The sequence below is a fragment of the Telopea speciosissima genome, chromosome 3 (genome assembly GCF_018873765.1).
Source record: "Telopea speciosissima isolate NSW1024214 ecotype Mountain lineage chromosome 3, Tspe_v1, whole genome shotgun sequence".
Lineage (NCBI taxonomy): Eukaryota > Viridiplantae > Streptophyta > Magnoliopsida > Proteales > Proteaceae > Telopea > Telopea speciosissima.
In genome coordinates this window covers 23,287,223-23,352,475 of record NC_057918.1, presented here as the reverse complement: position 1 = coordinate 23,352,475, position 65,253 = coordinate 23,287,223, and the positions used below count along the sequence as shown (strand labels likewise).

At 38.4% G+C, this 65,253-nt stretch overlaps 4 protein-coding genes across 4 annotated transcripts; 1 reads left to right on the top strand and 3 right to left on the bottom strand.

Moving 5' to 3' along the window:
• Positions 1-10,292: 10,292 nt before the first annotated feature.
• On the bottom strand, positions 10,293-11,532 carry LOC122656540 (myb-related protein 308-like). The gene is made up of 3 exons (XM_043851100.1): positions 11,343-11,532; positions 11,105-11,234; positions 10,293-10,993 (listed from the first exon to the last, which is right to left on the bottom strand). Exons 1-3 carry the CDS (start codon positions 11,473-11,475, stop codon positions 10,405-10,407), a joined length of 852 nt encoding a protein of 283 aa, XP_043707035.1. The 5' UTR covers positions 11,476-11,532; the 3' UTR covers positions 10,293-10,404.
• A 4,786-nt stretch (positions 11,533-16,318) lies between these two features.
• On the bottom strand, positions 16,319-36,314 carry LOC122656539 (zinc finger transcription factor YY1-like). Its single transcript, XM_043851099.1, has 6 exons — positions 36,105-36,314; positions 35,397-35,455; positions 28,971-29,176; positions 18,840-18,929; positions 17,579-17,722; positions 16,319-17,101 (listed from the first exon to the last, which is right to left on the bottom strand). The coding sequence occupies exons 1-6, from the start codon at positions 36,188-36,190 to the stop codon at positions 16,568-16,570; spliced, it is 1,119 nt and encodes a 372-aa protein (XP_043707034.1). The 5' UTR covers positions 36,191-36,314; the 3' UTR covers positions 16,319-16,567.
• Positions 36,315-43,608: 7,294 nt separating this feature from the next.
• Positions 43,609-54,875, top strand: LOC122656848 (translocase of chloroplast 34-like). Its single transcript, XM_043851520.1, has 8 exons — positions 43,609-43,751; positions 44,327-44,435; positions 44,543-44,650; positions 44,778-44,902; positions 45,080-45,344; positions 53,137-53,205; positions 54,283-54,444; positions 54,575-54,875. The coding sequence occupies exons 2-8, from the start codon at positions 44,337-44,339 to the stop codon at positions 54,683-54,685; spliced, it is 939 nt and encodes a 312-aa protein (XP_043707455.1). The 5' UTR covers positions 43,609-43,751; positions 44,327-44,336; the 3' UTR covers positions 54,686-54,875.
• Positions 54,876-59,477: 4,602 nt separating this feature from the next.
• LOC122653722 (serine/threonine-protein kinase-like protein At5g23170) lies at positions 59,478-60,947 on the bottom strand. Its single transcript, XM_043847658.1, has one exon. It carries the CDS (start codon positions 60,902-60,904, stop codon positions 59,837-59,839), a length of 1,068 nt encoding a protein of 355 aa, XP_043703593.1. The 5' UTR covers positions 60,905-60,947; the 3' UTR covers positions 59,478-59,836.
• Positions 60,948-65,253: the final 4,306 nt, after the last annotated feature.

The window sequence follows — 65,253 nt, the reverse complement described above, 5'->3', positions numbered from 1 at the left end:
TAGAGGCAATATTACCTATACCAGATAGTGCATTATTGGATGGTGGAAACTCTGCATCTTTTGCTGTCAGATTGGCTTCAGCTGTAGGGAGATCAAGCAGTGGTGACCTTTGTTCTTTTAGGATTTCCTGGCTTAGAAGAAGACCAGTAAAATCATTAAGAGAAAGAGGATCTATTCGGGTGGTGACAGAGGTAGCAAAGGACTCATAATCTGAGCCAAGGCCACGTACGATGCTAAGGATGATATCTGCTTCAGATACAGGGTGGGCAACAGTCGCAAGATGAGCAACAATCTCGTTGGCCCTTTGAAGGTACTCGGCCATGGTGGAATTTCCTCGTTTGATTTGCAGCAGTTGGTACTTGAGCTGCATTATTCTAGCTTGGGATTGGGATGCATAAATCCGTGCAAGGGTATCCCATGCAGCCTGGGACGATGTAGCACCAATAATATGGGCCATGGACTGTTCAGTTAAAGAAGAGATTATCCATGATAAGATAATCTGATCCTGTCGTTTCCACAAGGTGTACGCAGGATTAATGGCCAAAGTGGAAGTGGTGGTTTCGATGGGGGAGGCTGCAAGTGTTTTAGGAGGACATGGAAAGCTGCCATCAATGTAACCGAATAGATCATGGGCATGTAGTAGTGGGATGAATTGGGATTTCCATAGTAGAAAGTTGGATCGATCAAGCTTAATGGGCAAAAATTGAATGATATTGTTGGGCGAGATTATTGTTGGAGTAGTGGAGGAGATGGTGGTGGTGGAGGAGTCTGAAACAGCCGTAGAAGATAAGGACGATGGTCAGTAGCTTTGATTACCAAGATAGAAAAGATAGAAAGGTTTTTGGAGATTGAATTCACCGTATCTTCTTGTGACCACGGGTTGTATATTTATATCATATGTGAGGATTACAAAAGTATTTGAATTTCAAAATACAAAGATAGAGTTTGAGTTCCTATAGACTACTGCTATACAGTCTTTGAAAAGAACAAATAGGAGAAGAAGATAAGAGAGAGAGATAAGAGTGCCACGATTGTAACCACCTCTCACATTCTCCCATTATCAGGTTTTAGATTTGAATTTGAATTCAAATCTGGATCTTTATCCGTAATACCCAGGATACAACTGAAAAAGGAACCAGAAAACAACACATCCACATGTTAAAATCCATGTCCTATCTTCCACCAATGAACTAAGTAATCCAGTAACAAAACTCGACCAGGTTAGGTGATCCAAGTCGCCCAAAACCCAGTTTCAGCTATCAAAGGGAAATCCTCAAAATCGGAAGGCTTAATTGACTTAAAGAGCTTAAAGAGTTAATCGATCGAACAAACAACAACCAACTGATTCGAGCACCAAATTCAACCATAGATTGAACAATGCAAGTAATAAACACATAGCCTAATTGGTGGTAATAGCAGAAAAGAAAACCAAATGAGGGTCTTGAATCCGATTGTTCAGGGAGAAATATAAACGAAATGCTCCACAGTCTTCACCGAAACTAAAATCGATGGTCAATCGAAGCAGAAAAAACTTGTTAGAACTCTAACAATCAAACACGAAATCAGAGCACACTGTTCATGCACAAGACAAGAATCTGATTCTATGTATTGATCTAGTAAATTGTAATTTCAATTTTGGAGGTTTGATTTTAGGGTTCATCTTCCCCAAATGGTTTAGGGTTTGATTCAGTTTCAAACCCTAAACGATTTGGGGAAGATGAGGGTAATTTGATCACTTTACTCTTTAATTTTGATGGATTTTTGTTACAAGGGTGTTTTGGTCATTAGATTCCCTGAAACTAACGTCCTACATCCCAAATTAATAGACTGGACCATAATGCTACAATGTTTTGAAAATAGAGAAGAATTTGCAATTAAACAAATTGTAAGTAAGAGGGCATTCGGACAAATGGGCATTTTCAGGGGGCATTTGTCAAAAACCCCTTTTTTTTTCAAACACAGATTTAATTAACAAGTAGAGGAAACTCCACGCAGTACAGGAAATTAAACAATTATCATGATTCGTGACCATTTTAGTCATTACGGCTGTTATCCACGTCTGCCCTGCTAATTGTATCCTTAGTCTATCATAGTCAACGATTTTATTAAAAAAAATAGTCAACGACTTTTTGGCCTTTGCTTCTAAGGCTCTTTTTGGTATGCGTTTTATTTTGGGTAAATTACACATCACTCTCTGGTTTTCAAACAAAACTCAAATAACCCTCTAGTTTTTGAAAAAACTCAAATCACCCCCTTTATAGTAACGGTGTTAGTCTGCTGTTAATTATTGGTGTGAAAGGGCTATTTTACCCTTGTTAATTATTGGTGTGAAAGGGCTATTTTACCCTTGTACTAAAACATTAGAATTAAATTTACAATACTACCCTTCCTTTATCTTCAACATTGGTCAAGGGTACTTTAGGGATTTAAATTTATTTAACTGGCAGACATCATCACTTAACAGCATAAAACTAACGGTAGGGACTAATTTGTCATATTGGGGTCTAAACTAGGGGGTGATTTGAGTTTCGTTTGAAAACCAAGGGGTGACATGTAATTTACCCTGTCACTTATTATCTTCTTTATATATATATTACAAAATTGTGTGACGTTTAAAGCCTTAACCTTAGCTCGGCCTGACCCTGACTCAGGGCTCAAATTTCCAGCCCTAACCTGCCTTCAAGGCTAGGGTATCTCATCCCCTATTCAAGCTTAGGACGGCCAAGGCAAGGTCAGGCCGACAAGGCCAAACTTGCACCACCTAACCCTAACGTTTGGTACGTCTCCTCCCCCCCCCCCCCCCCACCAAAACAAACTTGTCAAAGATTGTTCCAAAGTATTTACCATTCCTTGTGAACCCTTGCAATCATTGGTGTGCTAGGATGTGTGCGGCATAGCCCAGCCGTTGGATGCCCATCTAGGAACTCCCTGGGCATTGGGCTCCATGGAGAGGAGCTGGATCCCCTAGAATGATGCAACAATCAACCTCCTCATGACGATCACATCATCTTCACTAGTTTCTAGAGCAAACCAACTCAATCCGGATTGAGCTCCTCTCCAAGGAGCGCAATGCCCATGGAGTGCCAGGGGGTATCCAGCAGTTGGGCTGTGTCACACACATCTCGATGGCTGACTAGGCATGCGTCAGGATGTGTGCGGCACAACCCAGCCCTTGGATGCCCCCTGGGCCCTGGAGAGGACCTGGATCCACTCAATCCTATCCCTTATTCCCCCTCTTGTACTGAAGTATCCATCACGATTCACGAGCTCCATATTACCCCCCAAATGGACCCCAGCCCATCTTAGGCCCATCACAAAACGTACCCATTCCCATTCTCCCTAAACCAACTCACCTTCCAAGCCCAGCCGCTGAATTGGCACACGCCAATATTTCAGCCCAACTGACCCAAGCCCTTCCAGCTCAGGACTCCCACACTTTGAAATCTCAATTCTCAAACTCAAAACATTGCTTACAAACCCCAACCCCTCCTAGTAGCTCACAGCCTTTCCCCCCACTTATCCCCCCACCAATTCCTTTACAATTTATAATTCCACATTCTCTGAAACTTCCATTAGGATTCTCATATGAAAATTGAGTATTTAACTTTTAGGTGATTCAAATTATTTGTATACCTCTATCTTCAGTTTATACATGTTTTGAAATAAAAATTGTTAGCAAACATAGGGTATTTGATATCTCAGGACAATGGGCTTTGGGGCAAATTTGGTATTTTAGAATATTTTTCAAATAAAAAAGAGGTGAAAATGAGGGCAATACAGATTATGGGAAAAAGAACATTGTTTGGTAGTGTGGTTCCTGCGCTCGGACACAAGAGCGTGTGAATTTACCACTATCCATTGTGAAATTAAAAAAAAAAAAGCCCATCCATGTCAATGCCCCTACACACGTTCTCATTGGCCTCCGTGTTGGTTTAGGGGCTACACTTGACCATAAATAATTTAGTTGGTCTACATTGCTATATGGCATCCAAACAAATGGAATGACAATATAGTTTATGAACGGAAGACGTTATTAAGGGTTTCAAACTTTTGGGGCCTGGACCAAAACCATCCCAATTAGCGGATCAGTTCCAAATGTTAAAACTAATACATTAATACCCGATTAGAATGGGACGATCCGATTCTAGTTCCTAATCAATTCTTGGCACTATACATGCCACAAACCGGATCTGAATCGCTTTTTTTTTTTCCAGTTATAATGGTTATGGTTTCTAATCGGTTCTCACTCATTATTCGGTTTCTGGAATCGTCGGGACTCTCGGACAAATACCGTGCCATCCTAATTAATAATCAATTCCAAAACCCAAACCCAAACCCAAAACCATCCCAACAAACTACGGCAAGCTTACAGGTAATAAGCCAACTAGCTACCTGTTGAATTTGAGCTCTGTTCATAGAAATGTATAGTTTGGGCCAGCTTCATTATAGGGTCCATTCAAATCTTATACTGAGCCTAAGTTTGGCTCTCTAAGCCCACATATGATGGTTTGGAATTTGTTCCATGCCTTGTTCCATTATAGGGTCCATTCAAATCTTATAGTGGGCCTAAGTTTGGCTCTCTAAGCCCACATATGATGGTTTGGAATTTGTTCCATGTCTTGTTCCATTATAGGGTCCATTCAAATCTTATAGTGGGCCTAAGTTTGGCTCTCTAAGCCCACAGATGATGGTTTGGAATTTGTTCCATGCCTTGTTCCATGGCCTGGTAAAATTAGGCTGTGTTTGGTATGCATTCTTGGAATGCTTTATACGTCGATTTTGCATTTTTGAATTTTAAAAATAGTTGTTTTTATCATCCTAGAATACATACCAAACGCAGCTTTAGTCTAGTAAATGCAAATTTTTTGATTTTCTAACATGAGAATACTGGAGCTTAAACCAACCAAAAAATTAGGGAATATCATTCTATAGTCATATTACTATCAATTTTATTTCTTTAATGAGAACTTTAATAGAGAGTTAGGGAGAAAAAGAAGGAGAAAACAAAATATTAAACGTACCTCCCGTATTTTTCTAAATATTTAATAAGTTAATCCAAACCGTTAACTTGTTTAGAAAAACGTTAAACTTTTTACTATATTTCAACCCTAATCCGCTGTAGGGTTGAAAAATCCAACCCAGGACTAGTTCGGGTTCAGGGCTGGCTCTTGCCCATATACTTTCAATCATAATTCTCCTCCAACTTATCAATCATTGTCTTTTTTTTCTCTATGGTCCTCATTTTAATGGGTCCTCTTCCTCTTTTTCCTCATCTTTCCCTTTCTCTCTAAACTCTAGTAATTATAATTGAAAGTCCCATGTGACATTGTAATATATAAGATAATCAAAAATAAATAAATAAATAAATGCATAGGTAATTAAGATCCATTAAATGAGGACCATAGAGAAAATTCTTCTTGTCCCAAAGCCTTTAAATATCTCTACCTAAGTTTCCTATATAGATAATGACAATTAGCTAGAGAAGCGAATAATAGCGGAAAAGAGAAGAAGAAAAAGAAGAAGAATATTGGGTTATAAGGATGGCTCATGTTATCTACAAACATGGCTAGCAAGGGACAAGAAGAGGAATTTAGCTCGTCTCTGGGGAGCCCAGCACGTCGAGGGTCCTGTCAATCATTGAGCTGTACCGTAAACATCTCTAGACGTGCATTGAAATATGTGCAACTCAGCTCAACCGTTGGATGCCCCTTAGCCATGCCCTGGGTGCTGGGCTCCCTGGAGGCAATCCTGATCCGAGGCATCCATGAGAGACGGGTAAGTCGGAAAGAAGATAACTAGGAAAGTAAATGATCAAGCCCCACCATTTACCCACATAAAGGAAAAAAGAATAATAGTAAATAAATGAAGAAGTAAAGTTAAAATCATCTATGTTTGGTATTGATAATTTTCGGTGTGATAAAGCAAGGGGACAATGGAATTAGGTGCGACTAATGTGGGTTCTTGCCTGGCCTTCTAGAATAAAGTTAACTTTCTCTTTTCTAAGATAATAAATTATTATTCACAACAAAGGAGGTGATAAAGAGAAGAAATGATAAGACCAGGACTCAGAAATTTATGATAAAGAGAAGACAAAGAGGTAGGAGGTAGTTGTCTTTATGATGTCATCAAGTTACCAACTACTACCCATCACTTCTCATGTTCCTTCCAAATAATTATCCAACAAGTTCCTCTATAACTGTGTGTACGGCCCACTCAAGTTGATAGAGTTTTCTCTTTTTGTGTTTTCATTTTGTGGGAGCGTGGCCCCTCCGCATGTGTAGAAGCCAATGAGAGCGCGAGGAAATATCTTGGGGATGAGATTTCTATCTTTCATAAGGAGTGAAGTGATCATTTCACCTTCCATTGTGTCTGGCTGTGTGGAGTACATTCCCCAGATAACTTTTCTCCTTTGATTGTTTTGTTTTGTCTTTTATGTTGGTGTGTGTGTGTGTGTGTTTTATTCTTGCATTAGGCCCTAGGGTTTTAATTGGGCACCGGAATCAGATCTTGGATAGCAACTAACCCAATGAAAATCAGAATTGACCACTCAATAGTTTATTGGGTCGGTTCTAGATCTACCGATAAATTATTGATTCGATTTAGATCTATCAATTAAGTTATTGGTCTCCCAACAGTTCCAAGATCAATAGACCAATTAGGAACCGTTGGGAGACCAATAACAAATCCACATCCTAATCCTATATATTATATGATTCTTAAGACTTAAGGTCATGAGAGCTAAAATCAAGTCTTTTTTTTTTAATTTTTAAATTTTTAATGTAACTCTTGTCTCATATATTATTTTACCAAATATTCTTTTTTTAATTTAAAAGTCCATTTGAAAATTCTAAATTAAGAACATCCTTAAAATAATCATAATTTATAAGGGTGGTGGTATTACAACTTATTAATTGAATATAAAATAAGAGGTACTATAGAGTATAGACTAGTTTCATGATTTGAGAAAAAAAATGATGGTGGGTTGTACATCTCATGAAATTGAAATTAGTGTCTTATTATAATATTATTGAATATATGTAGCATGTGTTAGAGATTTTTTTTTTTAATTTTAGGTTGTTAGAAACCGATTAGGAACCTAAATCGGCCCACCCATTAGTTAATGGTCCTGATACACATGTGCAATGACAATTTTACCCTCATTAGAAAAAAATTATATGTAATACTAAAAAGAAAAAAAAAAAAAAAAAAAGGGTTTCAAATTATTTGACACATTAATTAAGTGGTGTCAATAAGAAAATCTCATATTTAAAAACACATATATGTATGTAGACTTGGAAGACGAGGCAATCTTTGGATTATTCAAAAGTTAAGACCTAACAATCAAGATCTCCCACATCAAATACTACATATACCAAAAAAATGCAAAGACAAAGATTTATTAGACCAAGAACAATTATTTTAATAGTTAATTAGGCAATTCTTAACTATAAAAGTTGTAGTTCATTTTAAAAATTTCCTACAACTTTTACCCTATAGCTGGTGGTCTACAAATGAAACTTTTGGATTAGTTCTACCATAAAGTATATTTATATAAGGTGGACATTCCAAGGTCCAATGCTCACGTGTCAAGTTTCAGTCTAATTAGAGTTGGTCAAATGACAAAACAATGCACTAAAAAACAAAGGAATACCAAGATGGTGCATGGATTATTGAAATAGTATGTGGCCATATATGGGAAGGAATGCCTATATATATGGGAGTGTAAATGATTGAATTTAAGTCTAAAATTTGACACATATCTAATCCACAACTTCCTTAGATATCCCACTCTTAGAATTGCTATATAATTCTTGCAAATGACTTGATAAGGTTTGCCTTCCAAAAATTCAATGTTTAATCCACACCCAGAAAAGCTTTTGCCATTACTCTATGTATGGATATATTAAAAACAACATTTATTAAAGGAAGCTCGGTTCCTACACACTCGTGGTAGGAACCTATCCCACATGTCCATTTTAAAACGCCAAAAACTATGATACACGCCATACGACAGATCAGATGGGTTTCAAATTTTATAAACATGTAAACCCTTGTTCTCCTAATCACATGTCAAGTTTTAACTCTATCAAACGTTGTCATATGAAAAAGGGTCCTTTTATATGTCAGAATGGAGAGTGAAATGAATGTTTCACTATTCTTTTCTTAACCGTGTTTTTACATTGATCAGTCGGTTATGTCATACGAAAAAGGGTCCTCATTGGAAAAAACTGTATGTAATATTAACAAAAAGTTAGAATAGACCTAGGTTATATCCATAACATGCTTCCTCTTCTTCTTCTTTGATCATGTGTACCATAATGGAGGGGAGGTTGTTTTGTATGAATAATGCATGAATTACAAATGTGGAGTTTTTTATTATTTTTGTCTCCTCCTTTTATTCCTTAATTTCCATTAAAATAATTCATAGCCAAAAAAAAATTTTTGGTAGAAATTCATAGCAAAATTCAAAAAAGAAAAATTTAAACAATAACTAGTTTCTTTTTCTTTTCTTATTTTCCTTTCTTTCTTCATTTTTTACTTTTTACTATCTTAATCAAAGGCTCATGACCAACTACAACTAAGAGGAAAGGCTAAGACAACCCAACAGATCTATAACCACCAGAGAAATGATGTCTTAATATGACACAAATGTGATTAGGAGAATCGAATTCATAACCTCCAGAGGTCAAGCCTCCAACCAACCGAGCTAGCGGCTATTCACTTTCATAGTCGATTGCACATGACCGAGCTAACCGCTACTTGTCATTGTAAGCTATTTTTGAATACCTCAAATACCCACGCTCAATAAAAGAAATGATTGATTAAAAGAAAATTCAAAAAGTAATTTCAAAAGTCAAGAAGAATGGTTCCATTTTTTTTTTTTTGAATAATGCCATGCTATGAGTGAAGGGAGACCCATTATTGAACTTCAAGATGACCCACCAGTACTGTCGTCCCTCTACAACCCAACCCCATGTGGCCAGACTTTTTCTCCAAGCCGTAGCTTCCTCCTATATCTTTCTACAAAACTACTCTTTATCTACAAATGATCTCTCTGTCTCCCCCTCCAAATATACTCTTCAATCTAACACTATTTTGGGATAAAAAGTGGAGATTTCAAAATGACATTTTTAACCACAAAATTCTACCCCCAACATGACAACTAATGGGGAAAATTGGAGACAATAAAACTTAGGTTCCAACAGAGTTTGTGACTGGTTAGGTGAAATTCAGCCGGACCCTTATTTAAATACTTGATTCGGTTACCTACTACCCACAACACCTCACGTGCTCTTTCACCTTTCCACTATTTCTTCTTCTTTTTCTTCTTCTCATCAGGGGAAAGCAAAAAAGGGATTTGACACCATGAGGTGAGTCTTCAACCCTCAGATGGGAATATCAGGTCGGGCCCACTAATGCAAATTGTTCCAATACAACGGTCAGCCTGGTTTCACATGAGACCACACTTTATGGAAAAATTTTCAATAATGAAAGGAAGGGGATACCTCTTTTTTTTTCTTTTAAATCCTTAAAATTATCCATAGTTATTCAAGCACTCAATGATAACTACAGCCTTCATGGGTGTGGATGTAATTATTCAAAACACATGGGTTGTTTGTACTTAGACCAAAGTAGAGGGGAAGTCCATGTAATTTACTAAAACAAAAAAAAATACTGTGCTTCAAGCCTTCAATGTTACACAAGACAACCTCCTCCTCCACCACCACCACTTTCTGTATCACAGTCCTCATCATGAGCTAAATAAGCTAATTAGTCTATGTACCTTTTCTTAACAAATTGAGGTCTATGAGTCTATTACAGTCATTGGACCCTACCAGCACCTCATCCCATTTCCATTTCCATTTAAGACTGTTGAATCAGTGAGCCCATGGTTTTAGTGCATATCAAAATGGGTATTGGCAACATGCAAAATCGATACGATACGGATACGATTTGGATCGGTTGTATCAGATATAATTACTCCTGAATTTTCTTAAAAAATGAATTTTTTGATCATTTTATCCCTTGTCCATACTGTGCTACCGATATGGTATCGACATGATATCGATATCATGACTAACAAAACCAGTATGTATCGCCTGTATCGGATAATACGATATCGATACGTAGAACCATGAGTGGGCCATCCACCTATCAAGTCCGGCTGATTTTTTCACTCAGTATAAACAAATGGAATGAAAGTAACAGATTCTATTCCTCTTCACCCCCCTTCCAAAAAAAAAAAAGGGGGGATGAAAGTAACAGAAGAAAACAGAGAATGGATTTTGATCTTCTTTTCAAAAATCATAATAAAGTTTTCTATTTTGACTGGAAAAGAGAAAATAAAAAAAAGATGGATTACATGGAGGGAAAGAAAGGAGAGCAGAGAACTATAATTTTTAATCACATCTGTGAATCTAATGCACTGTAATATCTGTGTACACCATTGGTTATCATGTTGGTTTGGCAATTGCAAGCTTGGCTGCTTTGAAACCCTATACGACAACACAAACAGATGGCTTGAGTGATGACCGGCAGTGACAATGATGATGTAATCACTTGGTAAGACAATTGCTGTTGCTTCGATTCTGCTGTACTCGCCGACGATGGCTCTGGTTGGAAAGGAAGACTTATTGAGAGGTCTAGGTTGAGTTCTGAATATTGTTGTTGTTGTTGTTGGGAGTTCTGCTCTTGTTGGTGTTCTTCTGTGGTTCCGCTGCCGCTTTGTGTCTCTTCGGCCTTGATGTTATGGTTACTATTCATAACGATAATCTCCGGTGGAAGCGCAGGCGACGGCGAAGAAGAGTTGATGACTTCGTCTGAGGTAGGAGTGGTGGGGATGGTGGTCGTCGTAGTGACGGTGGCGCCGAGAGGTCGATGGGTATGAGGGTCAAGGCCACGGCTCAGGAGCTTGCGTTTGATGTGGGTATTCCAATAATTCTTGATCTCATTGTCCGTTCTTCCGGGTAATCTACCAGCAATGAGAGACCATCTAAATATTTGGAAAAAGTCCCAAATGAGTTCATACTGGAAGCGCTTTCAGATTCTCAATTAAATGTGGAATCGAAAAGAATTGATGAGAAGGAAAGAGAAGGGGGTTTACTTGTTTCCAAGTAAGCTGTGGAGTTTGATGATGAGCTCGTCTTCTTCTTCAGTAAAATTGCCTCTTTTGAGATCAGGCCTCAGGTAATTTATCCATCTTAGTCTGCAACTCTTTCCACAACGCAGCAAACCTGAAACACACAAACATAAATGGAGAGAAGGAGAGTTAGAGAAGAAGTAACGACATGGGTTTTCTCTTACTTGGCTGATTTGGGTTAGGTTAATCCTAAATGAGTTACCTGCGGCTCTGGGGAGAGATCTCCAGCAGCCCTCGCCATGGGCTCTGATGTAGTTGATGAGGCGCTGATCTTCTTCTTTGGTCCATGCACCTTTGTTGGTGTGGGCTTTCTCACAGCAAGGAGAACGACCCATCTGTCTATCTCTCTTCTATGTGTTCTTCTGCTGCTGCTTCTTTACTGTGTTTTGTGTCCTTTTAATTACAGATGAGAGAGAGAAGGAGAGGATTTATGGAAAGGAGTACTGGAACAAAGGAACGAGAGGATTTATATGAGGAAGAAACTCTGAGTACCAATTGAGTCGAACTCTTTCGTGGGCATTTGACCGACTTGGTGAGGAAGACGAGTGGTTACAAGATAGGATCAGAGAAGAGATGCTCAATGCTGAATGGGATTTGGGATTTGGTAGGTAGGTCTACTTTTTCGTTAGAGTTCAAGAAATTAAACGAAATCTCATCATTTAGACGAGAGGGAGAGGGAGAGGGAGAGAGATTTCTCTTTCCTTATTTTTGTTATTTAATTTCTGTGTTTATTATCTTTAATCTTTTACGCTCTCCACTCACACTTCTCCCCACCCTCTCCAACTCCAACGACCCTTCCTACCTGTACCAACGTCTTCTTACAGCCCCTAACCTTTCCACTTTCAAAAGGTTGTTTTAGAAAGAATTTGATCCAGTGAAACTGGTTTTATGCATTATTTTTAAAACTATTAGTTATGAATTGAGATTGTGATGGTTATGAATCTGGATTTGACCTAATAATTTAAAAAACACAAATATAATATATAGGAGAAAGTTCTCTGTCCGGGAGTTGGCCTATGCCAACACTCCCATGAGTCTATCTCTATCTTCCCCATTTGAAATGACACATCTACTCCCTTATTTTGAGGAAGAGAGAGATAGACACATGGCAGTGCTGGCGTAGGCCACACTCCCTGATAGAAAACTACTTCCCATAATATATATGGGAGAAAGAACTTTACATGATTGCATGTGTTGCGTGGCCCCTGCACCTAGACATAGGCTACGCAAAATGACCACCACACCCCCATGGAAAAGTGGAAATCCATGAGGGCGCGACTGTCACTTGTCGTGTGTTTAGGCGTAGAGACTTATACCGCATGCGACTAGATAGCATTCTCTTTCCCTATATATATGGGGTGATGTTCTCTGCCCAGTGCATCTGGGTGCAAACAACACCCAGAGACATGGGGCGGGATAGGAGTAGGATTTCGAATATTTAGGGGGGTGAGCCGGTCATTTTGCCCACCCCCCATGTGTCTGGGCACATCTTGCATCCTTAGTGCAGAGAACATTAGTCCGGCAAGAGATCTCTACTGGGTGGTGTTTCCTATGCCCTCTCGTAGAGCACCGTAAAATGACACCTCTACCTCCTGGATAGATACCTAGGCATGCTCACCTATCGGCCAGACACTTGTGTAGAGACCATGCGACTAAATAGAGATCTCTTGCCTATATATATATATATATATATAGACTCACATGGGTAGTTTGGTTTCAAAAGTTGGGATATCCCATGAGGACCCATATCATATGGGTTGGTGTTAAGTTGTCCCTCTCATGAAGGTGAGTTAACCTCTCTTATTACCTTCTCTTAATACAATTGATGATAATGTTTCTAGAAACCCAAAAAGAGAGAGAGGGTTGCTTTAGCTTGGTGACCCAACCTCGCTTGTTTACCTCAACTAGCTAAAGAACATAGACCAAGTGAAGTGGGCCTCATTTTGGTTTGGTCCTCTCATGCTCATTCCCCCCTTTAGCTCTTTATCATGAATTTGAGTCTATATGTTCTATCTTAAATTCTTTTGACCCAATTATCATTCTAATTCTTCTAATAATGTTCTAAACGGGAGGATTTTGACCACGGGCCCAAACCATGTTTGGGTTCCGCACACAACATTTTTTTTTTAATAAAAAAAGTGAAAACCCCAATTAATGGTTGTCGAGGCTCATGCATAATTTTTATTTTATTTATTAATCTCCTATTTTTAGATTACTATAAGACTACTTTAATTTTTTTTTCCCCTATTAATAATGATTACTAATCCTATCATAATCTTGCTTTATTTTTTTAAATTCAGGCTTGTGGCATCCATAGAGACGACACACGCCTTAAGCGTAATTGATTAGGAGTCAACACTAAACGAGATTACGTGATTATTAAGCCTATCATAATCTTACTTTATTCTAGTTTTTCTTTTGACGACAGATTTTCAATTCTGGCTTGTGGCATCCACACACGGCCAAGGTGGTACGACACATGCCTTAAGCATAATGGATTAAGACTCGTCATTAAATATGATGCTTATGCTTTCTAATTATCTAATTTATTTTATCTACTTTATTACCAGAAAAATATATATATATTTTATCTACTCTAGAAGAATATCTTTTAGGCAATGGTTTACACTTTTCGTTAAGCATGGGCCATGGAGAGGGGTGCTCCCACTAATTTTTGTGGTAAAAAAAATTTGATGTATGAAAAATTATCCATCATCAATCCCCTCAACTTATCCAAACCTTCTAATAAATTCTTCTATTTTTTATTCTCTCATCAATATGTAAAAGTTCACCTCTCCTTCCTTGTTTCTTTTTAAATGTCTAGATTACTTCTTTTTAATGGTACATTTTCACGGTTTTTTTCACTTTACTTTTAAATTTACCTTCAGAATATAAAATGAAATGACCTAACTACGTATTATATAATTGTTAATGCTATGTTATTTCTTTAATTATTGTCCATATTTCATTTAACTATTCACATGGCCACTCTTAATCCAACAAGGTATATGATGTATGTGATGCGGATTGCCCAAAGGCAGCGTGGCCTTTGTGTCAGCGTGGGTCCAATTAGAATGTGTGCGGAAGCATCCATAAGGACAGGATTTCTGGATTTCGATCATGGGGGTGGGGTGATCATTTCACACCCCATTCTGTTTGGGTGCAGGGGCCACGTTGCCTTTCAAGATTCTTTTTCTCCACTAAAAAAATGAGAAAAGGCTCGGTACATCACCAGTATACTGCAAACTATCGTTGTGTCTCTCTCTCTCTTACTCACTTTGAATTAACCCTCTTGCCTCTCATGTATGATGCCCCATCGTGCAACCTCATTGATGCCACCTGCTAGTTTACCCCACACGGGTAGTGTGCCTATCCCTCTCCCTAAAAAAAAAAATAATGGTAGATTTTTATTAGGGCTTAAATAGATTGGAAAGGGAAAAAAAAACACTTAATTTGCTTTTTAAGAAATCTTAACTTTGCATATCTTTTAGGATGGTTATACAACTTTTAAGACTTCCCTCATTTAAAACATCCATTCGGTTCTAAAGTTGACCATACACTTCATCTTGTCCCATAATTAAGAAGGGTTAAGAGGAAATTCATGCGTTTCTTCCTTATACCTTCTCTCTAGATTTTTTTCCCTTCATCCTTTTCTCTTTCTTTTTTCTAGACCTCTTCTAGATTTTTCTGTCGTTCCTCTTATATGTTAAGAAAATAGAATGCTCCCTGATCATATGGATCGTACAGTCTGCACAGAGCATGCCGAATTACCATGTTGATGCCCTTGCGTTTGCTCTCATTGACCCCCTGCTGATGTAGGAACCACACAATCAAACAGAGATCTCTTGCCCTACATGTTATTATCCATGGTTTCAATTTAGTTACCAAAAGTTTGGGACACCATTGGTTCGGTCAGGATCAAGTGGGTTTCTAGAGTTTGTGGCTTTTATGATAACGTATGTCCTACAGTTCAATTTCAAACAAGATTAATCTACTGTGACAACTTAGTAGCTATCTCTGGTCATATAATGCATGCAGTCTTAACTCTGCTTTCACAGAGAGGCTATCTCCAAACTCGAACCTACGACCACTTGATTACAATGGAGTAACCTTACCGTTGTGCCAAAACCCACACTATCTCTCTCATTAAAATTTAATTATTGAATGACTTTAATAGAAACCTGGTGTTCAAACAAGAAAAATACAATGAATTTGAAAATAAAAATGAATAATTCCTCAAAAGCTAGGAAATAAATTTTAAAAAAAAGTCTGAGAAGAATGACAAGACAAATCATACATTTTTCTAAGATAATATTCCTTAGTATCCAAATTAAATAAGCAAAGAACTAACTTTTTTTTTATGTGTGACCTCTTCTTCTAAATTTAATCAACCATCATGTTGCAAAAGATTTCTAATCTTTTCAAATTCATATAAAATAAAAATAAATATATCATGAGAATGCATACAATTATTTTAAAGAAAGTAACCCCACCTAAATTTATGTTTCTAGTTAAAATAAAAACCTAAAAGTTACTAGACTAACCTATGCCTTTTAAAATAACAAATCATGTAGGATGGTATTTGGTTGTTTATTGTCATAAAGACAATCACATAGTCACATTTAGTAAGTTTAGGAGATGTCTCCTACTGAGGTAATAAAGTTTAAAGTTGATGGGAGTATAGACTTGCAATTGAATATTTTTCCATACTTATCCAGCCTTGCATAATTTTAGTTCCATAAAAAAAATATAGGTAGGTTAATTTGCTAATTGCATCTCTTTTTATATTTGAAGAACATATGACCTTGAAACTTTACATCATTATATGAACATGGTCATTTTTTTGACATCTACTCATATATTGACCATATGATGTTATATATTATTTGTGAATTCTGTTTTTATCATTGATGAAACAACTACCAAATTTTAGGGATTGAAGTCTTCTTCCTAGTTTTCAACAAGTCCTCCATTGAATCCATCCCTCAGATGGGGGGTCAGGGTGGGTACTCCAATATGTATAATTCCTACAACCTTATTTAGGTTTGCTTAATTAGCTACAACATGGGCATGTTCAACTGGCATATGTAGGCACTCAATATCCTAGAGTTTTTCAATATGGGATTGTTCCCAATATAACTAACCTCTCACACACACACACACACACAAAAGATAATCTTCAAGTCATGAAAATACAATTGGCATTGAGGTACTGAACATGGATGAATCGAACTTCAAAAAATAGAATATCAAATTTGTTGAACTTTCTAAATCACTGGATCTTTTCCAAAAAGAGATGAGAAAAGCTAACAAAAAGGATCAAAGAAATTACATTGATCACTAGGACTATACTGTATGGGTAAAAAACCAGCCAATCTTGGCATAAAAGATTGTGCACATACGGGTTGCCATGAAACAAAATTTGCCTTAATCCTCGTACTCTGTCTCTTCATCATCCTCTTTATTCTCTGTGAATCTCCATCCATCTTCAACATTATCACAATCCTCTTCTGTTTCCTCACTATCTTCTTCCTCATACATGTCTTTGGTTAGCCACTGTTTCTTCACCATGTTCAAATTTGGGGCAGCCACATTTGAAGATTTTCGCTGTTGGATTTTCGAAGGTGGCATCTTCGACACGGGTTTGTTTGGCTTTCTTCGCTTAGGATTCTTCCCATTGCAACCTTTTCCACCATAAGCATCATGGTCACTGGCTTCATCCATCTCATGATCATTATCAGGGTCATTCTTGTCATTCTCTTCTGCATTATGACCAGGATGTTCCCTTTTCAAATGAAGGTTCAGCTTATACTCATGAATGTAGCATTTATCACATCCTTCGTAAGGACAGGCATAAGGCCGGTCAGAGGAAGCAGAGCCATAATTCACCGCAGAAGGCTTTGCAGCACTGGGTAGCTTATTTGAAGGTGCGTTGTTTTTTATCATATCCATCACCGTGTTCTGTGAAATATTAAGGAAATAAATTTTTGAAATTCAGAAACAATCTTCTGCAGAAAAAAGATCAATGATACATTAATATCAGATGCGGTGTGCCACCTCATTTCTACTCTGCATGGTACAACTGCTAGCAATTAAAACCCAGACTCTTTCGTCCTTACAAAAGTTATTTATTTTTGAAAATTTGTGTCAGACTGAAGTTAAGACCCTAAAATCTCCAGATATTAAGTGTACAACAGACCCTTTTAGCTTCAGCAGAGAACTAAACACCGCATGTACCCACCCACCACCTTCCACCCCATACCAGATAGGTGAGTTACGCCTTAAAGGTGAATTACCTGAAGGACCCCGGATTATTATTCAAAAAATGTTACCTTGTAGGTAATTATTTACCAAGAAATCAACCCGATAATGGAAAATGAAATAATGTAACCATGCTTAATCAACAGAAAACTAAATATTGAGAATCGATAGAACCACCTTTTCATGGTGAGCCTTGATATGAGCTTTTAACTTGTATTCATGAGCATATCTCTTTCCACAATCCACATATGGACAGGTATGATAGTTCTCTTGGGAATGTGTTCGCATATGTGCCCGTAAGTTGAAATCCAGGGAGAAAGCCTGCAAATTTGCAGATTGCAAGTCAGTATATTTAAAGAAAAATTCACAAAAAAAAAGGTACAAATTAATCATGAGTTAACTGAAAATTTTACAATAGGTGATATTTGGGATAATAACTTAAACAAAAACCAAAAACCAAAAAAAAAATGAAGATGTATTGACCAATGTGGCTCCCGAAACTTTAGCAAAGATTGTAGCAAAATATTTTAAACTTACATGGTAGTGGAAAGAATACAAAGGTCAAAAGACATAATCAGAGAACAATATCCAACCAGTGCAGGAAGGACAGAAACGTAAGAAGAATTGACTAGTCTTCCTTAATTGACCAAATAATTCATTCTCTAACTTTTTCCTCAAAATACCCATCTTTGGAGGGGGGGAATACTAAAGAACCCTGAAGGAGAAAGTTTGATACTACTGTGAATCATGCCGACTCAGGACTCGTGTTTCATGCCACACTGGTGCAGATCTGGCATATGAATTGCAACTAAACTTAGCTGACAATGTCTCTCATGAATTGACAGCATTTCTGCCCATACCAGTTTTTACTAACACAGAGAGTGTTACATTTATTGTTACTCTCAGAGAGATTGAGATACAACTTAAGAAACAGCCAATGTTGTAACCCAGCTTGGTCTATCCATTCAACCTGTCATCTGGGCCCTTTCCAGGTAGGACAAAAATAAGTGACCCACTTTACCTTTCAAAAAACAGAAATGTTCCACTGACCTTTTTCTGGTGGATGAAGGAAAAGGTTTGACCCAGACCCTGACAATGACCTTGAATTTCTTGACCAATGATGATCCCTTTCACTGGTTGAACGGCTGCTTCTAAACAAGGTGGCAAACCTTTCTCTCTTTTTTCATTTTAGCTCCAAGAGACAGCTTCTGACACCCTTGGAATTTTGAACATTCCCAAAAAGAAAAAGCTAAAGAACTTCCACGCTCAAGATATTATTTGTTGAAAGAGGTGGGAATGAAAAATGGAAATAGAAGAAACAAGTAAATATGCAGTTATGAGGTAATTGGCACAAATACTGACAAAGAACAAGTTAAAATGGTCCCTGCCATAACATAATAAATTCCAGCATGTAGTTTAGAGTGGGTAGAAAAATTACTTTGCCACAGCCTTCATGAGGACACACAAAATGCCTCTCTCCTGTATGAATAAGAAAGTGTCTTTTCAGCTTGGAACTATCCAAAAATTTCTGCAAGAGAAACACATGGTCAATTAATTGTTCTGAAAAAGAACATATTGCAATAATTGCAGGAATGAAATAAGATTTGGCAACAAAAGGGTGAAGTTTGATGATTCACCACCAATACAACCCCCCCCCCCCCAAAAAAAACAAAAAAGAAAATCAAAGAAAAAAGGTTCACAATTGGATATGAAACAGTATGGGTATGAAGCAGCTTCAAAACCTTCAGGTAATGGGCCCAAGCTGATTATGAAATAATAAGAATTTCTTTAAACAAGGATTAGTTTTTGCTATTACTCACAAAATTACTAATAGTGTTAAGAGTAAATTACAAGAAAATCTGTATACACCTTTTTCCTGTAGGATCAAAACCAGATTAATAAAAAAAAAAATACAAATGCCAGGAAACTTTATGAAATGATAGTCCACTCTACTTTAAAAAAAAATCAACCCAAGTATCTTAAAGTCAGCGAAGGATAATGGAGATCTAAAAAGCCCCACCCAATGAAACTGCTACCCTAGTTGAAGAACCAGTGTTCAGATCAAATCAACTGTCAAAGAACCTAGTCAAACAATCTTCAAATGTAGGTCAACATTTCTGTTTGCTTTTAATATCAAATTACATGTCAATTGGTTGAACCTAGATGAGTTCTCTCAAAATGTTGTCCATGCTGATTTCTCAACAGAATCAACATTACTCTAAACAATCACTGAGAGAATTTCAAGATCTAAAATATTTAACTGGACAGGTGCCTTTAATTTTTTTATAAAAACTTTTCTTTTAGTAGTTCAAGAACCTGCAAAATGATTTCTTGAAGATTACAATCAAACTAAAATCTGGAAACAGCCTCTCTGTTGAAAGCTGGGGTAAGGCTGTGTGCATTATGACCCTCCCCAGACCTCACAGTGGCGAGAGCCTTGTACACTGGGTACGCCCTCTTTTTTACAATCAAACTAAAAAAAAAAAAAAACCGAGAAAAAGAATCCACAATCAGCAAGAAAGATGGGTTTGGCCATGCAAACCTAAGAACACAAGAATTTAAATTCATTAAGGAACAGCTTAAGGGTGTCAAACCCTTGCGAGAACCAACTAATCCAACTAGAATTGACCAATTAGGACTGAGACTAACAACCATTTAATAAGTGGGTCAGTTTCAGCTTAAGGATTAAAACCAATTTTAATTAACTGGACGCTCTTGGCCAACTCAACTAGACCAAGGGACCAACCAATTAGGACCCATGTCAAGCCCAAGCAAAGGCCGACTACTTGTGACCTATTAAGGACCAATCAGTCTATCTTACACCAAAATATGAACCACAGATGGCTTAACTGGTCAGGTTAATCAGTCCTTCAACCGAATACAGCCAATTCAGACAACAATATATGGTTTCAGTTTGACCACCCTAAGACCAATAAGTTAATTGGCCAGTCTCAGTCATGGAATAATAAGACAGACCAAATTAAGACTGGCCGAACCTGACCGGTTTACACCCTTAAGTAGCTTGTTGTCTCAATTACAAGGCTATAGACAGACTCCACTAATAAGTAAGCCAACTTAGCTCCAACTTGACTCAAATTTAAAATATGACTCAGAAACTTAACACCCACGGAAACCAAAACTCCTTCATCATTCAAAGATATAAAAATTACTAAGAATAGTAAAAATTTACTCACCTTAGCCAGTACAATTTTAAAAAGAATATCACAGTTTACTAATAATAGTAAATCATGTAATCACTAAAAAATAGTGAAGAAGCAAATTTACGAAAAATAATAATACTAATTCTTGTAACAAGGTTCTGTGATATGCAATGTTACATGTATTAAGACATGTTTAACACCCCCACCCCCCCAAAAAAAAAAAAAAACATAGAAAGAAATGAGGATAAAATGAGTAAACTAGTAAAGAAAAAGCATCTTGAATTTTCTCTTCAACCTCTTCAATTTTTCTCTCCTTTTCTGCAACCACAACTGCAACTGTGAAGATGGTAAGCAAATGTGCAATAGCTGCAATCAAGGCAGCTGACTATCATCTGTGACTAGCATTGGTGATTTCTTTCGAATGGCAGGAATCTCCCTAAAACAATGTTTCTCGTTCCCACCGTGGATCTCTGATCTCTTTCTCACCGTTTCAGATGAACAATTTGATGCGGTCCGGATTACCAAATTACTACTTTCTGGTCGTTATGGGTCCCACCAAAGTGAATAAATTTAAAAATAAAAAAAAAGGAAGCAGTGGAAATTTTGTGATTAAATGGAACTTTGAATCCCTTTTAGATAAAATAATGGAAGCAGGGACAGATCAGGAATTTGAATTATATAGAGGGGAGTAGGGGACTAATCTGGACCCGAATTAGAGTGAAGATGGGACAAAATAAAATCAGAAACAGGTATAACGTATATAACATTAGTGGTCCTTAATAGCAATTAATAAGAGGTATTTCACCTTCTTCCTTACAACTTCACGACAGATAACTAGAAGCCAATGGTAGAGGGACTCTTTGGAAACAATTCAGCCCCCCAATCAGGGCTCTAAATAACAGAAGAAATTATGAACAGGTTTGTAACTCCCCAAATCTATCAAATCCAACACAGTAACAGGCCCGATGGTAAAGAATGGGGAAGGAGGAAACCGACGGGAAAAGAGGAAGACCCGCACTCCTGGCTCCAAGCTACAATAAGCAATTCCAATTAAATTAAATTCATATAATTCCATCCCTTAATCACAGATTACATGCCTCTATATAAAGAGGAAAAGACTCCTAAACAAATAGAAACTATGAAAAATAACTCTTCTCAACTAAGATACTTAATCAAATCTCCTGCTGTCTACTTCCCAAAAAAAAACAAAATACAAATAACCCAAGTAAGAAAAACCCCAATAGTGCAACTGCATCACAACTCCAGTGATCTTTTTTTTTTTTTTGGGTGAATAAAAAATTCATTACCAAAAGCCCCAGAGAAGGGGAAAAGATGGGTGGTGGGAATACACAGGGAGGAAAAGGGGAGAGGGGGAGCTGTACAAGCCACAGGTCCAAAAGACTGGCCAGAAGACTGCAAAATAGAAATATCTTAACCCTAGGAGACAACAATATGCCTGTTCCTTAGGAAATTATAAAGAGAGCCATGGGGGAGCATATGAAGCCTAGAGAAAACATTGAAGAAGATGGCTTTCCAAATCATGTCTAAAGAACAAGAGTTGGAGATCCATCTTCGAAGATTCCGCTCCATCCAAATATGAGAGATAGCAGGCCCGAACACTAGCTTAACGGCAATGTCACAAATAGAGCTACCTGAGAAAGTCATATCCAACCATAACCACTCCCTTGCGAAGGATAAGGGACATCTACTGCAGGGCCAAATGGAATCCAAGGCTAAATTCCAAATAGAGGAGGCTAGGGGACAAGAGAAGAAAAGGTGATCGACGTCCTCTACACCATTCCAACAAAGGACACAGGAGGGGGAGACAGGAATGTGGCGGGAGTAAAGAAATGACTGGGTGGGAAGGCAAAGGTTAAGGGTTCTCTAGACATTGAAGGAGCGACGGGGAATGTGGCCTTTGAACCAAACTAATTTGTGCCAAGGGACAGATGGACCTTGCTGTCTAACAAAATTCCAAGCTGAACTAGAAGTAAAAAGCCTGTTAGGGGAGGGGAGCCAGATAACCCTGTCCAAGAGAGAGGGGCGGGGGAATGGGGGGAGAGAGGCCCAGATCTGAGTGAGACCAGGAAGGGAGGGGGGGCAAGGAGCCAAGGGAGGTGATGGTGGAGAGGGGGGCTGATTCAGGGATACCATAGGAGTAGACTGCACGAGCACCTATGAGGTTATAGAGGACTCCTAAGAGCTGCCAAGGATCAAGCCAGAGGAAGGTAGAAGTCCCATCAGCGATCACCGTGGAGGTGGCACTAAGAGCTAAGGGGTGAAGGAGGAGGATTCTGCGCTAGACCCATGAAGGGTCAGCAAGGAGGGTAACAGTCCAAATGGAATAATTTTTGAGAAGGTAGGAATAAACCCAATTGACCCAGATTGAATCCTGCTTAGTGGACTCTTAAACAACCATCCTTTGTGCGGAGATTGTGCATGAATTTGACGGTAAATCGCACTACCCTGCTGCCCTCATGAAAATTGACATCCATAAAGCATTTGACTCCCTTCGTTGGACTTCATTTGCAATGTTTTGACTCAGATGGCCTTCCACAATCTCCACTAAGCAGGACTCAATCTGGGCTGAAACCTGTATTATTCGCGTTTTAAATCTAAGGGTTCCACTATGTTGGGACTTCATTTGCGATGTTTCAGTCAAGATCTATACATTTTTTTCCTGCAAGTTTTGAGGGCAAATGGCCAAATTAAATCCTGATTCCTGAAACTTCTAGGTCTATTTAGACCTTTAAACATAGTGAAACCCTTAGATTTTGAAAAACCAGACCCAAAATGTGATTTATCATAAACAATAATAGAATGAGACATGAATCATCATTTTTAGCTGTAAATACAGTGACAACACTTTCATCAATTTTAAAAAGTTTTCAAACCAAAACGGAAAATTTTTCTTTATTTTTTCTGTCATTTTTCAAAATAAATTAAATAGTTAATTTTCGGACAGGGGAAAAAAGCAACTCTATGAGGCCGTAGATCGGCCAATCCAACATATATAAAATATTGACCTCCAAACACTAAGCATTAACCCAATTTTGTTGTGAGAAAGTCAATTATTCTTTCCAAGAGATTTTAAAAAATATCCTAAAACAGAAAATGAATTCTGGCTCTATGAAGTGATCAGACTATGTAGTATAAAATATAAAAAATTGATTGCCAACTAACAAGTATTTATCCTCATTTTTTTGCAAAAATTAGTTATGGGGAAAAGTGATATACCTCCGACTTTGAATCTTGCAGAAATCTTCAAACAACACAGCAAATCGTCGCTTCCACTACGTTCCTCTATTGCCCAAGTACTTGTTCCAACATTGTACAGCAGTGAATAGTGATTAGGCCAAGAAAGCCGAAAACACCAAAACTGGGTTTTCCAAGCTTCTCAGTCAAAACTGGGCAAAATGAACGTTCGTTCGAAGTGTGGTATTTAAACTTGAGCCAAAAGTAATGTTTTGGCCGAATCGGTGAAATGAAACTTTGAACTGAAATATCGCCGAAATTGGTCAAATTTGATCACTGCTCAGTGTGGTATTTAAACTTGATCCAAAAGTAATGTTTCAGCCGAATCGGTGAAACAAAACTTTGGACCGAAATTTTGCCAAAACCTTGAAATTTCGGTCGAAACTTGATCACTTCTCAGTATTGCATTGGGTTTAGTTTCGACCATTTAAGAAACCGAAATATTTCAGTAGGTTTCGCAAAATTTCACCAAAACCTTGTACCATGAATCCAATGGAGCGAACTGGCCTGCTACACCTGCCTGTTAAGGTCTAACCTGTTTGGACTTTAGAGTATGAGTTAACAAATAATTTAACTAACATTAGAAGATCTGTACATGCAGCTTTGTTCTTATGTTATGCTTTGTGAGTTATTACCAATGCGCAATCTAGTGTGCTTGCTTCTAATAATATTCTTGTTTTTGCCTATAAAAAATGTTGGGTTACTAATTTATGGAGATTAAAAAATATAGTGACTGTTTCAGAGCATCTTCACGGATCCAGTAATCTTTCCATTGTGACGGTTCATGGTTCACAGCGGCTATTCTTGTTGGGGTTCACCCATCCCAAGTTTCAAGGTTTAATTGTTTAAGGTTAGGGATTCATTTAAGGTTTCAGGTTCATGGGTTAATTTTGTCAGAGATGATGTGGATTCGATATTAGACAAATCAACGGTCTTTATAGATTCTTAAATGAGTATTGGATGGCAAGATTAATTTGTGACATTTGGTGACCTCACAAATGGTTTTACACTAACCATAATAATAATAAAATCCTTAGTAAATTAAAGAATATATAATTAATAGACCAATAATATACTCTTAAAGTGGACCCCTTACACAACTCATCTTGAGCTGATCCGAACTTCCTGGGAGAGAAGTAAACAAAGGCATTGGCTTGAATGTGATGATGTGGCATCAGGTCATTGAGGTTCTCATCCTTCAAGAACTCTCATTGTAATTCAGAATTAGTAAAAATAGAAGCAAAGGTGCATAGAGAGGATGGACTTAAATACAATTTTCAGATTTGTCAATACATCTGAATAATAGAAGACTTAGGTCCATCAAGTAACTGTTGGAGTGAATTGGATGATCGGGCCGAGGGAATTGTGTGATGCTTTGGCATGAAAACATATTTCTAAGAGTTAATTGGTGAGACATACTGGTATGATCTATGTAGAAAACCTAGGACCTGTAACCAATAACTCTAGAGAGAAGAAAAGAGAGAAGAGAAGATGGAAGTTGTAAATACTTGAATTAATTAATTGATAGGTAAGCCCCTCTATTTATAATAGAGGGGAAATTACAAATAGACTAAACTAGGCGATGTGGGACTAAAACCCACATAGCCGACTGTACCTAATAACATAATAAATAAACTAACCCCAAAAGGACCAGAATACCCCCACGGTATTCTGGATTACATATTCCAACACTCCCCCTCAAGCTGGATTATACAAATAAGTAAAGAAAGAAGATCCAGCTTGAACTAAAGAAAAAAGAACTCCAAATAATGCTAACACTCCCCCTCAAGTTGGCACATACAAGGTACTAATGCCCAACTTGAACAAAATGGGAAAAAAACTAAGGTGCAGCAGAATCCAGCTTGACATATGAATGCAGCTCCCAAATAAACCTTCAAGAACTTGAAAAATAGATCTTCAAAACCTGGACAGACATGATTAGCAAATCGGGACTGGAATGTCTTCCAAAAAAGGCAGCTTTCAACGATCTTCAATGGCTATCCAGTGATGAATCTCAGATTGTCATAGTGACATAAAATCTTGAAGTTAAATAACTAGAGCAGCAACCAGCAAAAACAAACTGAATCAGGCAATATCAACCCAACTGAAAGTCCTCAAATAGGCAACAACCAAATATCTTTAATACTCTTCAATACTTCAATCTCCCCCTTACAACAAATTCAACCCAATAACAAAGGATACCCAATAGCAATGGTGGAGAAAACTGATTTTCTATGTTTTGCACCAATATTCCTGCAAGTTCTGCGTTCTGCAATGTCTGCAGGTGTATTGTACATAATCCCCCCCTCACGTGTAGTACACGTGGACATAATAGAGATGATGTAAGAAATAGGGCAAAAACATAATATTCTAGAATTTTCCAAAGGTGCTATGGGTAAGTGAAAAAGGAAGGAATGGCAAAATTATAAGTTACCAGAAGTTTCCAAAGGTGTTATGGATAAATACCAAAGGTATGGGATATGAAGGGAATTAGAATTATTGAAAGAGAAAGGTGTCGGAAAAAAAGATGGCATGGCTGTAATTTGGTGGAAGTCCACTTTTAAATACAATCCAAGCCAAAGGGCAAACTGGTAATAAACCAGAATTTTCAAGGGTCAATTGGGTAGTCAAATAGGGGAATGTATGAAAAAGAAATGGCAGTTCCATAAATAACCAGAATTTTCAATTGGGTAGTCAAATAAGGGAATGGCAGAATTGCAAATAACATAAAGTTGAATAAGGGATGGCATAACTGTAATTTAGATGAAATCTAACTACAAATATCACCTAAGGCAAAAGGGTAATCTTGGAATGAGAAGTAAAATAAGGACATGGGGAACTTAGTGCTAATAGGAGGGGTATAAATGGAAAACTGAAATAATGAAACAAAGGACAAAGGAATATGAAAAGGAATCAAAGCACTTGTCGTTTTATACCAATTTACAGAGGAAGTCTTCTTCCTCACGAAACCATCTGGAGCAAAAACCAGGGAGTTTGAGACCTTCACTCAACGAGAAGAAAACCACAGCTATTGCAGCGGTGCAACCAAGAACCAGAGAGAGGAGGTGGTAACCAAGGGCCCATTGATGAAGGATGCTATCTTCTTCCTTACAACTCAACAGAACCAGCAAATCCCGCGGAAAAGGATACCTGAGATTCGAAGAACAAAGCAGCAACTTCATGGCCATTCAAAAGAACCAAGTTGTGATTTCCAAAAGAAGAAGAGACTTGATCGATCTTCAAAAAGGAAGAACCAGTAGAAACTCCAATCTACAATCTCCCAGTTGCTAGACAGAACTGATTCAAAAATCTGGGCAGAATCGATGCAGCCATCGACCAATCCTTCGATCCAGTTAATACCAGAACCAAGTCTGAACCAGACTTCGAAAATTTTCAAAGGAGAAGTATCTGGAGCCAAGGTTCAGGGACTAAAATCGCCAGTAGATGGGCTTCCTTCAACCCAGATTTCAGAGCCAATCGACCAAGCTTAATAAATCAGCAAGGCTTTCGTTGATGCTGATCTCAGAACTTAGCAAAGGAAGATGAATCGAGGGTTGTAGAAGAAGCAAAATAGCAGCAGATCGAGAAGAAGCAAAGGATCCCATGCAACCAGAAATCAATAACCATACAATCAGCGGTAACCTTCGACAGAGCCGAGAAACAACTATAAGGTTCCCAATCAAAACGCCATCAACAATCAACTACCATATTCAGTGATTTCAGAACCCCAAAATCGATAGCAGAAACCAGACAATCCATGCGGCAGACTAAACACCACGACCAGCAAACCTTCGAATCAAATATGTATGATCCATCATACGAAACCCTAGTTCTTCTTCTTTTATGAACTAGGGTTTCCTTCTTCAAACCAAAAAACTAAAAACGACTCTCAAAACGGCTATTATGGAGAGAATTAGTACTGGTTCCAATAGCTTTGATACCATGTAGAAAACCTAGGACCTGTAACCAGTAACTCTAGAGAGAAGAAAAGAGAGAAGAGAAAATGGAAGTTGTAAATACTTGAATTAATTAATTGATAGGTAAGCCCCTCTATTTATAATAGAGGGGAAATTAAAAATAGACTAAACTAGACGATGTGGGACTAAAACCCACATAGCCGACTGTACCTAATAACATAATAAATAAACTAACCCCAAAAGGACCAGAATACCCCCACGGTATTCTGGATTACATATTCCAACAATCTATGTCTTATTGTTAATATGCAGGAAGCAATTTATCTATCCAAAAAAAAGGGAAGCAGTTCTGAAATCTCTCTCTCTCTCTTGCTTGCTTTTTGGCAGCATCGTCACACATAACATGTACATTTCACTTGTTTAAGTGGACAGCACCCAGTAATGATTTGTTTGTGGTGATCTAATGAATTAATATTTCTTTTGAACTGTTTGTAATTTTTAAGAAATATTAACTAGTAGCCTCCTAATCTCACCATGTAGTGTTTCCTATGCATCCATAACATGTTGCATTAATGAATGACCAAAATATGGTCTGGTACCAACCTTTTGTACCTTGCTTCAAAGGTTTAAGAAACTTCACCAATCCTATTACTTAGGTAAACAAAGATTGTATTAATATTCCAAAGAGGCAACCTGCACACTCAGGACGCTGTACCCTAGCCAAACGGTTCCCCAATGGGCTCCCAACAAAGAGAACCCAACAAAATGACCGTCTGTCAAAAACCACACCCTCCCTTATAGTTAATGATAAACCAGAACTTAAAACTGCCTACCCATTTAAAAAGTTCACCCAGATATTCCATATAGCAGAAGTAAAAAATTGTCCTGGGTACCAACAAGGTCTGAACCTCCAATCCCAACTAATAATTCATCCCACCATCACAAGTAAATTTGTTTTCACTCTTCAAGTAATCCATCTTTTCCATTATACTTCTGTTTCAGTCAAGTCAATACTAAAATTCATATATAAACAATACCCCTAACTGAAACCATAGTTAGCTCCATATCTCTACTGCTTTGTGAAATGCAGCAGAGAATCTATTTATTATAATTTAATAAGTAATATTGTCTCCAGAGAATCTATTTATTATAATTTAATATGTAATATTGTCTCCTTCGTTTGATAACCAAGTTATGAATACTTTCTGAAAAGAAAATAATGAAAAATGTTATTACCCTTCCACATCCTTCATAATGACAAACATATTGTCTTTCCCCATGGACGTGAGAATGTTTCTTCAATGATCCAGCATCAATAAAAGTTTTTCCACAGCTTTCATAGCTGCAAAGGAAAAGAACTTCTGTAGTAGGTTCTGGTTCTGATTCTGGTTCTTCAGTCTCAGGCTCTTTAGGCTTCTCTTTCAAGGCCTTCAACGTGTCCTCTAAACAGAAAAAATAATAAAAATATAAGGTGAGGCATCTAACCACAATCACACAACCACCACTCAAAATTTACTAGATTTCTTGCTTGTTATACTCTTAAAGCATATCTGTAGAATAACTAGACCGAACTTGTGTGTTTGAGTAACTAGAAAGAAAAAGGGATAGCAGATCAATGCATCAATTTCATAAAAACATCATAAAGAAGGAAATGCTCATGGAAACAAGCAACAGTGAACTAGATCATAAATAACACATATAAACTGAAATCATAGTTGTCAAGGCGTCACCTAGGTGTCCAGGCACCTTGGTCTCCTTGTTGGTGTTGCCTTGCATCTGGACCACCTCCAACATCTTGGGTCCGCCTAGACGCTGTGACAACTATGACTGTAATAGTCAACCTCGTTCTTTTCTACTGGGACAATAATATGCGCACAAGTAAATATAGAATAACGGGAGAAAGTTCAGTTTCTAATGCTGAATCAAGACATTTTGTAGGAGAATGTTCAGAAGCTATCAGGTACCTCATAATTGTTTTTGCACTGCCAGTCCCAAAGCCAGATAAAGGAAGGTGGATATATTAGACTAGCAGCCAGTGTTCAGACAACCATCAGCCAAAACTTTCAGCATGGCAACCCAAAAAGTATTTCGGACAAGGCTTAGGATGCAATCCAGGGTTCAAAAACCCTGGTTTGGATCGCCAACGGGCCCATCCAAACAAGTAAAATCCAAGTACAAGGAAGTGATGGCAATTCTGTAAATAAACTGAAATTTTCAGAGGGTGGCAATTTTGTAATTAAACAGAATCTTAAGGGTTATATGGTAGATGACTAGGGGCTGAGATAAGAAGGGAATTAGGATTTAAAAATTAAAGGTCGACTTAGAATTAACAAAATAAGGATATAAGTAGGAATAAAAGCAAGAAGGGAAGGCTATACTTGAAAGAATGAAGCTATGGTGACAGAAAACAGTGTCACCACTTTTCTTCAACCTCACGATAGAAGAAGAACATCAAGCCAGTGGTAACCCATCTCCATCCCAATTGAGATGAATCATTCAAAAGAAGTCCAATCAACCTGAGATTTTAGAAGGAGTTTTCAAACTTGCAGATCTCTGAAGAGTGCCCCACCACCAGTTGAAATAGTGATCTGAACAGTGGTTAAAATTTCCTGAAACTACTCCAGGTGGTAGGAGGGATCTCAGCATTGATAGCAATAGAACCTCTCACAGAAAAAATTTAGAGTGAGAGTCGAGGGTCTGAGCCACCTACAGAAGGACCACCTGAGACCAGAATATCTAGCCAAACCCTCATTAAGGAGATCGATCAATTCCTTGCAGCTCGGTAGGAGGATAGCAGCAGAAAAGAAGGAATAATCGGAAAATAATAAGAAAGGAAGTAAAAATAGATGATGAAAGAATAACAGGGCTACTAGTAAAGGTACGAGTATGATGGAACATACCTGCACGGAGAAGGTGCATACTCGCAGGGCAAGGGAAAGAAGAGAAGAATTGTACCAGAGGGAGGAAAGAGGGGAGGAAAAGGGAAAACAGCCACAGCTGCTCAAGCCACACAGGCAACAACCAAATAAACTCAATTCATTCTCTATTCGTCTAATCTCTTTGTAGGGTTACATGCATATATAAAGCTAAAACTCCAACTTACATTCCAAAACAAATATAGAACTTAACTAGGAAATTAACTGAAAGAAAATCCCCAAGGTAGCTAACTCCTACCAAAATAAAACAGAATAGAATAAAACAAAATAAAAGATTACGATATCAACTCAAATTAATGTCAAAATATTCTACTAGACGAAAATCAGATTTGGACCAGGTTCTCAGTTTGGGCTTTTAAATGGGTTCAAGCCGGCCCAATAAAGCGTTACTGCATCAGCTTAGTAAGTCAAATCCATTTTCTAGGTGAACCTTCTATTGGAGGCAACCTTTGATTGGAATCATGCAACCGAAAAGAACATTTCATCCATATGTCCTTAATAAAGCATTATCCTTTACGTACATAAGCCTGAATATCTTGAGATGGAACTCTACTGTTGTCGCTCCAATCTTTACTTCCCAAGACATAAAACCCACCCACTAAATATGATCATGATTCTATGATCCAGGTAAATAAAGCAGAATTTCATTAACTGAGCACAATTCAAGACAGAGTAACCAACGCCAGTGGTGAGAGTTTAGGAGGCCCACCTTGAACCAAGACTCAGGTTAATTAACTTTGTAGTAACTTGGCACATCAGGGGACAGAGCAAGAATGGTGGTAAGAGTTATTGAGGGCCACCTTGAACTGAACCATGGCCAGCACGGAAAGATAAATGGTTGGAAGACTGAACCTATATCCACGACGAAGAAGTAAACTCATCCTCGATTCTCAATTTTTCTCTTTTCTAAGGTTCCCAAGCAGGCGGGTTGTAATGGAAAAGGAGCCATGCACCAAAGACACCTCCATATTCACTAGGGCAATGTGTTGCATCTGTTGATGAGGTCAACCAGCATTCTAGGAAAGACCAAAAATCCCCCAAACAAAGAAAGAAATTCTGATAACACCCATTCAAAGAACAAGTGATGAAAAAGAAGATGGCATGCGGCTCCTTCAGCCTCCTTACAAAAGCACATACCAAAAGTCACTTACCCTTCTGGCGAGAGGATATGAGGTATCAAGTACCGCAGTGTAGATAATCTTCACTGGGGACCTGAGAACTTCAAAATTTTCTTAGCCCAGGAAGGTGAGCGAAGGAGAACCCCTATACTTTTCTATAATTATCCCCCCAACAAGAATTAATTGATGCAAGACACATCAGAACTGTGTAACTTTGCGAGTTAGCAGCCTAGGATATAACACTAGCAAGTTTTAGGATTGCTAGTAGGGTTCAAAAAGGGTATATATGTTGGAGAATAGTGCAAGGAGGGGAGAAACAAGACAAGTTTAGAAGAAATAAATACGATGGAGCCAATTGTACTAAGAGGAAAGAATATTGAACCACAACATTTTTTTGGGGGGAGGGGAGTTGAAGCAGCAAGTATATGGCACCGAGAAAAATTTATTAAACAAAAAAAACTCAACAGGAGAATAAAGATTCGAGAAACAGCAGAGGAATATAGTCAGCAGCAGACACAGCAAAAAACAAGCAGAAAAAAAAGCTTGATCACAACCAAGAAATCAAGATATTCCCACAGGAAAGAAATACTTTTCATTTCATAACCAGAAATTTATATTACAATGGGTCTCAAACTATCTATCTATCTATCTATATATATATACATACAAACTATTATTAGTGTTACCATGAGTGGACAAAAAACTCTTAAAGTATTATTCCTAGTTAAATCAAGACTTTTAATAAGACTAATTATAATCCAACTACAATGAGTGCTTAACCCCTTTCCCCCAAAAAAAACAATCAACTTATAAAAAAAACTCTAAAATAAATTCCTAATCAGTCAAAGATCCAACTTATAAATCCAGCCACAGGTGAAAAAAAGGGCATACCCATGGCACAAGGCTCACACCATTGCGGAGTCTGGGGAGGCCCATAATGTGCACAGCCTTACCCCTGCTTCCTGACTCGAACCCACGAGCACTAGGTCGCAATGGAGCAACCTTACTGTTGCGCCGAGTCTGGGCAGGGTCATAATGTGCATAGCCTTACCCCTGCTTCCTGACTCGAACCCGCGTTGTTTAATGGAGCAACCTTACCGTTGCGCCGAGGTCCACCCTCTCCAGATGATCACCCCACAAAACAATTTGAGCAAAACTTTCACATTACAGTTTAGAATGCAAGATCTTGGTCTCATGTGGGTTAGTTCAACTGAACCGGTTCTATGTGGTTCTGTTTAAGTTGCAAGTTATTGTTATTAAGTGTTTTAGTTAGGCTGGATTTGGATTCTATAAGTCCAACCCTGTTTTGCGTCTGTTTCCTTTATTATTTCACTTTCCTAGTCAATTTAGGATACCTTATTAGTTAAAGATTGGGTTAGGCCTTTCCTTTTTAGTATTTGAGTCTAATTTTGAGTCTTCTATATAAGTTTTTAAGGGAGGCCAGCATTGTACACGAATTTGATAAATAAAGTTGCTGCTTTTTCTGCTCTCTTCTTCATTGGAGATCCCTTGTATTTGATCAAGGAACCCCTTGTGTGCGATGAAGATAGGTCGGTGTTTGATCCAATCGAACCACCTTGCGGTGTGAAGTCCAGATGTTATTTTCTGCTGTTCTTTTATTCCATCTTCTTCGTCATTAACAATAAGTATTATTCTAGAAGATCATATGCTACATTTTTTTTAAGATTAAGCAATCCAGCCATTAGATTACCTTCAACTTTTGACTGGATATTCTTCTTTTTTTTTTTTTTGGAGAAAATGGAGAATTTATATTAATTAGATAAAGAGTATATGGATCAACATCCTAAAAAATTTCTTCCCGTTGGCATCAACCCGTATTAGAGCGGAAAGAGCCACCGGGAGAGTGGGAGACTATCTATACACAGATGGATCTCTTGGCAATAGTGAAGAAATCCAGCCAAAAAATCAGCACAGCTATTAACCACTCTAACATGATGTGTGAAAACACAACTTTGAAAGCATTCTCGCAGCTCATGGATATCGTCAACAAATCTATTAGCGTACCATGGAATTTGGAAATTCCACACCCCTAACTTTTTTTTTTTTGGGTGCATGCCACACCCCTAACTTGATCATTGAGAATTGGGGAGTTTGGAGTTATACACTGGGTTGCCCCGATCCGGACTCCTATCGCGTTCTCTCGTCGTTGAATCAATGGCCTTTTCCACCAGATTGGCTATGGAGCACAAATCAGCTTCCTGCAGAGCTGCAAAGCGATTCCCATTACTGATCTGGGCTCCCTTGACTGGATATTCTAAACCCTAAGGGAAGAACTCGATTAAATTTTCTCTCAGATGATCAGATCAGACCTGCTGATCTAGAGATAATTTCATTATTCCAATTCTGCCTTTATTCCCAGATTCTGGATTTCTGCACTTCTGATTACTGATTTGATTTGATCATTCTGTTGGGTTATTGTTGCTGCATAATTCTGTCATATATCAGATTTGATTGGCGATTAATATTCTGTATTCAGATTATTAGTCTGATTTGTAATTTGACTGAAATACCCTTTTCTAGTGCAACAAGGACTGGTTCATTATTTCAGATCTGTCCATTGGATGGATCTTAGATTTTCAGCAAAGGTTCTTCACTCATACAGAACTCGACCTGAGTACTATTCTGATTTGACCATCTGATTTCTCTCTATCAACATTCATCCTAATCAGGATATTATTCTCTTGAGGAAAGATTCTGTTTTGGTATTGTTTTGATTACTCAATTACAGTACCACATTAAGGACTCATCCAGCTTGACCGACAAAGAGGTCTTGCAAGGAAGGCATTTGCAGCTCATGCGCCATGAACATAGACGGCACCAACACAGTGGCCTGCCTCAGGTCCATCAACATCGACACCACCAAGCCCTCCACCATGATTCCCCTTCCTCACATGTTCGTTATCTGGGACTTAGTCATTGAGCTCACCAACTTCTATCAGCAATACAAGCATGACTAGCTTAGCCCATATGTATTCTGAACCAGTAAAAATACGATGCTCAAGGAGTGCTTAATTGATCCCAACGAAACCTCTTAGAAACTATTGGTAAAAGGTATTGCTTCTTCGATTTACTTCTCTTTTGTGGGCTTCCTTAACTTGATTCCAATTGAGCCTGTGCTATCTCTAGAGACACTATTGATTTCTGTTGATGCTGATTTTTCTAATGAGAAACACAGAAGTTGATTTGATGGCAAATTTTAATGGAAGGAACCACAAGCCAATATGGTAACGGAGAGGGCAGAGTATGAAACCTCCTTTCACTATCACATAATGAAATTCAGGAACATTATCACTATCTAGCAATGCAGAAATAATAACAAAATACGCAGAGGGTGGAAGACATAGGAGTCGGCTTTATGCAGACCTTTACTGAAGTCATACCAAAATAAGTGAAGGGTGGACAGCCTACATAAACAATAGCTATATGTAGAACTTTTCCAGAGAAAAAGAGAGGGAGAGGACTTTACTTGAAGTGAAGGAATGAAATTTTACACAAAAATTAGTTCAATTCGAATGAACCCATAGAAAGCTAACTGCATATGAAAACTAAAGAAGTCTTATAAATGAATCAAAAGCAGGAAGACTTACCAGTAACCCATTTCAAAAGGAAGCACTTGCCACCAGTAGAAACGACATCCTGAGGCACCCTGAACATAAAACAAGGCTGTTAGCAAGATTATACCATTAGAACTTGAACTAATATGCATAACAAAAATAATGTAGGGCTCACAAAGAAACCCAAAACTTAAACTAAGATGCATAACAAAAATAATGTAGGGCTCACAAAGAAAACCAAAAATTGAACTAAGATGCATAACAAAAATAATGTAAGGCTCACAAAGAAAACCAAACTGAGGATGAATTCCCTTAATTTTCAGCCTAACGAAATCCGATGACAATAAACTCCAGGAACTATCAAAATTGTTCCTAGATACTCCCCCACGGACCCAAACATCAAGAACCGTAAGCCCATTCCAACCATGATCACTTCAGTACACAGACAACGAAACCAAGATAGAAATAAGAATATTCACTACTTCATCAAGAACGCAGTTATTACAACTTCAAACACAGCCCAACTTCATTAAAAACAATTCCATAATTAAAACTCGACGACCACAAAAGAACGATACCCAAAAAAAAAAAAAATACAGAAAGAAGACGAAGAAAAAAGCCAATATCTCAATCACGATTAATCATGCAGCCTAAAGGTGAAGGGTGAGAACATTAAAAAAAAATGGCAGAGAATATAAAAAAAGAAAAGCATAATACCCGGAAACGAAATGGAAATCTTACCATTCCTTGTACCATCTCACTGCAGGAGTCTTAGACTTGGAAATGGGACGTTTTTCGAATGGATTAAAGTTTGTCTGCAACTCCATATCTCTTCTTCGAGAGTTGAAGGACAACGAGTAATCGCGTAAACGGTGATGATTATGAGTTAGGGTTACGATTTTGAGAGTATGAAATTCGAAGATTGAAACATTAGAGAAAGAAAAAGAGGGGAAAGAAAGGAGACAGGGGAGCGTACGGAGGAGAGAGGTGTTACCCCCGTTACGTTACAGAGCTTAGTTGTCTATTACTCTGCTACTGCCACATGTCGGGCAGTGGGTCGCCCCCGTTCTGTGTTTTTGGTCGTTTCGAGTTACGACACACGAAGTGGGGTCTTCAATCTTCACCGGTATAACTGTCACTTTCTGATAGGGAATAGACTTGCTGCGGTGGCTCCGGGTGGACCGGTTCAAGAGGCTGATGAGGATTCGGGACAAACCCATGTAGGGGAAGAGTCTTCCACACGAGTAGCGGAGTAGGGGTGTCAATTGGTCCGGTTCTAAGATGTCAAGACCAGATCTGGACCAATAAGCTCATCAATTCTAAATCTAAGATCCAGGACCATTAAATAATGGGTGATCCGACTCCGATTCCTAAGCAGGTCCAAACATTATTATAATGTAGAACCCAAAACAAGAACAATAGGAGTTACTCTAGAAAAAAGGTAGACTGTCCAATGTGTCAATGTACATATTATCATCTTATGCGAACAGATATGTAGGGATGTAAATGGATATTCGTAAATCCGTATTTGATCCGCGTTCGTATCCGTTTAGGAGAATCCGAATCCGTCCGAATTAATCGGATACGAATATGATAATCCCCCTATCCGATCGATTATTATCCGATTCGTTTAGTAGTCTGATGGTAATAAAATATCTAAAATATAACTCTATGTTTGTCTATCCTTTTAAGTTACTTCATTGGATTTTGTTATCTTATTTTTATAAATTTATAAGTTAAGATAATGTGATTATTTTTCTAGATTTGCTATTGGTTTATATATATTGTTTTATACAATGTAATAAATGGAATTACATATCTATTAAAAAATCAAAAGTAAAAAACGTAACAGAATAAAAGACTAAGAAGAGTAGAAGATATGGTAGTTACTGAACTCTCAAATCTCAACCCTAACCCTCATCATAAAAATGGTATGTCAACGGATAGTCGAAAAATCGTATTCATATCCATTTAGGATAACCTGTATTCAAAAAATCACTATCCGGAAATTATCCGAATCCGTTCGAAAATCGATAGGATATTATTCAAATCCGTTCAAATATAATCGGATACGAATATGATAATGTCACTATTCGACCGAATTCGATCAGTTTACATCCCTACAGATATGTTAGACTTTAACTAATTTTGAAATCTATAACTTTCACATAACTCCTCATATTTAGACTTTGTTTATATAGAGAAAAAAGATAGAGAGTTTAGAAATAACAAACTATTATAATAATTAGTCATCTATCTTCACCAATTTGGTAGTTCATGAATAAAGATTTTTATTGAAATAATAATCTATACATTGCAATTGTTAGGTATGGGTGGAGATAATACCAAAAACACTGCTTCTGAAGTTCTTTTTCTTTTGTATGACATCATTCGTCAGATTTTATTATATGATAATCCAATCCTGGTCATTTATTTCGGTTCTAACAGTTCCTAAGACCAGACCAGATTCTGACCAATAACATATCACTAAGGTCAGATCTGGACCAATAAGCTATTGGGTGGATCGGTTCTAGTTTCTAGCGGGACGGCTCCGCTTCCGGTCCAAAATTCACACCCCTACATACAAGAATTTGAGCCAGGGATTTTTATCTGCTCCATTACTGACACCCAATGGATGGTGTGAGATCAACTCTAATAATTAACGTCATTAGAGAAGAACTATTTTCTTTTTATAGGCTTCAATTTTTATCTGAGCCAGCCTCTCCATAATTCATTTTATTTTATTTTATTTATGGAAATACAGATAAAATAAATTAATTAATATTAGAAGCTACAAAGTCCGAAATATCCACATCCTCCATGAATCTTTCCTTATTACTCCTCGCTTTCCTAGCTAAGAAATATCCACATCCTTCGTGAATCTCCTTTGTGAATCGTCGCCTATTACTCTTCACTTTCCTAGCTAAGGCTTGATTTGGTATGATTTTTATTTTAATTTCAAGGGGTGATTTCTATTTCAGAAATTGTTTGGTTTGATTTTTATACTTTATTTCAGTGAAATAGAAATCAAATGAAAAAATAAATTCTGCAATAGCTGAGGCCAGAAGAGCTGTTTAAAAATTTTTATTTCATTTGATTTCACTTTTACTCTTTAATGAGCATGTGGTTAATTTGATGGGCAAAGTAGTAATTTCATGATAAAAATAAAAACACCACCCTTCTTCTCCTAATGGTCTCACGACTCTCATCATCACTCTGCCACCACCACCACTGCCACCATTACCGTCACTACCCGGCCGCCACCACCACCTCCTTGCCATATAAAGAATCTATTCTCATAAATTGAACTATCAAATAGAATTTTTTATTCTTAAAAATATTTCATATTGATAGTTTGATATAATCAACACAATTTCAAAATTTTTTACCAAAAATTTATTTGTTGACCATTTTATGAAATCAATCCGAAATAGAAATAGAAATCATACAAAATATGGCCTATGAAACGAGTAACCCCCACCACATCATTGCTATTACATTTAAAAGGAAAATTGTAAAGATTAGTACAACCCAATTGAACATCAAGCAGTATCTTAAAACTCTCCCATGGCCACACTACATCCATAGTTTTCAGAATCAATGAAATCAACTTATTAGAATCTGTTCATGCCTCTATTGATTGGTATCCCATTTTCCCACTTGCTTGAATCCTTTGATGAAGACCTCTGGCCTATGTCTCAACCTCTACTGTCACAACCACACTATAATTAACCAAATCTTGCAAAGATAAAGTGGTTTTGAAACATAACAATGGTGGCCCCCAACCAACCTCATTGGTTGAGACATTGAAAATACTAGCAATGCAAATCACTGGAGAATTTGAGGTAGATATATTCAAGGTTTTCACAGCCTTAACGAACAACTGAGGATTAGAATATCTTCACAAGAGGTAAAGTATATGAGGATAAATATAGATCACAAATCCAATGAGAGACATTCCTCAGGACACCATTAGGGTTAGGTTCAACACTTTGAAAGACTAGTTGTTACGACTAACCCAAATAAAATAGAATATAGTAGCTACCACACTACAAAAAACCATTAAGATTCAAAGGATTGAATAATCATTCAGAAGAGAGGGGGTAACATTCCATGGCCATCAAAGAGCCCACTTGATAACCTTATGAGAAATAGTTTCTGGTGTTTTTTCGTTCTAAGAAACGGAAAAACACCTAAAAATCGCTTGATAACGAAGTGTTTTTTGTGAGCCTTTTTGGAAACATAAATCAAAATTTATGCTCTTTGGAAGACTTTTGATAGAACATGTTGGACATGTTCTGTCGTTTCTTGACTGAAAATTGAAAAAGTGTGCCCGATAAAAACTCCTATATTCATTCACTATGCTCTTTTGTAAAATTGGAAGAGTGTGCCAAACATATCTTTTTGTTAATTTTTTTTTTTTTTTAAGAAAAAGGGTAAAAGGGTTTTGCTTGTTTCTAAGAATAGGTTTATCAAATGGGTCAAAAACGGTTTCTCAGCACAGAAAATGAAAAATGTTTTGCTGTTTCTCAGCACATAACTAGAACAGAAACACCAGTAAGGTTATCAAGTGGGCACAAAGTTTATCTGTTAAAGGCTTGTGACGGGGTAAAGTGGGATTTTTACAATTGATCCCCCAATTCTGTCAATTCCAGCCTACATCAAAAGCCAGAGGTATCCTACAAAGTTTGCAACAAGGAATGACAAAAATGATATAGGAAAGTCTAAGTATAGGTAGATAGTGATGATCTTTGCAAATGGTTGGTGCAAGGTAATCAGGTTCCATTGGATGGATCTTTATCTACTCCATTTTCTTGCTTGGTCCATTTCTTCAAGTTCCTCTAAAAAGAGGTGAAAATGACCATCCTACCCCTACCCGAACATACTACCCGAGTGGATCCACGCCTCCTATTTGAGGGGCTTGAGGAACTGGACCGGACAAGAAATGAAGGAGATAATTTTCCTCATTGGACTTGTTCAATACTATTCTAACAATTTATTTTCCATTGTTATCATTAAAAAAAAAGTCGTATAAGAGAGGGGATGGTGCTTTTAGTTATTTCGTCCTCCTATTGTCCTATTTCACATTTTTTGCTCAAACCGTGCATGATGTATGGTCATGCACCAAACCTCTTGGCTTAAAAAAAAAGAAAGGGCGTTCTTTGCCGGGGGTACCGCCCCCACCCAGACACAGAGGGGACGAAATAATCGCCCCACCTCTATGATGTCAATGCACATGCTCTCATTGGGTTGTGCACAGGTAGGGGTCACGCTCCCACACATAGAACACTGGCCCAAGGGGAAAAAAAATGTAAACCCCTAAGGGTGTCAATTTGGAACCGAAACTGAAATCAATCGAAATTGTATCAAACTACATTGGTACAAATCCGATACGGTTTCGGTATGTAAAAATAGAGTTTCTTTCAGTACGGTATAGTATCAGTTTCTATGACAAAACCATTGGTATCTACCAATACCATATCAAATTCCCTATACTCTTTTTTTTTTTTTTTTTACCCCGAATATTTTCTGGGACCCGGGACAGCCCCTACGATTTTATTTCAATAATCTAAAAGAATAGGAGTACAAGAGGGGGGGACATACCCGCCTTACCCCAAACCCAAGCTGCCCTGAGGCTCACTCACACTCTCTTAAACGCTCCTAATAGAGCTCACACCCACCCCTACAAGATTGGCAATCTTAAAGCCTAATTACTGGAAGACCTATAGCGTCCTCATGAGCAATTTGCCGCAGCTCTTGAGGCAACCGTGATTCCCCATAGAACGTGGCATCCTTCTTCTGTTCACAAGCTAAATTCGCCAGATAGTCTACCGCCCTGTTTCCTTCTCTGAAGGTGAACTTTATCATCGGTTTTAGAGAGCTTATCAAATCTAACACCTCCTAAAACCAATACCATCCCTTCCAATTCCTGTATGTTCCCTTCTCTATGCATTTCACAATTGTCAGCAAGTCCGAACTAACATGAAATTCCTTGAATCCTAGGCTCTCATAGAGCCTTAGTCCATCCCTCAAAGCTCTCAGTTCAGCTAAGGTGTTAGTGCATCCACCGTAGTAGTTGGCAAAGCCTGCCACCACTTCACCTTCCCTATTTCTAATTACGCCTCCAACCCCTCCTATCCCCGGGTTGCCCTTACACACCCCATCTACATTCAGCTTCACATACGAGAGTGGGTTACAACAGTACACCGGTATAGGTGACTTTAGAGAGCCTGGGCGGTGTGAAACACCAAAGTACTGCAGAGTTAGAGCTTCCCTGTAAGAGGGCTTGCTGCCCAGCGAGGGACATATGGGTATTTCAGCCACTCACCTCCTAATGACCTCCACAATGTATTTGGCCAACCGACCCTTCTCTCCATGCCTTCGATTATTCCTCTCTTTGCATAATTCCCAGATAATAAGAGATGGGAGAAGTCCAATAATCATACCATACACTTTCCCTCACTCGCCTGACTGTGCCAGAACATTATGCGGCTGCGAACCTCCTGCATCGGCACCAACTCCACATCGCAAAGCTGTGAGTAGAAGCTTCAAACCTTCTTCGCTGTTCCACCTTCTACTAAGACATGAGCTGCTGACTCACACCTGGGTTGGCCACAACAGTAACATTTCGATGCAAGCGGTACCCCCATCTTCATGATAAAATCATCTGTAGGGATCCCTCCACTCAAAACCTGCCAAGAGAAGAAACCCACCTTGGTGGGGAGAGCCCGGTTCCAACACCACTTTGCAAACGGCTTTTCAGCTGCACCCCTTCTTAATTCATTCCATAGTGACTTTGTGGTGAGCTTCCCGTCTTTCGTCGGTGTCCACACCAACCGATCCTCCCGTTCTGTCAGAAAAAATCGTCCCTCCAACAAGCTATTTCGCACAATGTCAGAGTCTATCAAGTTCAATATCTCCATGTTCCATGCTCCTTCTCGGGTAAGTACATCTTTTACACGAGTATCAAGATCCAAGCTTAGTGTCCAACCAAAACAGCACCTCCCCTTTTCCAATGAGCCATTGCGAATTAGATAACAACCACTCCTTGGACCGCAATGCCCTCCTCCAGATGGCCGAACCGCTTGCCCTTTCCCTAGCCAGAACTGCGTGCTCATTTTTTAAATATTTCGCCTGAAAAAATTGGCACCATAAGGATTTTCCTGTCATAGCTCTCCACAAACCCTTCAGACGCAACACCCTTGTCATGTCTTCTAAATTTCGAATACCCAACCCCCCCCTCTGCAACCGGTGCACACACCTTGCTCCATGCAACCCAATGATGCCGTTTTCCCCAATCTAAATGACCCCACATAAAATTTGAGCAGATTCCATTGAATTTTCTTTGAATAGTGGTAGGAATGTCCATCGAGAAAATAACATGAATCAGCATGGCTGCCAGCACATGTTTGAGTAAAACTACACGCCCCCCAGAAGACAAGGTTCTCCTCTGCCAGCCCGCAATCCTCTTTTGCATCTTAGACGAATTTGTACCGAACGATAAAGTATAACCAAAGTACTAAGCCTGCAAAATCAAAATCATATGTTTTTATTCATAATTCTGTTTCGAAGCATAAAAGATATACTTTTTAAATTTACATTGAAATTCTTGCTAATCATTGTCTTTTCCTACATCTCAATTTACAATTATATCAATTAATGACTTATTTTTGTTATTGATATCCTTTCAATAAAGAACATATGGTAGAGCGTTATCTCTGGGGGAGCACAGGGGTCATGCGTGCGTGACAGCCAATGGGAGCACACACTGGCATCTTTGGGGACGGAGTTTTCGCCTTCCATGGGGGCAGGCGGTCATTTCGGCTTCCATTGTGTCTGGGCATGGCCTGCGCCCCCCACAGAGAACATTTTCCCAATTCCATTTTTGATACAGAATAATAACCAGTTTTAATACCATATAAACCGGTTTGATACCGAATACAAAACGTATTGAATCGTACTGAACGGTATCGGTATTGGACATTCAATTTGTATTCGATATGGTACAATTTCAGTATATACTTTATATCTTCTGTATCGTACCGAATCCGTATCGGATTCCCGATACCGTACCGACTAACACCCTTACTCCTAAGCCCCAGATCCACCCTGGTTTGAGGAAAAAAAAAAAGGAAGAAGGCTGCGGCCCGTGGCCAGTATCAGGTGAAGCAGCACAGGTGATTTTGGTCTCTAAAACGAGCTTCTTTGTTGGATCCTGAAGGTCTAAAAGCGGGTGAGGGAGCTCTGTCGACAAGGCCGTGACGTGCTCTATAGCGAATGGGAGAAGAAAGAGTTTCTTAGAGAAGCCTTTCGTTCCTTTGGAAGGCTTAAAGGTCGTCATTTTTGGTGGGATTTCTCTCTAGTAAGGAACTGAAGTGAGATTGGTGGGTGAGTACTCGACGACTCTTCTTTAGCCCCTTTTAATTTTCTTTTCATCTAGTATGCCCATTGACACGCTTCATTTTAAGTTGGTTTATTGTCCGGTAATCTGCTATTGCTCCTAGGGTTTAGGGTTTCTGGATCATCCATTGTTTAAAATTTTGAGCTATTTTATGTTGCATGTGGAGATTATTGGAGTCGTTAGTTTACTAAATCCAATTTATATGTGAATATGAAGTTTATCCTGCCGTTAAGTTTTTGTAAACTCTTATTTTTTTTAAATTATTTTGGGTTCCGTCTGGGTTGTGGTTCTCTCACTGTAGTTCATGTTGGCTTAATTGGGGTCAGTTATGTGGAAATTCTGTACATGTTTCTCAGGTATTGTGCCATCATTGATTGAGTTCTTCAATTGTCCGGACAAATTGAAATTTGCAGTTCTTTGAATCTTCTGTAGCTAGTTTGCTGTTCTTGTAGTTTGTATTCGTCTTTTAGCTTGATTAAGGTCACATTGTATAGTCATTCTGTATCTATTTCTCACTTATTGGCATATTTTATATGTTATTTTGTGGATTTTGGGTGGTTAGAAGGGGCTTTATGGCATCCAACATAATCCGCGAATGGACTGGTATTCAGCAGTTCCCACTTGCCACACAGACAAAATTGCTCGAACTGTTGGGGAACTTAAAGCAAGAGGTTTGATTCTTTTATTTTGCTTGAGGAAAACAATTTATGCTTTTATTTCAAATATCCAATTGATACCTTCTGTTATTTATATTCTATAAATTGCAATGTGTTTATAGAATGTGAGCACCTTGACAATCCTTGTAATGGGGAAAGGTGGTGTTGGGAAGTCTTCAACACTTAATTCCATCATAGGAGAACGGGTTGTTGCAGTAAGTGCATTCCAGGTCTGTCATGTGTAGTCTTTGGTGAAACTTTTGTACGAGTTATCTTTTTGAAGATCCGTACCAGTTATGATGGTATTCATGTGTTTAGTTTTTTAATTATTTATGGGCTTTTCAATTTCCTTTGCAGTCAGAGGGACCAAGACCAGTAATGGTTTCGCGCTCTAGGGCAGGGTTTACATTGAACATCGTCGACACTCCTGGCCTTGTAGAAGGGGGATATGTCAATGATCATGCTCTTGAGATCATAAAGCGGTTGGTGTTCGCATAGAATTTTAAACTTCAGTCCTGTTACTATTTCAAGGCTCTTTTTTTACATCTAATAAATGCATCTCTAAATGGGAGATTGTGTTATGGTGCAAAGGTTATGTTTTGATTCAGTCTCTTTATTCTATTGATTTTGACTTTGATTCGTGTGTGGTTGATCAACAGGTTCCTTTTGAACAAAACAATTGATGTTATGCTCTATGTGGATCGGCTGGATGCTTATAGAGTGGACACTTTGGATAGGCAGGTCATTAAAGCAATCACTGATAGTTTTGGTAAAGGAATATGGAGTAGGGGTTTGATTGTCCTCACGCATGCTCAGCTCTCACCACCGGACGGAATTAATTATGATGAATTCTTCTCTAGAAGATCAGAAGCTCTTCTAAAAGTTGTTCGTTTGGGTGCTCGCTTGAAAAAACAGGAGATCCAGGTACCATATTTCTTAATCTTCAGGTTGCCAGTTCATGTTTCTTGCTTGTCACAAAATACTCTTTCTCTGGGAGAGCCGTGATCTTCAACATGTCAAACTCTTTGATCTTTGGTTTAGTCTACTATAGTAAAGATCACATTGCCATCGAGTAACGTTTTGAAGAAGTGAAGAAACAGGATGTGCAACAGTTCTCTATTTTGCTCTTCCTGTAAAGCATTGATGCGTAACATGCCTGGACTGTATCTATGTATCAATAAAATGTGCAATTTTCATTGCACATAACCAATTGTGTTTCTGATATAGCAGCTGTTACTTGGCTGATAAATATCAGTCAATTTGGATGTCACAGACAGAAAAATGAAATATTCAAGTATCCTTCATTCCTAGGGCTTTATTTAGGTTCTTATGCTCAATATTTAGTGGGGTCAAAGATGAAGTTATTTCTTTCTTAAAGAAGTAGGTCGTTTTGTTAAGCTGTAGGCAGCTAGTAGTGGTCTCAGCTTCCAAGTATGGAATTGGGACCTGGATCTTTTGCAGTTGGTTTTCCCTGTAGCAACTGTGTATCTAATGTCTTTAAGGCTGAAAAAATTGTCCCTAGTGCAGATGTAATGTCATTTAATGTTACAACCAGATTTGCATCATTTATAACCTTTCTAGATGTCTCTTCCCACCCTTCATGGTAGCTACACAATAGCTGTAAGGAAACCTGGCTTCATTGGATTCGAGTTAATTCCCTTAGTTCATAGGTTATCAGAGTATAAGTGATTCAGATCAGCTACGAGGAAGTTACTTTAAAAGGTACCAATGGAGGAAGAAAAACCTGACTCAGTAACTGAGCCTTGCTGTTAGTGAGTTAACTCAGCTTTTGACTCAGTTTTGTAGTTCTTCATTGAACCAGTTCTTTTGGTTCAGACCAATCCCATGCTTGGGTGTTTTTTGTGGTTAACTAAAAACCAGAAATCATGGGCTACTTTAGGAGTTTTAATTTTCTTTCTTATGTAGTTGTTTGATAGTTACTTGTTTAAGTAGAATATTACAAGGTACTAATATAATTTGGACACTCCAATACCACCCAAACGGTTTAAAGAGTCTTTTTTTTTCTTGTATTTGGTTTCCTTCTTTGCATATGTTTTCTACATAAAGTTTGAAACTGAAATACTCAACTCTACAAAAGAATGTAATGGGGGTAAACCCACTCTTGATTTTGTTATTGAATAATTTGGCCTTTTGCTACCTTAATATTTGTGGGATTCATAGTAGGGTAGGAAGATGGAAAAGATAAAAAAAATCAATAAAAAAGGGTGGGTAGAAAAACTAAATAGATACTGCTGACTCCGGTATCTGAAAGTTATACCTACTGTTGGATTTGAACTAATGACTCCCGCTGTATGAAAGCAATACTCTAACCACTGAGTTAAGTAGGTTATTTATCATCTTTGATTCCAGTTTAGGCTAGTGGGATGCTTAGTCACGTCTCCTCCTCCTAATCTTCTTCACTGTTTACTCCATCAATCAGGAAGGTAACTCTTTGTTTCTGTTTAGTTTCTTCACCTTATAGTAACTAAAATCTTCTGTTTCTCATTCATTGCATCTGATATTTCAATTCAGATTCCATATTTTACAATTGGATTACGTCCTGAATCTATTTATGCTTTTAAAATCTGAATCTGATATCAGATCATTTGAATCCTATTGCTATTAGGGTCGCTGGTTTCTCAGTTTTGTTCCCTTGTTATTCAGATTTCATTATTGGTTTCTGTTTGCAGAATCACCTCAGATTACTGTTCTGATATTATTCTGAAATCTCTTAACTGTTATGACTTGAACCCTATAAATCTGTTTTCTGTCCTAAAATCACCCCAAGCACTGATATCGATTCTTAGTTTTGGGAAAACCTATCTCAAGTAGGATTCTTCTGTGACTTAGGAATTAGGATCAAACCATCGGAACTCCTATCTCAATTCTAATGTCACTTATTCTTCTCCTTCAACCTTCTACTCTGATCTTCTCTGTTGCCCTCTTTGTTCTCTTGCAACTTCTATATTTCAACTAGTTCCTTATGCGGTACCGCAGGCCATGGCTAAACTCTTGAAGGGAGGAAGACAGAGGAAGGCTGAAAAGCAAAGTGCAAGAGAGGAGTTTGAGGAGGCAGTGCTAGAGAGACACCCACCAGCAGCAAGGGCTGACTCTAATGATTCTTATATTGATTACATGCTTGCGGATTTGGAGACAGAAGCAGAGAGGAGATAGAGGCAGCATGCTCATGCAGCGAGCCGAGGCTCACATTAGGATTTAGGTGGAAAGGGTTAGGAGAGAATAGATGGGGAATGGAGCTGGTTCCTTTGGCTCTAGAGCAGCTGCACCAGAGGCAAGGGAGAGGAGGAAGAAGCAGGTGCCGGTTCCGGTTCCACAGGCACCATCCAGTAGCAATGGCTCTCGATCGAGTTCCTAAAGGTTCAGAGATCTATACCCTAGGTTAGGGTACCTCCATTATGTTGGTGATTCCATTTATAGGGCTGCTGTGGAGGACTTCGTGCGTTTCTTCCGCTATACTATGACATGGCCAACTTTTGTGATATAGTCGGAGGATAACTTGATTTGGCAACAGCAACAACATTCTAGTGGTTTTGATCCGGAACTCGTTTTGGTACTAGGAGTCTAGGACTCTAGGATGAGCATAGGGGTGACTTGTTGCTTGTATTGTTGACTCCACTATATTTGACTCTTTATAACAAACCATGTATTTTGATCCATGGTTTATGATATGGTTTATAATTTGATGTATATTCATCCATAATGCATATTTAAGTTGTTTTACTTGAATTATGTGTTCTAGTACTAAACATTGCGTGGAATAGGCCGAGAATGTATACAACGCACACTACTAACCTAGAGTCCGAAGTCAAACTACCATTTTTGGGTGTAACTTTTTAAAATCTAAGGGTTTCACTATGTTTAGAGGACCTAAAATAGGGTGTCCTATAAATTTCAGGACCTAATTTGGCCCTCAAAACCAACCATCAAAATTTGCAGAAAAAAGTACAAGTTTCATCCGAAACCTAGAACCTTGACCCGAGATTGCATCAGGGCGTAATACTGGTAGTATAAATTGTGAGGCTATAATTATCTGAACTACCAAGGCTCTTTGTATAATTTAGATTGCACAACCATGCATGTAGTAAAAATATAGGCTTACTGAGTGAAATTCACTGGGCTCTGCAATGTTACCTCTTAAGTTGTCAGGTGAGTTGCATGATGGCCAATTTCTTTATGCATGTCTAGGAAGCTGATATATGTGGAGTAGCAGAAATTCAGAACTTTATATTAGGGGTGTAAGTTGGGTGGGCTTGGATATCCCAACTCTAGCCCAGCCCATGTGGGCTAAACATAGCTCAGGCTATGCCCTGACGCTCAAATCCAGCTGGGCCTACTTGTGACATATCCTTACAGACAGCAGGCACAACAGTTTTAGGCTCCACCAAAGAGGGGGTTGGGGGAATACTGTGCGACTCTTAGTCTTATACAGCACAACTTTTTTGTTTGGGGGTTGGGGGTGCAGGGGATTGCCCCAAGCCCATTACCTCACTAACTTAAATGAGCCCTTTTATATCATCAACCACTTTCTACAAATTCATCAGCAAAACTTGAAATTCTGGAGACATTCATGTTCAAAACAACCTTCATCAATTTACTAAATAACTCCATGAACCTTATTAAACTAACAATACCCGCAGCACCTATTGAAGAGAAAGCCAAATTTAAACAGAAAATGGCAACCAAACCTTATCTAATGGCACCTCCTCCTAGGGCATACCAGAACCTGTACAACACCAAAACCAGAGGGTGGGAGTCATGAACAAACAATGTGAACCCCTAAATCCTAATTGAGAATCCCCTCTTCATCTCTCCATTTGATTCTGAATGGTGTGATGTGTATTGAGTAAAAATAATGTGTATGTGTAATGGGTGTATCATGTGAAGTTGAGTCTTTTCTATGCATATATGATCAACGGTAGAGAGAGAGATAAAGTTCATGCCACTGGGATGGAGCCATTCAGGTAGTTGTACCTAAAATTTGAATCCTTCAGCCCTGAGAAGTGAACTGTGGGTGGAATTCTGCCATTGAAGGAGTTGAAGGAGAGGTTGAGTACAGAGAGTCAGGGATGTTACCGGAGGAGTTGTTATGTTCTGGTAATAGGATCCCAGTTTAGTATCCTACTGAACTGTTTTTTTGTAACATGGTGTTGAAGTTAATCTATGTCCACTTCTATTTGTATACTCAATCTAAATTCAAAGTGTTTTCAACACTTGAATGTAGCCGTATCCATCAATTTACAAAAAGGAGGAATAAAATCCAGAATTTTGAACCCATTTTTACTGATTACATCTTTTTTTTTTTATTGTATTGTCTTCTTTCTTCTATTTCCTCCAGGTGAATACTCCATAGTATATCTTTTTCACCGGTCGAAGCAAAACAAAAAATACATTTCAAATATTTCTATATTTGCTTTGTCAGTTTATCTCTGTCCTTGACACATTCTCAGAGAGGGTCTTGGATAACTTGTGTGGTTTCCTAAGCTTCTATATTTATAAGTACATGCATAATACATGAAAGATATGTTTGCTGGACTGTGGACCACCAGTCCAGCTGTTAATTCTTTACGGTGATGAGATTTTCCAACAGACTGATTTTGCCATCCATATTTTGGAGCAGATAATGGATTACTCTTCAAGCAATTCCAGTGGTCTGGTTATTACAACATACTGAACATTGATTTGCAACATAGGTTTTGAAAAGTTGAAGAAATATATTCTAGATTTGTTAAAAAAAATTTTCTGCCGTCATTAAATCTTCAAGCCACATCGAAAGTAAGTAGAATAATCAAATAGATTTTGATCCTGAGAATCCACTACAAATCATCAGTTTCAGAATGTGTAAAATTTTTACTCGAACTTTATTAGCTATTTCTTACAATTTAACTAAGTTAAACAAACCCAGAAATTTAATTTATAGTCTTCACAACAGTCACTTTGTAATGAAATAAACACTATCACGATATAGTTGGTTGGCAACACACAAACACATGATAACTTATTAATGGATTGACTGTCAAAGGGGCTGGATGAGAGAAAGGAAGAGTAGAGATTTCAATCAGGTGAGGTGTATCAAGGGTGTGGATGGAAGAATGTTGGTAGGGGATGAGGACATTGTCAAGAGATGGGATGAGTATATTTGTGACCAACTAATTGCAGGTAGGTCGAGTAGAAATGACTTGGATGATTACATTATTCAGCATGACACCACTCATCATTGATACGTAAGAAAGGTTAGTAGGGTGGAAGTTAAAGAAGCCTTAAGAAAGATGAAAACAGGTAAGACTCCAGGCCCAGATGAGATCCTAATAGAAGTATGGAAAAACCTTGGAGGTTATGGTGTGTATTGGTTAACCAATCTGTTTAATAGGATTATGAACACAAGGAAGATGCTTGACAAACGGAGGAGAAGCATTGTAGTCCCAATCTACAAAAATAATGGTGATATCCAAAGCTGCAATAATTATAGAAGCATAATGCTTATGTGTCACATTATGAAACTCTGGGAGAAGGTTATTGAAGCTCGCTTAAAAAGAGAGACTCATATCTCGGTGAACCAATTTGGATTTATGTCAAGTAGATCCATGACAGAAGCTATCTACTTATTGAAGAGGCTCATGGAAAGATATAGAGCTAGTAAGAAGGATCTCCATATGGCTTTTATTGACCTGGAAAAAGCCTATGACCGTGTCCCTAGAGAGTTAATCCGACATGTTCTACTAAGGAGAGGGGTGTCGAATAAATATGTGGAGGTAATTAAAGAAATGTATGAGGGAGAGGTGACTAGTGTGAGATCTGTGGGAGGTCAGGGTAAGGAATTCACACTTACAATTGGGTTACATCAGGGATCAGCCTTAAGCCCTTAATCTATTTGCGCTTATCATGGATGATCTAACCATGAACATTCAAGACGAAGTCCCGTGGTGTATGCTCTTCGCCGATGATATCGTTTTGGTGGATGAGACAAAAGAAGGGATTAACTCTAAGTTAGAGCTTTGGAGGTCAACATTGGAAACAAGAGGCTTTAAGGTTAGTAAAACGAAAGGAAAGTATATGATGTGCAATTTTAGTCACACTATGATGGATACTGATATGGTGCGAATCAAGGAAAGATAGATACTGCAAAGTGACTACTTTAGATATCTGGGGTCAATCATAAATAAAGAAGGCGATATAGAGCATGATGTTTCATTGAGAATTAAAGTGGGATGGATGAAGTAGAGAGGTGCGTCTGGAGTACTGTGTGATCGACGTATTCTGTTAAAGCTTAAAGGAAAGCTCTATAGGATTGTTGTACGTCCGACTATGATGTATAGGGCAGAATGCTGGGCAGTCAAGAAGTGCCATATTGATAAGCTATGTGTAGCAGAGATGAGGATGTTAAGATGGATGTATTTGAAAAACAAGGAAGGATAAAGTACGGAATGAACGTATTAGAGCGGACTTGGGAGTTGCCCTGATCAATGACAAGCTCCGAGAGTCGTTTAAGGTGGTATGGCCATATTCAACGGAGGCCTAGGGATGCCTTAGTAAGGAGGAGTGATATGATTCCTATTGAAGGAGCTAAAAGAGCTAGGGGCAGGCTTAAAATGATCATAGGAGAAGTGGTGAGGAAGGACATGCCTAGTCTAGGTCTTGTTCTAAGTATGACTTCGGATAGAGCATATTGGAGGACAAGGATCAATGTAGCAGACCCCATTTAGGTAAGACTTTCTTGACGTGCTGGGTTGTACCTCTTTCCTCCTACTATCTTTCATCTCTCATGTTTTTTTTTTTCATGCCCATCCCTCTTTCCCCATCTTGTCGTTACCTCTTTTGGTTAGAACTCTGTTTTCTCTACTTAGTTTGCTTGGATCCATGTAGCCGACCCCATTAAGTTGGGATAAGGCTGAGTTTGTTGTTGTTGTTGTACTGTTAAAGGGGCTCATAAAAGTGTTATTAAGGTTCTAAGGAAGTGGTCATTGCTATGGCTTGATGCCCATTACTTTTTGTTACAGTTTCTGAAAACATCAAAATACTAAATCAAGCACGAAAGCAACTGTTTAATTGGGATCAATAGCTGGAGAGAGAGACATGCCAGCTTTGATAGTTGTAGTTGAAGCTCACTATCAATGGCCTTTTCCTCCTCCTTCAGCATTGACTATCTAACTGTTGATCGAAAAACAAAGGGAAAGAGAGAGGATCACGGGAGACAGGTCTTCTCCTTGTAAGGTTTCTTCTTTGTTTGCATTAAGGAATGTAGACGAGGAGGTTTTCTTATATAGCATTTGAAATAAAAAAGGAAGTCAACATGTAGGTTTCTATGTGTGTTATGAGTTCATCTGGTAATGGATTTTCAAACTGTTGATCGAAAAAACAAAGGGACAGAGACAGAGGTATTTTTTGTCAGAAAAATGTATCCCAGCACAGTCCAATCCAACCCTGGGATTTCTCAATCCTAGCCCAGCCCACTGGCCTGGAAATGCTAGCCTGGACCCAGAAAAATTGGGAATTGAGCTCGGGTTTTATGGGCCCAGGTAGCACCCTGAGTCTGGACCATTAAAGCTATATTTTAGGCACTTGTTTGCTTTGCATACTTCTGAATAGTAGTTTTCTTTTTCCCTTCAAGTTCTGAAATTTTAAATCATTTCTCTAGATCACTCTTCTACAGTGTTGCATCGATACATTTTCTTTATCTACTTGCTGTTGATATTTTTAGGAGTTCGGCATTCCAGTTGTTTTGGTTGAGAACAGCGGGAGGTGCAATACAAATGACAGTGGTGAAAAGGTAGTCTTTTTCCATCCATTTCTTGTGTTGGATTATAAATAATAATGATGATGATGGTGATTATTATTAGGGAGAAAGATCTCTACTTGGTGGTGTTTCCTACGCCCTCTCACAGGGCACCGTGAGATGACGCCTCTGCCCCTGGGTAGATACCCAGGCGTGCTCACCCATTGGCCTAGACGCTTGTGTAGAGACCATGCGACCAAGTAGAGATCTCTTGGCCTCTTGCCCTTATTATTATTATATTACTATTACTACTACTATTACAATTACATGGAAGATGGAAAATAGGGAAATTTACGACTTTCTTTTTTCTTTGGCAAAAGGAACTTCAGTTGCACCCCAAGGGGTCAGCTCAGTTGGCAAAAGACCAACTCCTCAAATAAGAGGTCATGAGTTCAAACCACCTTGGGGCCTATGCCCATCCCCTAATTCCCCCCCCCCTCCTTATTATACAAGCTCTTAATCCAAAAAAAAAAAAAAAAAAATTCAGTTGCTGCTTATGAAGGGGTTCCTGTGCTGCAAACTTCCATTGTGCCGTGTGGACAAGTGATGTGGTTATTCTGACCATGAGTAGGTAGGATATGGTCTGGATTCGCCACATGTCAAATTTCAGAGCCTAATTCAATTAAATACCTTCCATTTATTGGATGCATCCCTATTTATGCCCATGCACGTATACCGGTACTCCTACCTCTACTGTGCACTCTACCATAGTCCTGAATTTTCAAAGTTCTATTTTTGCCACTTGGCAAACTCCATTTGGGCTTGAAATTTAATATATGAGCAGGGGACCTTGGGGCCTACTTGTCCACAAAATTTGGCCTCTGACTGAGCTGCCACATGGCATATTTTTGGAGTGTGCAGGAAGCCCTTCCTAGGTGGGCTGCCGTGGAAACTAGAGCCCCACAATCTATATCTTGACCAAGATGTTCATACAATTTACCCAGATTTCAAAATACATTTATCATTCCACACTAGGTCCACACTAGGAGGGGAGTAATTTTATCCCCCCCCCCCCCCCCCCACCCCAATGAGGTGATTAAGACTGAAATCTTGCTTTGATTTGGATGCCAGGTTCTTCCAAATGGCACTGCTTGGATTCCAAACTTGGTAAAAACAATCACAAATGTCATTTCAAATGGGAGCAAAGCAATTTTGGTTGACAAGAAGTTAATTGAAGGGCCCAATCCAAACGATAAGGGAAAGCTGTTGATTCCATTGATATTGGCCTTCCAGGTAAAGCTTAATATTTACTTCTTTTATTTATTTATATTGGGGAGGGTTGTTGGGGATTGTTGGTTCAGCTTTTGTTCTTTTGTACTTTACTAGATGTATGGACCCTTACAGTGTCGTTGCTTTCTTGCAGTATTTCTTTGTTGTTAAACCAATTCAACGGTCAATCAGGCAGGATGTTGCAAAGGAAAGTAGGCCTTTGTGGGAGTTGCGGGACATGGGCATGTCCAACCGCGAGTTCTGATTTCACATTCGAATAAATCTTCCTCAATGTTGCTTGTTTCTTCAATGTCAGTGATATTTTTGTCCGTTGATTCTATTGTTTGTTCTTCACTTCAGGATTAGGGTTTTTCATTCTGTTAGCAACATCACACCTCTCCGGCAATGGATTCTATTCTGGAATTTGAGATTAACTCGACCGAGTTCGGTGACTTTTTGTCATTTGATTCTATTGTTTCTTTCTATCTTCTGTTTTGTTTTTTTTTTTTGTGGTGGGGGGGGGGGGTTGTGTGGGTGGGGAAGGAAGAGGGAGAGAGAGGCCACCAATGTCATGTTATTGACTCAATTAATATTACCCAACATGGAATCATGTTCACTTTTTTTTTATCATTACCAGTGTTTCACAAATCAGGAATCGGATTGTTCAATCACCCGACTTGTAATTGAATCGTTCGTAACTGATCTTGACTCTGACCGATCTGACATGGCTGATTCACATCCAAAACCCTAGAAATTTCCCTGTTTTGGATCTGTGGATCGATTCTAGGGTAAATTGGGCTTCATCCAATCTCTGCCTCCAATTTATTTTAAGATCTTTCCAACACTACAGATGATTGCAAGGCCACCTGATGACCTATCTAAATACTTCATATTAGGCACTGAAAAAATCATAGAATAGAAGGGGAAAAATTTAATTAGATTTACATGACATATAATTGGTTTGTTACCTCACAGAATTTGAGTTATTAAAAATATCAATCAAGATATTAGCAGTTCATATCTCAAACTCATTACACAATAACAATCTCGTAAAAATTTTCTTCTATACGTTTATATTTTACATGGAAATGTATAATTCTCATTTTTCTAGTGGGAAAACAAAGTCTGGTCTTGATACGCTCATCAGAGCGTCCATCTCATTGTTCCATGTGGAGTTATGATGCGACAAGTCTGACTATTAGATAAATACTACATGCATCGCATTAGCCCCACATCAAATTTTAGAGTTTAATTCACTCAAATAGACACACACATACACACTCTCTCTCTCTTTCTCTCTCATGTATGAGACTGTTAGTAAGCATCTCCATTTATGTCTTATTTTTTTTCGGTAATGACATCTTCATTTATGTCGCATTCTTATGGTACTTTTTTGTTTTTTTTGATAATTCTTATGGTACTTTGATCATTACTAAGTAGTCCTAAATCTTAATATATTTATTTTGTTACTTAGTTTGAGCAAAAATTTTATATGTGAGCAAGAGACGTTGGGGTCTACCTATCCAAAAAATTTGGGTCTCATTCCATGTACCATGACATATATTTCAATCACCTTGAGAAGCTTATCAAAGTGGGGCGTTATGGAAATTTGGGCCCCATCCCATGTGTCACATTGCAGATATTCATTCTTCTTGTGGTATTTTTGCAATTTCTTTTGAAACTTGAGTGATATTGGTATTTCTATTGTTACCTTTTAATTGCAAGTCTTCCTGCTATTTGGGCTGGGTAACTTGAAAATTTGATGAATAAGGTTAAAGGGTAAACATCTCAACATCTCATGGACATGCCCAGGTTACACCCCCAAAATTCCGTGAGAAGCTTTATTTTGGTATCTTAAGGCTGTGTTTTTGGTAACAATTCTGTTCTTAGAAAGTACTTTTGAATGATTTTGCTCACAAAGAGTAATTACAGGAAGTAGTTTAGCACTTGGTAAAATAAAAAAAAAGTCTGCAAATATCTAAGATTTGAAATCGGTTGAAAAGATTAGTTAAAAAAAGAGAGGATCAACCGAGTAAAATAAATGGAAAATCCTAACTCAGACCCATTTATTCCTTAGGGTCATCATCGTTGTTGCCCAACAATTTCAGTTCCTAAACCCCAACTCAGACACAATCATCAGACATATTCTGGAGCGGGAGAGGAATTTTTATCCTCCCCTGTTACAGCACGGTACTGTAATGCATCGTGCGGTGCTGCAGAGACCATTTGGCACAGCGGGCCTCACATGGTGCACATGGCCTCAGCAGCCGTACGATGCATTATAGCACCGTCCTGTAACAGGAGAGGATAACGATTCAGCGGGAGAGGGAGAGGAAGCAAGTTGGGGAAAATGAGGCATTTCCAATTTACAGGGAAATCAGTGATTTCCCGTAAGGAAAAAAAAAATCAATCTGCAGTTTGGGGTTGTCATGGTAAATGTCGTATGCGGTTAAAAGACTGTGGTTTAAGGTGAAAATGATTTTAAAAGAAATGGTGAAAAAAGATATGAATAGATTTACACCGACAATAAGCATGAGTTTTAAAAGAGTTGAAAAACAAAAGATGATCTATGTAGTCTCATATGTAGGGTTTTAGGTATCAGTATTAGATTTCTACCAAAAAAAAAAAAGGTATCAGTATTAGATCGGCCTTACCGGTTATTCATATTGATATCAGCCATAGTCTATACCGATATGACATCGATACATACTAGTAGCATTGTCTAAAAGTTGAATTTTTTTTTAAAAATTTCGACCACTATTGACCGATATGTATCTATATCATGTCAATATTGATCACGACGAATATTGGATTCAATACTGCGAACTAAAACCCTGCCTCCATGTGATTGGGAATGTAAAGAGAACATTTCCCTATTAATTTATAAAACGAAACATACATGTTTAATTAACGTGCCCTATCTTGCCTCCATGTGATTGGATCTTTATTTGAGATCATACTTGATTGATACAAATCTTAAGTTATGCATGTCTTTCCTCATTATGTCTCCTAGAGTCACTTAACGTCTGCCACTAATTTATCAAGTATCGAATCTATTTCCAATCAGCTCTAATATAATCATTTCTTAATTTATTATTTCTAATTTTATCATATCTATCACAACTATATTAATTTTATCTAAATGATATTTCTTTAACTATCGACATTTGCATCATACATCATAAACGATCGTGCGAGGCACACTTAATTAATCAACCCCATATATTATTCAACGCTTAGCAAAGCAATGTGTTTTCAACTTTAATATTTTAATCATTTTAATTCTGTCTTTATTTTCTCTGTGATATAAAACTTGAATTGAATGGCGAAATATGATTCATTTGTAACGGAAAACACTCTAAAGTGTTGACTTTGATGGCTGCCACTGTGCTACCAACTCTCTAGAAAATATTGTTGTGACTAAGCTTGTAAATTGCAAATTGAAACCATTTATTGAAGTGAAATTAAATCCTTTAAATTATTTATTAATGGATTCGGTTTTGGTGTTGAGAAGTGACACCATTTATTAAACGGTTCAATTTTGATTTTAAGAAGTGAAATCATTTAAACTATCGATTTTGAATCATTTAAAATCGATTCAAACTGGCGTGCTATTGAACCGATTATACACATTAAACCGATTAAAAGAATTGATTAGTATTGGCATTCTATATATGCTCTCCAATGTTTGTAATGGATTTACACCATATGAATTATTTTTTAAATCACTATTTGGGGTTAGCAATATCAAGTTTTCCTTATTGGGCTTCAAAAATAGGTTCGTTCCCAATTGAACCCAAAACTGTTAACTCCAACAAGCAACAGAAGCAAAATAAAAATAGCTAAAAATCATTTAATCGAAAACTGTTTATTAATTGGTTTTTATTTGGCATATTGGAATTGTTTAATAAACGATTCGATTCTTATTTTTTTCCGTCTAAATTCACATTAACTTCATGAGACAAAATTTCCAAGATTTCTTCATGAGAAAGGATCTGTCAACCTCAAAGGACGATTAGCATGGAAGCTCTGAAGGTAAATATAATGAGGGCAAGAAATCACTACTTGATCGCATGATCTCTACACCAACGTTTGGGGCAATGGAGGAGTACGCTTGGGTATCGATAGGGGTGCCAGTTTAGCCTTGATGGCCCGAGCCCGCCTTGAGCCCGAACAGGGTTGGGTTGAGGTAACCTGACCCTGAGGGCGGGTCAAGTTTGGGAATTAATTTCTGGCCCTTACTTAGAGCCGGGCTGGGCCAGATGATGGTTGCGGCCTTGGACTGAGTTCGACTCGGCCCAACCCGACTCTGTCTTCTTCCTCATGTTATTTCTTCTTGTTCTTTTTCTTTTTCTTCCCAACCTGGCCAACCCATGCATCTCTCTTCCCCCCATAGTCAAGGCCAACCAGGGTCAGCTAGACCCTACCCTGAGGGTGGGTCAAGGTGTTAGGTTTTTCTAATCCTAAATCAGGGCTGACCTGGGCCCAACTAAAGGGAGTCATGGTTGGCTTGGAGTTTTAAAGGACTCAACCCAACCCGACCCTATTGCAGCTTTAGATATCTACCCATGATGTAGACTGTAAAGACATCAATTCACGGTGCCCTATGAGAAGGCATAGGGGCACCACCCAGCTAGGATCTTTTTCCCATATAATGAAAAGTGATTTCATGACCAAAAAAAATAAAATTCATGACAAAGTGATATGTGTATATATCTCACACTCAACACGCATGCAACCACTAATAAATCTAAGGATATCAGCATTCCTTCCACTATTAGGGCACCTCTTCATATAAAACTCTTAATTTAAAGGAAGATTAATTCAACAGCTGTAAACCGCCTAATCGGAATCTAAAAAGCTCTACATTGACATAAGATATGGGTCCAACTGTCCAAAGTACTCCGTGGATTCCATATCCAACGCTTGAAAACTCATTAAGACCATAATTAGTTTCAGATGTTTATTAACCTATCTGAATTTATTATATTTTTGCCCATTAGTGATGAGATAAGCTCAAAATCCAAAAATCTCGTGCAGGGGACAAAGGATTTCTACAATGTCTTCTTGGGCTGAAACCCAAGCAAGCCTCTCTGTCCTATTCTTCTTTTTCAATTTCTTTTTCTTTCTATAATGTATTATACAAATCATTCAGATATAGAATCTTTAATACAAAAATTAGCAAGAAAATAAAGGAAAAAAGGTGAGTTGAAGCCATCAGGATGGAATGACAAAACCCATTAAACAAAGTTTGTGGAATAATAATGCTCTCCCACCTGCTTTTTGGGATTCTTCTGTTTGGACTCCGTGTACGTGCAGGTTGTCACGTCGTTTTCGTTTCCGAGTTCATCCCAACTCGTAACTCAGAATCGGCCGACTTAGATTGACTTGTGTCCGGGTTTAGTCTTTTTTCGCTTCAATTGAAGGATACTTCGGCTAAAACCTCTCTTACCAACAGCTTCCCTCTTGAATGATCAACATGGACGTCTGCTTGATGTGTTGTGCATATTATTGTGGTAGTCCGTGTCGTCGCTTTCCGTTTTCTTCGTGAGAGAACGCTCCGAAGAAGGCTACGCCACACCGGATATCGAATCGGTCTCACCATACAATTCTCTAGTTCTGAGACTATCTCTGCCATTGAAGGACGACACTCTTCCTTCGACGAAACACATTGAGCCGCAACATTGAGAATGCAACGTATTGTGCCTTCCATGTTGCCGGGCAATGCGATCCTCGTATCGCACACCTCGAGCCCTCCTCGATTCCCACTGATCAACGACAACGCCCATTCGACGATAGAAGCCGGATCTCGCCTGGCATCGATTGCTCGCCTACAGCTTATCATTTCTAGTAATACCACACCAAAGCTGAAAACATCAATTCTGGTACTTAGTTTTCCTGGTGTGGTGTAACAAGGGTCCAAGTAACCAATTGTACCAGCGGGTTGACTCGGTGAGTTAACCGGCTGAGTTGACTCGTTCTGCCTCACGGCAAGGCCGAAATCTGCCAACTTGGCATTCCAATTGGAATCGAACAAGATGTTGGCTGATTTGATATCTCTGTGAATGATAGAAGGTCTGGCCTCATGCAGTGTCTGCACCGCTCGGGCGACTTGGAGAGCCACGTGTAAACGTTTAGACCAGCTTGGAGGGGTAGACATGTTATGGAGCGAGTCATGAAGAGATCCATTGGGCATGAACTCCATGACAAGGAGTTTCTTCTGAGTCAAACCATCGTGACTCACTCCAACCAGGTTGACCAGGTAAGGGCTTCTATGTAGAGAAGAGAGAACCTCAATCTCGTTATCGAGCTTGGAGTTGTCTCGAAGGATTTGAAGACCGATCGAAGGCTTTTTAATCGCGACAAGCTTGCCATCTCCTAGAACACCTTTGTAGACACATCCATGGCTTCCTTTTCCGACGAGTGCCGATAGGGAGAAATCGTCGGTTGCAGATTGGAGCTCGCCGTATTCGAATTCCTCCATTCTTGTTGCTCTGTTTCTTCCTTCTTCTTGTTGTATTGGTTCTTATTCTTTCCAAGAAAGCTTTCTTTGAGGTACTGCAATTCAAGTGGAAGAGATGAGAGGGATAGTGGGTTCTGAGTCCAAAACTTTGAAGTCAAGGGAAGGGTTTGATAGGTGTGTACTACCCATAAAGAATAAAGGAGCTTTGGGGGCTCAGCTTACAAAACAAAAGCTGAAAAATGTAAATTTTTTTTTAGGGGAAAAGCAAGGAATAGTAAGGAAAAGGTAATGGGTCTTAGCCTGACAGATCAGTAGGGATGAGATTGAGATGCCTCCATCACTGTTTGTTGGGTCCACACTCCCCACCAACTATGTGTGTATTCTTTTGGTAATAAAGGGGACATATCGGTTGTCATGGGTCCACCAAATGCAGATGAGATGAGTTCAGGCTTTTTTACTGAGCCCGATTGGGCTTGGGCTTGGACTTGGGCTTAGATTGTTAATATTTTTGTCTGACCGTATCCAGCCCACTTCTGTCCAGAGTCCAGAGTCCAGACCCACTTCTGTGTAGAAGAAGACATGGTCAATCAAATAGAGTAAACTAGATTTCATAATATCACTCAATTGTCATTTCATTAAGTAGATCTAGTAGGTGTAGGAGGGTGTAATGGGCCAGAGCAGACCAAGCATTTGTAAATAAATAAAAGCAAAATGGGCAAAAGATCGTTGTCTGGTCATGTAGTCCTTGCACCAGTGTAGGGTCAATGAGAATGCACACAAGTCAACATTGATGAGATTTTTTTTTTAAAATTTTATGGTATGTAGGGCACTCATTTCGCTTCCCTTTTGTGTCTGGCCGTCTGGGCACAAACACCACGTTGCCCGGCACGGTTATTTTTCCCAAATAAAATAATCTCCTATTTACCAAAAGGGAGTTGGGGGGGGGGATTGTAGTCCAGCTGCATGATCACTGTGTTAGTACGGGGGCCAATGGAAATGCGCACATAAGCATCCAACCAAGGGTAGAGTGGTCATTTCACGATGCACTATGTCTAGGTATAGGAGGCACTGCCTGACAGCGTTCTTTTTCCCTTACCAAAATACCTTGCTTAGGTATATTGCTTTTGAAACCTCTTTGGCATGTCAAGTCACATAATGTGCATGATATTTCTAGTTCAAGATTAAAATTGTTGGGCTCAAGCTTGTCCATTAGAAGTAGTCTCACGTTCGGTCCTCAACTCCTTAGGGTTTTGTTTATCTTAATGTTAAATAAATTTTGGGAAAGCATTCACCCCAAAAAAAAAGATTTTGGGAAAGGATTGGATGGTCTACCAAACATGCACTTTTAAAGATAAAATAGGGAGGAAAAAAAAGTGCCGGTATTTTGTTTTTCGCAATCCACTCAAGATGGCTCTTCTGTTGGATTCCTATGTTAGGATAGTTTGATTCAAATAGGGACAAAACCATAAAAGCCAGACCACATAGGACTCCTAAAACCACTCAATGACCCTCTATATCAAACCATAACTAGAATTAGCCTGAGTTTAGGGATTTAATTAAGTCTACATAGAGTTCTATTAGAAATAGAATTCTAACATTCTCCCACTTGGACATATATTAAATTCCATAGTTTTAAAGAATTTAAAAAGATAGACTTGACCAAAACAAATCACAGGCTATCAATCTTAAGAAAACTTTATGTGCAAATTTTTTTAGGATATTTAATATTAGTCCACATAAAATTAGAATGATTCATAGTTGGTTCAAATCAATTTAATGTGCGGCAAAACTTGACACAACCATAACCTAACATGATTGTTTGTGTTTGAGGGTTTTTAGGTTCGGGTCATATTAGCTAGGGTTGAACCCGACTAACACAAAACATTCTATTTTTAACACATTTACCCTTATTACGAACCGTTACACTAATATGATATCGGCCTATCCACCGATCCAAGACCATATCTTGAAACCATGAACATGACAAGATCAGATCACCCCTAGTCCAACTGCAAACCCGAACATAAATTATGTGTACCAACATGTACATATAGTTAGTAAAAATTCACAGTCCTTGTCTACTGGTTCTGCAAAATATCTCCTTTTGCTTAGATAAATATAAAGCTCACATAAATTTGATATATGAATGACAATGCAAATTAGTTTTCGACCTTTGCCAATGAACTTCAACATTGCATGGGTGCATTCATGCCCATGTGACATTTTAAGTTTTGCATATATCTATATATGATTTTGTTTTGTACTTTTTTAAGGATATCGGTCAGTGAGACAGTAAGACACTTCTATTTTTATCCTTTCAAGTGCGGTGCACTTTCCAATGCATCACTTTTGAGAATCTAACTGTTAAAACATGGGCAGTGACGTCTTTTTATCTTCTCAAGTATTGAGTATACGGTTAGATTCGCAAGTGAGGTGCACTACGGACTTGAGAGGATAAAAATCCAAAATATGACATATATCATAATATAATGGATATACAGATACTAGAAGTATTGTAGCTTTGCAAAGCGAGCAGAGGAGAAAAGAATGCATGGTTGGCATGGTTCGGTACAGAAGTAGCATGAGATTGATGGGTTCTCTTCTGTTTGGAAGGTCATCAAGAAAACAAAAATGAGAGTCTAATGAAGATTGAGATCAAGCTTGAAGCTTTTTGATTTTGGAGGTGGTTCAGGGTTTTATTCACCATCAGCCCTCGCTTGATCGCCACTTCTACTGCAAGAAAGAGGAGCTTCATCCTTCATGGGTGGAGGATCAAGTGGGGGGGGGGGGGTGTCGTTGGTTTCCCCTGATTTGCCATTTGATCAAGTAGGGATAGTCTTTTTTCCGTACATAACCTTATTGATCTGAAATCCTATAGGAGTTATGGATTTAAGTTCCTCTGTCAAATTCTCAATCTTTTCAGTATCAGAATAAAAATCCAATGTACAAATAAAATGTACCGTCCGATGCACTTTAAAAGTATAATGGATATGCAATTGAGAAGATGAAAATCCACTTCAATGACAATGTAAAAATTGGAAAAAGAATGTTGTCTGCTCAGGTGCAGCTGCATGTCCCGTCATTGGGCCTGTGTAGGTGCAGGGGCCATGCCACTCATAGTTTTTTTTAGGAAAATTTACAAAATATCTCCTGAAAATAGATCGAAATTCAGACCACCCCTAAAAATTTGAAAATACTCAGATCACCCCCTGTATTAGAGCCCAATACTCAGATTACACCCTACCGTTAATAATCCACCCTTAAATGATGAAGTCAGCTACTTAAATATTTTTTAAAACCTTAAACTACCTTTGTGCAACGTAAAGTTATAATATTACCCTTACAAGAAAAACCCCTAAATTCGAATATTTTCTTTCCTCTTCGTTCTTCACTCTCTTCCTAAATGACCTGCAACTCCAAAACTGAAGTTCGCCGGAGTGAAGAAAGACTACGAATTTGAAACATGGCTTGCCGAGATATACTCGAAAACCACTGACAAAGAGTCTGCCTTCACTCACGCCCTTATTCAAGCACCCTTCTTCTTCAACCATCGGTTTCAATTTCTGAAGTTCGCAGGAGAGAAGACAGGCATGAACTGACTGGTTACGATCAAAGCCCACGAACTTGGGACCCTAACACTATCTCTGTTGTGGATGGGTGGAGAAGAAAATGGTTTTCTGCTCTTTAGCATTCTACCGAGAATTTTGGTGGTGAGTTTAATATGCCAAAAAGCTGGAGATTCAAAGGTTTGACAGATCTCAGAAGTGGGTTTCATTCCAGGAGATATTGGGTGTAATCAGTAAAACTTGATGAGATCGGCTCTTAGATCAGCGTCAAAATGCAAGCAAACTGTAATTTAGCTTGAAATCAAAGCAAATCTAAAGCATCCTTGATGTTCCCCCACCTTTTTTTTTTTTCTTTTCCAAAAACCGAAATTCACCTCAGATGAAATCAAAGCAAATCTCCCAATGCCGCTGCTTTTTTTATTCTTCTCATTCTTCTTCCCTTCTCTGTTCCCTGTTTTTTTTACATTTTTCTCCTCCTTTCCCTTCTTCTATCTTTGTAGCAATAATGACGGCGGTACCCTGTTTTTGGGGTTTTTTTTTTGGAGATTTGATTTCTGAAATTAATCTGAATCTGACCATCAGATTCAATTGGTTTCTTAAGACTTATTCCACCCCTTTCGAAGGTCTTTCCTTCAGTCATGGTGAAGCTCAGAGCAGGCATGAAGATCTTTCTGATCTTGGCTTGCACAGATAGGTTCCTTAATGGTTTTTCTTCACCAAACAGGGGAAAAGTTATTTAGGGATTTTTTTTTTTGGGGTTTCACCGGCATCTGAGGCCGGGGTTATGGCCGTCGGACCTTGACG

Bases quoted from the DNA above. Each gene is read 5' to 3' on its own strand.
- LOC122656540 (XM_043851100.1), bottom strand. From the start codon at position 11,475: ATGGGTCGTTCTCCTTGCTGTGAGAAAGCCCACACCAACAAAGGTGCA. The intron at 11,235-11,342 runs GTAACTCATTTA...TGTGTGTTTCAG, and splicing joins ATCTCTCCCCAGAGCCGCAG to GTTTGCTGCGTTGTGGAAAG. The intron at 10,994-11,104 runs GTAAACCCCCTT...CCAAATATTTAG, and splicing joins CACAGCTTACTTGGAAACAA to ATGGTCTCTCATTGCTGGTA.
- LOC122656848 (XM_043851520.1), top strand. From the start codon at position 44,337: ATGGCATCCAACATAATCCGCGAATGGACTGGTATTCAGCAGTTCCCA. The intron at 53,206-54,282 runs GTAGTCTTTTTC...TTTGGATGCCAG, and splicing joins CAAATGACAGTGGTGAAAAG to GTTCTTCCAAATGGCACTGC. The intron at 54,445-54,574 runs GTAAAGCTTAAT...GCTTTCTTGCAG, and splicing joins CATTGATATTGGCCTTCCAG to TATTTCTTTGTTGTTAAACC.
- LOC122656539 (XM_043851099.1), bottom strand. From the start codon at position 36,190: ATGGAGTTGCAGACAAACTTTAATCCATTCGAAAAACGTCCCATTTCC. The intron at 35,456-36,104 runs GTAAGATTTCCA...TTTTATGTTCAG, and splicing joins GTGAGATGGTACAAGGAATG to GGTGCCTCAGGATGTCGTTT. The intron at 17,723-18,839 runs GTAATTTTTCTA...GCAAATTTGCAG, and splicing joins CTCATGAAGGCTGTGGCAAA to GCTTTCTCCCTGGATTTCAA.
- LOC122653722 (XM_043847658.1), bottom strand. From the start codon at position 60,904: ATGGAGGAATTCGAATACGGCGAGCTCCAATCTGCAACCGACGATTTC.